This window comes from Tamandua tetradactyla, chromosome 4, assembly GCF_023851605.1.
Source record: "Tamandua tetradactyla isolate mTamTet1 chromosome 4, mTamTet1.pri, whole genome shotgun sequence".
In the NCBI taxonomy this organism is placed as follows: Eukaryota; Metazoa; Chordata; class Mammalia; order Pilosa; family Myrmecophagidae; genus Tamandua; species Tamandua tetradactyla.
This window is the reverse complement of record NC_135330.1, coordinates 65,154,571-65,226,659: the sequence shown is the minus strand read 5'-3', so window position 1 is coordinate 65,226,659 and position 72,089 is coordinate 65,154,571. Positions and strand designations below refer to the sequence as shown.

General features: G+C 38.3%; 1 non-coding gene and 1 pseudogene across 1 annotated transcript; one reads left to right on the top strand and one right to left on the bottom strand.

Annotated features, from left to right (window-relative positions):
• Positions 1–43,247: 43,247 nt before the first annotated feature.
• On the top strand, positions 43,248–62,612 carry LOC143680276 (signal recognition particle 9 kDa protein pseudogene; annotated as a pseudogene).
• Positions 54,410–54,516, bottom strand: LOC143681760 (U6 spliceosomal RNA). Its single transcript, XR_013174821.1, has one exon. It is a non-coding gene; the product is annotated as a U6 spliceosomal RNA (small nuclear RNA).
• Positions 62,613–72,089: the final 9,477 nt, after the last annotated feature.

Sequence of the window (72,089 nt, the reverse complement as noted above, 5' to 3'; positions counted from 1 at the left end):
ACCAGTCTTGGCCAAGTAACCATTATTTCTAGCTCGGTTTGCTACAGCAGCCTTCTCTCAAAGTTTCCTCATTCCTGCCCATACTTTGTAGAAGTATATTCTCTCAGAGAGTCAGTCCTTATCTTAAAACAAATCAGTGGCTTCCAGTCTCACCCAGGGTAAAAGCTAAAATGCTTACAGTAGCCAAGACCTGACATGATTCTGTACTCCCTCTCTTCTCTGACCTCATCTCCTCAGATTCTCCCTCTAGGTCTCAGGGCTTTGGCTTCACTGGGTTCTTTGAACTCACTGGGCAAAGGACCACCTTAGGGGCATTTGACTTTGCTGTTGTCTTTTAATGTGAATATTAAAAAAATTTCTGTGCACAGGGCCTTTACTCAAATGTTTCCTTCTCAGTAAGGCCTTTTTCCTATATTTCACATAGGGAATCACTCCAACATTCCCTATCTCACTTCTCTGCTTTATATTTCTTCAAAGCTCTCCTCTCCATCTAACATACCCTTTTGTTTTGCTCATTCATTTTGTTTATTGTATGTGTCCTGATGCTTTAGCACCTCACCAAGGGAAGGGACATTTTGTCTCTCTTACTCACTGCAAAATTTCCGGCTCCTACAAAAATGCCATGTACATACTCGGTGTTCAATAAATATTTGCTAAATAAATGAATTCATGAATGGGTTTTTTAATTCTGAAAAATTCTCATCAAGTACCATGTTTATAGTTCCTCTTGACATGTCAGAAGATTTGACTTTTCTGGGGCTGTGATTTCTCAGGCTAACAGTCACTTGTTGGAGAGCAGCAGATATCTCCTTTACCCGATGCCTGCTCTCTCACACTCTCTATTGTCTTTCATCCACTGATAATTGTACGTTATCTGACTCTCTACCTAGCATTCATTTCTGCTCTAATCATGTTGGTAGGTAAACAATTCTTGCTTTTCTCTTTTCCACAAAGGTAATTTTTGTAGCAGCAGGATGGAAATTAAAGGGAAAAAATAAGTTTGTTTGAGTCTGCTTCAGGGATGCTCTGAAGTCCACCTTGGGCCTCTCAGGCTCAGCACCTGTGCTCTTTGCCATCTCTTTATGAATCATCTACTTTGGTGGCCTCTGTAGACACCAGGAACTGACTTCCAGACAGTAGTTTCAGCCTGAACTGTCTCCCGAGCTCCCCACTCATATAACCAGCTACTTAGAAGAAACCATAAAAGGAAGCTTTCAGAGGCAGCTAACATTCATTCTATAAAAATAACACTTTAATCTCCTTCCCCTGGTCATCAGCTCTAACCTTTTTCTGCAAAATTCCATCTCCTCCCCAGTGTTTCTAATCATAATTAATGGTAGCACAAGTTGCCAAGTAAATTTGGACCAGTATCTTGGCATCATACTAGAATTCTTCTACTTTTCACTCATCTCCAACCTACATTTCATTCACCAATTCCTATGAATTCTACCTTCTAAACAGTTCCTATTTCTTTTTTTACCTTTTGCATAACCAGACTTTTTTTTCTCGGACTTCTGTAATAATCTGTTAAGTAGTCCTCTTGCCTTGAGTTCCCCTTACCCTCATCCCACTGCTTTCCCAGTCCATATTGCCAGTGTTACTGTTTAAAAAGATTTACTTTAAATCCTTCATAGCCTTGATTATCTTACAGATGAGAAATCCAAACCCTTTAGCATGACATCCAAGGTCCTTCAGCATCTGCTCCCTATGTACTTTTCCATTTCTATTACTTGCTTCTTCCTTACATGTTGTGCTAAAACCTTGCTGCATTAGCCTCTTTCCTATATGTGTTGTGTCCCTTTTTCATTTCAGCTGCTTTGCCCTTTACCTAAGATGCCTTTCCCATATATATCTGCCTAACTCCTCTTACTGCAGGTTGCAAGTTAGCTACTGTTTGCTGAATGAAGTCTTCCCTAACCACCCCACGTGGGGATTCTTAGTGCCTTGTACAAAATTTTAACACAGCACTAACAAAGTTCTGTAACTATTTGTTCTGCCTCTAGACATGGCCTCTCAAAGACAAAGATTAGGAATTAATCATCTTCATATCTCTAGCAACTAATGCAGTATATGACATATGAGGTGCACTTAATAAACATGTTGAATGAAGGGAAAAATGAATGATGCTGCCTAGGGCAGAGATTTGGTTCAATTGTTTCCTTTCCTTAGCACTTTCTGTTTTAAGGGTTGTACACATGACAGCCATCATCTTGCGATCTTAAAATAATAAGGTAATAAAATATCAGACCGCTGCCTATAAATGAGTGATTAAATGTCTCTCATCTTTCCTAAGAACTGTGAATCACAAGGATCTGGGTGTGGTACCTTGTATGCTCTGTCATAATATTAACTAGACTAAAGGGCTGGCAAACAAATAAGTCATTCTGCCAGCACAGAGTAGAACAATGGAGAACTCAGTTATAAAGTTCAAACAACTCAAGGGCTAGAAATACGTGTGAAGAAAGTACATCAGCAAGAGACCAAACCACATCCTCTTTTACAAGATAAATAATTTTTCTATTTAAACTTTTCTAAAAGAAAAAGTTCAAAATACCATTCTAGGCTTACCAGTTCTGTGGTTTCTATTATTGAATAAAATCTCTTTCTCTGTTGGTTCCACACTCTCAATTTCAGATCCTTTTTTCTTCTACCCTCTTGTAAAAACAAATTTCCCCCTGCTCCTATGGGGACAGTTCCATTTAGCAAAACTATTATTTGTCTTCTGCTTGTTGTCAGCAGCTGACTTCTCTTCACCACTGTCTTGATTCATTGAAGATTTTGGCCCTCTCACAGTTTCCTTTCCACCCAATATCCACCCATTTTCCAGGATGATATTACATCCTTGGTTGACACCCTGGACACTTATTTCCTGGCATATTCATTTCCCATGATCTCCTCTAGTTCAGCCACCCAGTCCCATAGACACACCCTCGAACTTGTTGTCACCTGGAACAACTCCAGCCCTGATAATATTTGTTCAGCTAGTAGGCTCCCTGAACATAGCCTCTAATGAATTACTCTCAGTCTACCAGTCTTTGTCTTCAATTGAGACTTCTAATGCATAGGTACCTCTACTTACGATCTCTGAGCTCCTGTCTTCACTTCCTTCCTCTCCTGATTGAAATTCTGTGACCCATCACTTCTCTCTGTTTCTCTCCAGTGCCCTTAACTTTATTATCTTGTTGTTCTTCCATTGTGCTTGCCTGGCAAAATACTAAAGCTGGATGAACCCCGCTGTTGCCCATTTCTAAATTTTCAGATGATCTGTGGTAGAAAATATGACAACTAAATGGACACTTAACCACCCAAACGTGACTTTAAACACCACCTATGTTTCGTAATTAGCTTTCTCTCTACTCTTCCATCCCACCTATTTGATATATGTTCCACTTTTCTCAAATCTTTCCCAATACAACTTTCCCTGATCCTTGGTAGAAGATTGACCCTCCTAGTTTGCATATGTAAAGCAAGTCAGGCTCACAAACACGTTCTTCAAGCTTCACTTAATTAGTGCTTTAGGAGAAGAAAGATTTTGTCTCTTGTACCCCTGGCAGCTGCAGCTCTGCCTTGCCTACTACTCCTCGCCTTTCCCAGCTCCACCAACTGTCCTTGCTGCTGGCCACTTCCTAGAACACCTGGACACAGCCTCCTCAAATGTCCTGCATAAGTTTCAACAGAGGGGTAAATGAGGGGAAACCATACTTGAAAAAACTGACTTTTCCATCCATTTATTCCTCACAAAAGTAAAATACAAATGCTGTTAGGACATATCAGGTTTTTCAAGTGGGTTAGAGGTAGATAAAAGAAATCTCATTGTATGAGAGGGAATTAATAAACAAAACAAAAACAACAATCACCCTAGACTCAACATTTCTGTGGCCATAATCCAAGGCAAAACAAGAGAAAGGTCCAGACATTCATAGCAGGTGCCCTCATGGACACCTTTAATAGTGTTGGACCCTATTCTGTAGGACTGCAGATCGGCCCTGCTTTCAGCGAGCTCCTGCTTTTTTGAAACTTCCTCATATGAATAGCCACCCTAATTGAGGAAACTCTGCCCCCTACCTTCAGGGTTTGGTCTGACAGGGTCTGGGGGTAGGGCGGTGGGGAGTGATCCAGTCCCCAGTCCCCAAGGCAATCCACATATGGAAATAACCGGCAGGAGCTTTGTTAGCTCCAGGAGAGATGGGGCCAGGTTGGTTTTGCTCGTTCTCCAAGGCCTAGCGCAGAGCTTGAAAGACAACAAGAATTCAACAAATATTTGTGGCAACAGAGGAGGGAAGAGAGGTGAAGATGCCAGCTGAGACCGTCTTGATGCTGGCTTTGCCCATGTTGCGTATTGGGTATGTTTTATGTTTTCTTCTGCCCTTGACTTCATTTCTTTTTCCTCGGCCTCTTATCTAGACCCTTTGGAGCTCATGTGGGCCATCTACCATGTTCATCTATTCTTGATCCTAAAGTTCTTGATCTAGCCTTGTGTGTGTATACTGTACATCTGTCATCCCCGGAGAGTGCTATTTTTCTTAACATTTGTCCATAAACCTATATTTAATGGCAAACCACTACATATTTTAACAAAAAGAAATGAATCCATGTTGACATCCTCCATAATTTATGTGGGTTATCGCCTCCCTTTTGTCATATACAAACACATCCCCATTAATGAATTTTAAAATCTGGAGATGCAGCAATTCTTATCCATATCATACCAAGAGGGAAATTGAGGCAGATAGGCTGGTAGAGAAGGAAGGGAAGGAGTCTGTAATAATATTCCAAATAACAACAGAACCCAAAGCTTTTGACTCTTTACTGCTGCTCTGACTCTTAAGACCAGAAACTCCCACTGTGATGGACTAGGACCTGTGCAAAATAAACAAAACAACTCTTTAGCACAGGGGAATGAGCTGAGCAAAGCTCTGTAAGTGATTTTAGCAGAGTCACAGAAAATTTCTGACCGTGGGCTTCTCAACATTTCTATTTTCTGATTATTTTATTCTCTCAGACCACAGTTTGAAGCTTTAGGGAACTATCAGCTGTCTTAAATACCATTTTTGGCATCAACTCCACTCGCAGCCTATTATGAAAATGTGTTATTGAATTTTTGGGAAACACACAGATTGTCATAACTGGAATCAAGAAATTTCTTAGGTCAACGAGGAAAATTTTATACTAGATTTTATAGTTCTTCAGTTGACATAAATGTGAACCAGGGTTTCTAAGTCAGTATTGCAACTCTTTTTATATGTCAGAGTATTACCTGGGTCCTGGTAGTTTTACTGTTTAGTGTCCTTTGATTAAAAATACATAAGGATAAAGTTACCATGAATTTAGAAATACTTTAAAATTCCTTATGGTTTATTAAATACAATAGCATCTATATATTTTTATAAATATCATTTTGTATGTTTTGAGAAATAATTAATTTGTTCTACAGAAAATGGTTTCACCAAGCATGAAGATACAGACACACCCTTGAAATATCTTCAGCCCCTGATCTGGGACACATTTTCCATTCCTGCCAGGCTGTCTAAGCTTGTCCTCTTCTTTTCGTCCACTATCAGGTCTCTTTTACCTCAAAGATCTTCCCAACCTCCTTCATCCTAGCTGCTTAACTGCATTCTTCCTTATTCCTTTCCACTGCCCATTCTCCAGTATGTTCTTTTAAATTCACTAGTGTTCTAGTTTGCTAGCTGCTGGAATGCAATATATCAGCAACAGAATGGCTTTTAAAAAGGGAAACTTAATAAGTTGCTAGTTTACAGTTCCAAGGATGAGAAAATGTCCCAATTAAAACAAGTTTATAAAAATGTCCAATCTAAGGCATCCAGGGAAAGATACCTTGGTTCAAAAAGGCCAGTGAAGTTCAGGGTTTCTCTCTCAAGTGAGAAGGCACATGGTGACACAGTCAGAGTTTCTCTCACATGGAAAGGCACATAGTGAACACAGTCAGGGTTCCTCTCTCATCTGGAAGGACACATGGTAAACATGGTGTCATCTGCTAGCTTCTTCTCCTGGCTTCCTGTTTCATGAAGCTCCCTGGGAGACGTTTTCCTTCTTCATCTCCAAAGGTTGCTGGCTGGTGGACTCTGCTTCTTGTGGCTATGTCATTCTGCTCTGCTTTCTCTGAATCTCTTGCTTTCTCCAAAATGTTTCCTCTTTTATAGGATTTCAGAAACTAATCAAGACCCACCCAAATGGGTGGAGACATGTCGTCACCTAATCCAGTTTAACAACCACTCTTGATTAAATCACATCTCCAGGGAGATGATCTGATTGCAGTTTCAAACATACAGTATTGAATAGGGATTATTCTGCCTTTATGAAATGGGTTTTAGACTAAAACATGGCTTTTCTAGGAGACATACATCCTTTCAAACCAGCACAAATAGGTTCAGATTTAACAAACTTTGTTGAGCACCTATTATGTGCCCAATACTGGGCTGGTCATATCTATGCATAATTGCATTTAATCTTCACAATAACACACTTTCAGGATGTTATTATTATTATTATCATTACCATTTTACATAGGAGGAAACTGATGATTTGGTCAGGTCTCAAAATTTTTCGTTGAAATACCCTAGATTCCAAATTTATCTTCAAGACATCTTTCCATAGTATCATATTTGTTAAAATATGTCTTATTGCTCTCAATACATGTTGAGAGCATTACACATGATATAGCATCACTTCTGTACCAACTGCTCTTTTAGGTGCTGGATGGGGGCAAAAGGAACAAGTTCCATACATCAGGGTGCTTATAATCTAACACATATATTAAAGCAGTGGATATTTTAAATGATGACTTAACACATTCAAAAGTAATTTCCATATATTTTTAACATTTAATACAAATGTAATTCATATGACATTTTAAAAAGTACATCAAGTATATTTCCCCCTTACCAAAATAATAAATATTTATTGCATGCATTCTTGCTCATAAATTCATCTAATAGAGCACCCAGAATCAAATGTAGAGAAGCTACAGTTCTTTCAAATTTAGTGCCTGCTCAAACCTTGCCAGGAATGTGTTGGCCTCTGTGGAGGTCCTTGTAACCAGGCGAACATGACATTGCTATGGCATTGTCTCTCGGAACAGAATAAGTCTCTGAGGTCTTCAGGGAGCTGAGGCCACTTTGGACTTCAGGTTATATAGGAGTCTAAAGAAGTCAACCATAAAGTATGCCAGAGGCGTAGCAAAACATCATGTTTTCACAGATGAACCCACAAATATAAATAAGTAATTTCCACCGTTAGTGTCGTAGATGTATAATCTGTTTAGTCTTTTGACAGAAGGGTGGAAATCTAAGTTTAAATATTTATTTTGGAAAGCAGATTTGACTTATTTGAATAGAATAAACAACGCAAAGAAATGAAGGAAGACCAAAAGAGCTGTGTTTCTTCTGACCAGCCAAAAAAGCATGAGTGCAGAGAAGCCTGAAAGAGAATTAAATAAACACCAGAAAGCACATAGGAATTGGGTGCAATTACAACTTGATGAAAGAGCTTTGATGTCTGAAGATGGAAATTGATTTTTAGGCATGAGCACACTTATTACACATTGCCAAGTCATTGTATTGAGATTTTAAGCCTAAATGGATATGATGCCAGTAGAAAAGGAAGACGGACGTTTCTGCACAGCTGGAATTTTCATTTTCCTTTAAAGTAAGATTCTTCCCAAAGCACTTCTGGCCTGGGCTGAGAATCAAGAAATGTGAGTTCTAGTATCAAATCTCACATTAACTAGATTTACTTTAAGAAATTCAAAGAATAATAGAATTGCAGACTTGAAAGAAACTTCAGAATTGATTTCATGCCATCAGTTCATTGTACAATAGCTGAAATGAATCTGGGTTCTCTTGTGTGTCCCAGTCCATGAAAAGCATTGATTATTTCCTCTGCCTTCATCACAGAATTGGAGTGAGGGTCAAATTAAGTGGGTCTGAGAGTGTTGTCCCCTATGGCTGCTTTCTTCCCTGGATTGTCATTTCACCTTTTTTCTTTTTATTCTCTAGACTTGTTTGTAACCCTCCATTGGTTACACATTTTGATCTCACCTTGATTTTGAAGCAAGGGCCTATGCTAGGTAGCAAATTAAAAGCCTGAAGCATATTATTTGTTGAACATACACTAACAACTGAAATCCACTAAGTGGTTACTATGTACCAGCCGCTGGGCTACTATGTACAATAATCCTTGGAAGTGGGTAGAATGGAGCCTCTATGTAAGGAGCCTCTGTTTCTATGTAAGGAACCTTTGGCTAAGTGGCTGCCAGAGGTTACAAAATTAAGTGGAGTGGAGTGGAGACCAGACTCAGTTTCTTTGACTCTGACGCTCTGATTTTTTCCACTCAACCATATTTTGATTAAGTTAAAGGTGACTTTGAAATGTTGCACATAATTATGACAACCATTGCATTTTCCCCAGGGACATAGAGAGGAGTACAGGAGAAATCAGGAGGAGCAAAGAAAAATATCTTTTGATATTATTGCAACTAACTGTGAGAGCACTAGGCAATTCTCATACCTTCCATGCCTCTGAGGACAACACATAAGAAATCCCATCCAAGGCAGTCTGCTACCCCTTTCCTCAGCATGGTTGCAGGCCTCCCATACATTCTCTAGCTACTCTCTTCATATTCAAATGTGCCATGAATTTTCAAAATGTTAGAGCCCTTAAATTTGATCACTGTCCTGATGCCTTCCATTTTATACTCTTTAGATCCTCTAATATCTTCTTTCTCTTTCTCTCTGTTGGGGCAGCGCAATGGACTCAGGCGACTGGCTCTCATGGCTTGATTCCATAATGAATGGAAAGCTACAAGTCATGCCCTCAGGGAACATTTGAACCCTGCTCTCTGCAGCTTCTATGCTTGCAGGAGGCACTGGCCACCAAGGATACCTGGCATTAAAACAGTTGCAGTTTTAAATGGCAAATCCTCCAGGAAAAGACTGTGTTTATACCTTTCTCAGGTTTTTTTCTGCCATCTTTAACTCCTTTTTAGCTTCTTCTCTTTAAATAACCCCTTGTTATAAAAAGCAAGTTCCTCTTGAAGAAAACCTCCAAAGAATAAGTTTTTCTAGTAGGTAAAATATGAGCCCCTTACACATTTAATATGTTAAATACTTAGTGATTGTCTACTGTGTGCAAAGCTTTGTGCAGTGAGCCTTGCGCTGATTGGAATTCAGTCACCTGTGCAGCTACTTCTGAACTTCCCCAAACTTCCCTTTCTACCATTTGCTTTTTTTCTTTTTCTTCTTCCCTGTGGCCTACACAAATGCTGACCACTTTTTAAATCTGTTGGGCAGAAAGCAATCAAAGTTCTGTATGAAGATGCAAGACTTATGCTAGAGCATACAGGGTTTCACATGATGGTGTAGATATGCACCTGTCCTAATCCCACTCTTTATATTGATTATAGTTTTCTTAAAGAGGCGAATATTTATTCTTCCACAAAATCCTTTTAAAAAAAAAATCAGTACATACAAAAATTGAGATACATTTTTGTGTTAACATGTTTGGAAATTGTCAGTTTGGCACTCAATATTGATCAGTTCTCACTTATCCAGCCACACACACAAAAAAATCTTTGGTATTTGAGGCTGCTGATTAAAATCAAGATGCTTGATTGGATGCCTGGTAAGACTCTTTCCCCTGCCTACTCTCTGCCAAAAAGGAAAACAGAAAACGAAAGACGTGGAATGTTTGGCTTCCTGGAAGTTTAACTATTATCCTGTGTTTTTGTTAGTCAGAACTAGCTCTAAAAAAGAAGCAATTAGTGTCAAAATCACATATAACATATTAATGTGGATTTCTTATTATTTGCACTAAGTAGATTTGAAAAATAAAAAGGATAAAAGAGAGGGAAAAGCACTTCTAATTTCACCATCAAAAGTGATAACTCGGTGTATTCCCTCCCAACTTCTTTCCTCTCCTGTAGTTTTTCCCAAATATTATATAGTGAACATTCTCACATGAATAAAAACTCTTCTATAATAGTTATAAAATAGTTTGTTTCTACCTGGCCAAAAATTTATTAATGATTCTCCTATTGCTGGAGTCATAGGTTTTTCCTTTTTTTTTCACTACTGTAAGGGAGAAATGAACATCTTGTATATATATTTTTCTAGAATTTAAATTATTTCTCTGGGCTGGAATCTCAGATATGAGACTAATAATTTAACTACTTTTGATCAAATGTCATATTGCTTTCTAAAAAAATTGTACCAGCCTGCGGTCCTAAGAGAAAAATCTGTTTTACCCACAAATCTATATTCCTTTATGATATTTACATTACTGGTCTATGAGTAATTATGCTGGGTGGCACCTCTGAGTTTCAATGACTCTGAAAGGCCCTTGTCAAGGCTGAGAATTTACCTTTATCCCATCATGTTTCTGAAACTTAATTTTTACAGAATATGAATTATCTGCATAAAACATTTTCAAATGAGCTAGCAAACATTTCCTGAGTAACCATTATGTGCGAGAAACTGTGCCAAATGCTTTGGAAGATACACTTGCCCTCAATTAATTTACTTCTGTTAGTTTTTGCTTGGGCCCTTGTCCTTTTTGCATTAGGAGGAATAAAATCTTAGACATAAGGCTTTAGGGTCTTAAGATCCCTTTACCGAAGGCTATATCCAGTGAAAATAAGGCTTTATTGAGAAATTCTGAATTTCTCTTAGAGCATTGTAAATGATAGGAAGAGGACATCCTGTGAATTTATGTTCATTGTCATTTCCGATAATCTCAATGCCTTCCATAGTGTTGCAAGCAGAATGGATAAATAAATCAAGGCTCTGTTTTGCAAATATTATTGATGCATATATATTTTAAGATCCACCCTTTTTAAAATAGAGATGAAATGGATTCTTTAGATGGACTCAAATGAAAGGAAAGGCTGAGACCTTTACCTCCCGGGACCCAAGCTGTATGTGTGTGCAGTGGTCAAAAAAAAAAAAAAAGTTCTGGTTTTATCTTGGTGCCATTCACTTGTCACCCTTTTTCCTCCTAGTGATATAGAGCTACATTACCCAATATGATAGCTGCTAGCTATATGTTGCTGTTTAAATTTAAATCAATTAAAATTAAATAAAATTTAAATGTTAGTTCCCCAGTTGCACTCACCATATTTCAACTGCTTAATAGTCCACATGGCTGAGGTGCTACCATACTAGATAGCACAGCTATGCGGTAGAATATCCCTTCATCACAGGAAGGCCCATTGGATGGTACTGCTCTAGAGCCTTAGATAGTTCCATAGGTTCAAGTAAATTGGTTATATAGTTGGCCAGGACTTAAAGATTTTGTAATTAGAGATATAAGACCCAATTTGCTAGGGATTGAGGGATGAGAACAGGTTCTCCTGTTTTTTTAGGGTGAAGTTAGCAACCTTTTTCGAACATTATCTACATGCAGATAATCTTCTCTAAATTGTGACCTAGAACATAGGTAAAGAAAGGCAAAAACCTGAACATTAAGATGCCTAAATTTGTGAAGACTTTTGTGTGTCATTAGAATGACTAAATGCCCCAGTTCACCTGGGAAGTCCCAGTTTGCACCTGTTTTCCTGGCAAAATTATTACGCAGTCTCCCTTTTACGCTCAAGTATCCCAGTTTGGAATTTAAATTATATGGCCACCCTTCTTATAGACCTATTTCTTCCATTTGGATGGAAATTTTTAAAAGCTTTCTAAATGCCATTTTCTTGAAAGCAGCTCTGCCCACGTCAGACGAGGGTGTGATTGAGAGGTCCTTATTTGTGGCAGGTTCCATGCATCGTTGTTGGGGTTCTGTTTCTCCTGAAAAGATAATCAACCACAGAAAGTACCACTTAACTAAAGCATAGACATATATGAATAACTAAAGGAAAAGTAAACTACATTAAATACTGGTATGTATTTATTTTCTGCATCAACAGATTTCCCTGAGTGACATAAGGAGAAAAAGGTTTGACATTTGAAAGAAATGCAGAAATAGAAGAAAAAATTTAGTAGAATGAGAAATGATCTGGGAGACAGAATATATGACTTCCTTGCTATTTTAGCCATATATATGAGCTTGGATTTCCCCTTTCTATGGCTTGTCCCTAGAGATTTGGGTTTTCTGGAAGATAAAATATGTTATTAATTTAAAGCATCTATCACTTTGAGCCAGTTTGAATATCTGAACTTTCAGGTCCTTATACCTGTCAGGCACTCTCTGGCCTTTAAATGTGCAGTTTCTCCATTCTTTAGGCCTCAGTGTAAGTAGGTCTCCTGAAAGTTCTCCCTGATCCCTCAAACCAGGTCTGGAGATCTCACAATAATCTGTACCTACACATCAAAGCATGAGCTTTAATTTCATATTTACTTGTTCAAATTTACCTCAAGAATTTAAGCTCTATGAGAGTAAAAGTCACGTCTATTTTATCCACTTTATATCCCATCCCTAAAACAGAATTCACACTTGGTACTCAATTATATTTGCCGAATGAATAAATGAATGAGCAAATGTATATACGTGCTTTGGGATCTAAAGATGCAAAGCCTGGTAAGGTTTGATTCCTATCCCAAAAGAGCACATAGTTAATGCCAAACTAGAAATTACAAAGCAAAATACATTTCATGAAAAAGACACAATCTGTAGGCATTAATAGGGAAATGGCAGCACATCCAAGATGAAGAAAAACTTCTTGAAAGAAAAAGGGCTTGAGATAGGCCTTAAAGGATGACTAGAACTTCAGCAGGCAGAGATGATACGCAGTTCAAATTCAAATTATTATAAATCTGTTATGTATGGAAAGACGATGTTTTAGTCACTAGGCTGTTAAGAAGAAAAATAAGACATGGTTCTTGCCTTAAGAAGGGGTAGAAATCTAATTGGGAAATATATAACCATTTCAAAAGCTATGGAACAAGGCAAAATATATTCCATGTTAAAATTAGTGGTGTAAACAGAGTGCTTTGGGAGCTCAGAGGAGGGAGGAGCAGGGAGGGCAGAGAGAGATCCGAATCTGCTGGAGAAGTCTTTTCCACTTGGGTGGAGAACAGTAAAGAAAAGCCCTGCAGCTGTGGATTTTAATGAACTTCTTGGAACTTGCCTTTGTTTCTCTTGTTGCTTGGCAACGCTCATCCTGGCTCAGGAGATGGTCACCACTGGGAACAATTTTTTCAAAGGCTAATCTTTAAATCCCCCATTTACATAGACCATTCTTGTAAAACTTTTCTCTAGGTGATTCCCTGTTTGGGCAGTGACCTTGGCCACGTTAACAGCATTTCCCCCAAATCTTATCTTCATGTTTGCTGTGCACTCAGGGGGAAATGGGTACTTTTTAAACTTGAGTTAACTCCCAGGGACATTTTGAACTGGTTTCTTCCAAAGGGAGCTGTGCTATATAAACGAGATATATCTATTTCCCCTTTCCCTCTTGGACTCGCACTCTGGGAATTACATGCTGCCGTGCTCGGCAGCGTCCCTGGTGTGTGTGCCAAATGGCGGAGTCTAACCCAGCTGGCCGTCTCAGCCCTCGGGACCCTCCAAGGTTGCTCAGCAGCAGCCTGAGTGGAAGATTTAAGGGGAAGAGAAGCAATTTTTTGTTTCCAATGCACTTGAAGCTGATACACGGATTCAAGCTCCTATTGTGCTCTCAAGTGCACCGTGTGTGTGTGTGTGTGTGTGTGTGTGTGTGTGTGTGTGTGTATTTAGGGCGATTGGATCATCCCTTTCCAATGCAACTAATGGCACCACAAATTTGAGAATCCCCTAAACTATAAGCACCACTGCATTTAATTCATGACCGCCAATGCAGACCAAAAGATATAAGGCCAATATTATCAACAGCAGCTTCTAAAAAATCCTTGCATACTTCCAGGTCTCTCCATAATGGTTCTGTGATTTATAGAATTTTCTTCCCAAATATTCTTGGAAAGATGGGAAAGGTCTTGGCAGTGAACCTGTTTTGGAGGGGTAGGGTAGGGATGCTTCTAGAGAGATTGTTAAATTACCTGTTGATCTTCAACTACAGAATGGAATAACATGATGATGAGACAATCTCTTAATCCATCTAAACTTTAATCAAGGGGAGTAATGCAATTTACACAAAAGCCAGGTGAGGACCATTTTGTCGCTGCTATCAGCACTAAATGACCTTACAAATCTCCCCCTATCCTGCCACAAAGTGTCTGCTTACCAGATTAATTTTGTGGCAAAATCCAGAAGCATCATTGGTTTTGAGCAGATCAAAAACCATAGAGGAAAATGTTATTTTACTAGTTATTTTAAGTAAAGCTGAAGCAAAGTGAAAGTACTTCAGGTTGCTATAAGTATTTCAGAGCAGAGAGAGCAGTGTCCTTCTCTGGTCTCACTGAATGTGCTCAGCCCACCTAAACACAATTATGCTGAGCAAGTCTTTCTAATCTGCAAACCAGATGAAAATATGAGGGGCAAAAGTTCTTTCTCAATTTTAAAAAAATCTGTAAGCTTCATAGCTAATGTAGGAAGTGTGTTTTATTTATAGAAGTTTTCTTTAAAACAGACACACCTAAATCCCAAAAAGGATGAGTAAGGAGAAACAAGAACTATGTAGGAGGGAATTGAAAGCTAAAGACACATATATCATAATATACGTGTCTGCGTAAATACTTTATGAAGCTGTATTTCAGAATGGGCTGTCTCACTTCCCAAAAAAAAAAAAAAGAAGCTGAGAATTTGGTTACTATTGACCCTAAGCCACATGGAAATTGCTGCCACATCCTTTCATTTCACTGACTCAGTTAACATTTTCTCACGACTGTAATTTTCTTTTTGTCTGCCTGAGAAATCCCTTACCACAAATATTTAAAATGGGAAGCCACCAGTCGGGAAGGGTAGATTCTGGGCATAAATAGCCCCACCCATTTAAACCAGGCATCTCACAGTGGTTCAGTCAACACTAAACCTACTGATTTCCTGATGAGTTCCTGGCATGCCCACATGCCTCTGGGATCTGCCAACAGGAAAGACGAATTAGTTGCTGGGGAAGGTGGTAGGGATTCACAAAAGCCACCTGTTGCTTAAAGAAATATGAATATATAGTGTGCTAAGATGAATTCATATTATACCCATCTGAATAATGTAAATCTGTAATTGGTTTCTTTATTAGACCTATAAAGAAAGCCACGTGGGAAAATAAAAGACACACGCATAGCAAAGAACTAAGATACCACTGAGACCATTACTTGCCCTGCAGCAATAATTGTTCTAGGGTTAAGGACATAACTCACAGGCATTGCCTATGTCAGAAAAGTCACTGTTCTGCCTTTTCACATTTCTTGCATTCTATACGACCTTTAGAATCCCCATTCCCTGTGCCCACCACATTTTGGAATCTTACATGGTTGAAATGTTCCTTTTCTGGATAATTGTTTCCAATTTCTGGAGAGCATGCCTTTTTGGCAGGCTCATTCCTGCCCACAGTTTCTCATGGAAACAAGTTCCTGTAAAGAATAGAGAGAAATGACTGATCTCAATTCCCAACTATGGACAGAGATATTGTTAAGTGTCTTAAAACACCCTTGGCATAGCTGGGTGAAGCTGAGATGGGAGAGCTCCAGTTCTGTATAATTCCATTCCCGGGGCTACAAAGATAGGTGTTTTGCTTTGTTCTGAATCTTCCTCAGAAGGAAAAAAACAATCACCTATTCTTTTTCCTGAGCTTTGAGTACCAACAGAGCTCAGTAGAAAGTGAAATAATCATGTCAGTTACTGATAATCTTCTTCCACCAATCCCGTTTCCCTGCAAGAGTGTCCCGTCTTCGTTAGGGTTAAGGGCTTGTAGAAAAATTACAGTCTACAGAATTCTGAAACATGCTGAAGAGAAGGAGCTAACCATTGCACATAAAGTTCAAGTCTCAGATCCCACCTCCTCCACAAAGCTCCGAATGATATCTCTTGACTCTAAATTCCTACATGTGGCACCGGCATTTAATTAAAACATCTCAGAACTTCCACTTAATTACTTCTATCATTGATTTCTTGTCTCCTCAAATAAATTGTGGGTTCCTGGACAGTAGAGGCCCCGTTTGATTTTTCCCTTTTAGTTCTAGTAACACCTGTTTTAAAAAGTCCAGAGTAAGTGCTCATTTAATACTTGTTATTTAATGAAACATTTTCCTCACCTTCTCCTTTTCCATCATCCCATCAGACTAGATTGATTCCCTCAACATTTTACACTCTAGACCCCCACTGACAAACTGTTTCCATCGTTCTGGCTATTAATCTTCGCAAGACTACAGTAAAATCAAATGGGCATTGTCTGGAAGGAGCAAACCGGTAACATTCTTAACACGAGATACCAAAGCTACACGTTGCCAATCTCATTTCTTAACTTGGAAATAGCCTTCATAGGAAGGAAGAGGACAGAACTAAATTTCCAACTATGGTGACATTGAAAACAAAGTAAAGATAAACTAGATATGATGAAGTTATATAAATTGTGATTAAAGTTGGGATTAAAAGCATGCTAAATGAAAATCTTCTAATTTCATTTAATTTACAATCCCAAAGGTCAAAACCACTTAAAAAACTGAAAAGAAATCTGGTAAAAAACCAACTGTGGCCCATTTTAAGTAGATTGGAAGTAAGCAACATTTTCCCTAAAGTGTGCCTCACATCTTCATTCTTCCATATCCTGCCATCAATTTCATTACCTTCACCAACATAAATGGGCCAGTCCTCTAATATTATTTCTGACTTAGAAAAACATCTGTTAAAAACAAACAGGGCTAATCATTGCCCTCCCCGCTATGTGGAACATGACATCCAGGGGTGAAAGTCTCCCTGGTGGCATGGGAATTGACTCTGGCCCTGGCAACATGGAATCAGCAATTCCATCCTGACCAAAAGGGGGAAAAGAAGTGTAATTAATAAAGTATCAGTGGCACAGAAAGTTCAAATAGAATCGAGAGGCTACTTTGGAGGTTTCTCTTACACAAGCTTCAGTTGGACATTGCTACCTATCATAACCTGCCAGCCCCCAACCAGGACCCTTCCAGCCAATCCTAAAGAACACCTAGGGCAATATATAAGATTCCACAAGCGTTCCAGGCACTGGTGTAACTGTCCAGAAATCTAGAATCTCCAGATGGGTCCCTGGTCCAGATAAGTCCCGAAACCTAGAGGACAAGCGTCTCCAGAACATCAGAGAGTTCCACTCCCTACCCCAAATTACTGACAACCCCTTCCAACATGAAAAAGTCAGAATGGCCATAACCCAAATACTCCTAAAGAGAAGGATAGGAAGATCAAAGGGATGGTGGAGTTATGCAGCGAAGGTAGGGTTTAACAAATGAATGTGATTGCTGAATCATTTAATTGATATCTCTTTTAATCTCCAGTATCTTAGAGCAGCTAGAAGTAAAAACCTAAAATTGTGGAATTGTAACCCATGTCAAACTCTGAAATCTGTTCTATAACTATTTGTTGTACAGTCCTTTGAAATTTATTGCTTTTTTGTATATATGCTATTTTTCACACCAAAAGAAGTCGATTGTGATGATAAAAAAATATTTATGCCTTTTAGCCGCCTATATTCTGGAGCAGCTAGAAGTAAAAATCAGAAGGAATTGTATGGTAGTTCCTGACAAACTCTGGGATCTGTCCTGTAACTACTTGTTGAGGGGTCCTTTGGGATCTATGGCTTTTTTATTTCTTTGCTTTGTATATATGATATATTATACAATAAAAAAGTTATATAAAAATGGGACTTGATAATTTTTCTGCTGTGAGGATAAATTCTTTTAAGAAAATATGGGAAAAGAGTGATAAGTAACACAAAAATGTTGTTAATAACAGAAATTCAAGCATTAGCCCAGTCCAGATGAAAATAAATCTGTTTTTTTTAGGTGAGGCTATACTGGTAATAAATGATTTATATACAAAAATAAAAGGTCAAATATGAGCTCACAAATCACTAGGGTTATTTTATTTTAAAAGGAAAAGGCGGCCACACCCAGCGGTGGTTGCACTAGTGTATCCTGGAATGAAAACAGCTAAAGGTTAGCAATGAATCTTTCCTGAGACTCTGACAATACTTTCACTTTAGAGATCTGGGTTTGTCCAGAAAGAGAAAGCCTGTTGTGAAAGAAATCCAGCATTTTTAAGGCTTGACTTTATAAGAGAATCTTAAATGGGGACCTAAGCTGGCCAAGCGGCTCTGCCCTTCGGAACCCACCTTCTGCTACAGGCTCTCACATTTTGGTTATTTCTGTCACCTCATACTGGCCTCTAGTTGGACTCTATGCCCTGTCATTTTGGACATAGTGTAGACCCAAACACATTTCTTGGTTTCCCCTAAGACAAATGGGAACTTTCACAAAATCTTTTCTGAAAAAAAGAAAACAAGAAAGGGGTGGGGGAGGACCATGAAATATACAAGTATCTAGACTCTCCGGCATATAAACTCAATTTCCTGACTATGTGCTCAAGTGCACTCAGGGTTTGTTGACGTTTTTCTGTTGTATACCATCTCAGAGACGGTTTTACTTAACCCTAAATGGCTGACACAAATTTACAGACTTCTCCTGTGTTCTTACTTCCTAAGTTCTGGCTCAGCTTTCTGTAGAGAGAGGCGTCTGAACATCCTGGCACTTCTAGACATCTGGCTATCTCGCAGTAGAGATGGAGAGAGGCAGATTTCCACCCAGCCACTAGGGGCCTCCCCTGCCCCTTCCTCCACCAGCATCAGCAGGGCCTCCTTCCATGTCTGACCTGAGAAACACATATTTTAGGCAAGCCACATTCTAAGGCCTTGAATCACCTCACTCTTTGAGTGAAACTCTCCCACGTCCACAGAGCAGAAGGCCATCGGTGCCTTCGTTCTGTAGATGTTCCGTCCCATAAAAACACCATAAATGATTAATTGACATAACATCCTCATGTCCACACCATGAGAGTAAGTGAGGAGATGGGGGCAGCTCAAGAGATGTAACTCCCTGACCTAACAGGATAAACTACATCCCCTACCACCAGCCCCAACTGAACTTTGGAAATGATCTCATTTCTCCTTTCCTAGCAGCTCATCACAGGCTATGTCATAGGAGCACTTAATGAAGCAAAAGAGTTTGATGATTTTTCCACTCATTCTTTTGATATAAAATGACTACTACTGATTTAGTCTTTCCCTTTCCTTTGCTCCATGAGGTAAGTTTGCCCAGACCTACACAGTACCCTGAATTTATGTGATAAGGCTTGAGGAACCTTTGCCAGAATGAAACAAGAAAACTGGGCTTGAAATGGAGATGCTCAAGTTATCAAAATAGAGAATTTGCTATTTGGGTCATTATTAAGGGCATTATACGTTTGATATTCTAAGTTCAATCGTCCTAACCGCGTGGTAAATGTTAGGAAACTAATGTGGAGGAAGAGGAACCTGTTTAATTATGGCAAGTGCTTCCTCCTCTCTAAAAACATGGTGATGAGCATGAAAAAAAAGTTTTCACTTCTCATGTTTCATTTCTGAGTCCTGAGAAAAGCAGGATATGGTTTTCTGACCTATTGACCCCAACGAATTCATAAGCAAGAATTCAGAAAAAACCAGCATGTTTTCTATTCATCAGGAAGGACAACAGCTCTAGAAAACATTTATCACTTAGCTGTTGAATAACTCATCAATTTCAGGAGCATTTAACCGGAATGAACTTTCTCTACATGAATAAAACTGTCAACTTGGAACCTCCTTACCACATGCCTCAGACTCCCTCAACCAAAAGGAACTGGTTGAGCTTGCTCTTCCCTGCCTCCACTGAGGAGTTTTGTTCCCAACGTGCGACATAAACTCAGTTTCCTTCATCTGTGTCATCTACCTGAAAAACAAAACAAAAATAAAATGAAACAAGCCCAAGGCATCACCTCTACTTCCCTTTCAAAATAATCCAAGTGGCCCCACCCCAGCTCTCCACCATGAGACTTTAGTAAGCCCATGCCCATGCCTGGCCTTGCATGACAGGCCCTCTTTTATTCTCTGTTATCTCTTTACACTTATAAGCCTTAACAGAAACTCAGCTATTGTTCTGGTTTGCTAACTGCCAGAATGCAATATACCAGAAATGGAATGGCTTTTAAAAGGGGGAATTTAATGAGTTGCTAGTTTACAGTTCTAAGGCCAAGAAGATGTCCCAGTTAAAACAAGTCTATAGAAATGTCCAACCAAAGGCATCCAGGGAAAGATACCTTGGTTCAAGAAGGCCGATGAAGTTCAGTGTTTCTCTCTCAAATGAGAAGGCACATGGTGAACACAGTCAGAGTTCCTCTCCCATCTGGAAGGGCACATGGCATACACAAAATCATCTGCTAGCTTCATCTCCTGGCTTCCTGTTTCATGAAGCTCCCCGGGAAGTGTTTTCCTTCTTCATCTCCAAAGGTTACTGGCTCGTGGACTCTTTGCATCTCATGGCTACATGGTTCTGCTCTCTCTGAATCTCTTTCTCCAAAATGTTTCCTCTTTTATAGGACTCCGGTAAACCAATCAAGACCCACCCAAACGGGTGGAGACATGTCATCACCTAATCCAATTTAACAACCACTCTTGACTAAATCACATCATCCAGGGAGATGATCTCATTACAGTTTCAAACACACAGTATTGAATAGAGATTATTCTACCTTTATGAAATGGGATTTATATTAAAACATGGCTTTTCTTAGGGGGCACATATCCTTTCAAACCAGCACAGCTATCTTGACAATACTTAATGTCAGGCTGCCTTTTCATGTGATATCCCCCCACCTTCCACTCCTGCTTACTTTAGGATGGAAAAGAAATGTCCTTTCTGTCGTGCCTTTTCAGCCCATCAGCTGTGAGTCAGCCCTGTGGTCTGTGCAGCCTGCACTTGGGCAGACGCTACACTGCTTCTGAAGAGAATCGAGAAACTTGAAAATCTGATTCAATTTATGTATGGCAGAGGTGGCTAACTGTCCAAAAAATCTGCAATCCTTTTCCATAGAATACAATTTCAGCTGCACAGACAGGAAATATATTTTCCTACTCCCTGTACATCTAACAGGAGCCTTAGGACTAGTTCTTAGAAGGAAACGTGAGACAGGTGAGGTGTGCCACTTCCAGGATGAGATGATTAAGAAATGGGTCTAGCACCTTATCCTCTCTCTCTCTTTCCCCCTGGACAGCTTGATACAGTTAAGTATGGTAGCTTTGGAAGCCACATGTTGAAAATGATGGAGCCACAAAAGCAGGAGCCTGAGTCCCTGAATCACTTCCTGTAGGAGAGATGATTGGGTGCAACCCTTTGGACTTTATACCAAAAGCAAGAAATAAACTCCTGTTGTGTTAAACAACTGAAATGTAAGGGTTCATTTGTTACAGCAGCTAACAGGCCTCAACTTGTATGTCATTAACATCCATTTTCCTTTGGAGTTTGGTTTTTGTTTAAAAATTATTTTGTATCAGGAGTTGTGGTGGCTTCTAATTTGTGTATTTGGGGAGAACTCAGACATCAAGACAGACTATTTTTTTTTTTTTTTTTAACATGGGCAGGCACCGGGAATCGAACCCGGGTCCTCGGGCATAGCAGGCAAGCACTCTTACCTGCTGAGCCACCATGGCCTGCCCTCAAGACAGACTACTTAGTCCTCTGGAGTAAATGTCAAAGTGCCAAAAGGGACTGATGGGAACTGGGAGGAAAGCCCTTGGATGCCTGGAATCAAAACCTACACAAAGAAGATGAAGTCTGCGTTAGACATCGCTTGTAGTTAATGAGGAAAACTCCAGTTGTATTGTAGGGTGGGATATCATGAATTTCCCTCTGATCTATCCTCTAGGAGAGTTTGGTTGTAGACAGAAAGGGGATAAATGTGTCCCTTCAGGGGCAATGTCTATCCACTTGGAGTGGAGAGAGTGCAGGTCTCAGTGGAGGGGTTACTGATCACGTATAGCACAGAAGCCTCTAGCAGGAGGAGAACTCTGGAGCTGTGGTCATAGCAGCATTGTAGCAGAATCAACAAAGTTGGCAGTGGCCACTCAGAAGGGAAATCAGAGCCAGTACCGGTAGGCAGTGATCAGTGTGTAGGAGGGGGACAGTGGGGCCAAGGAAAACAGCAACAGTAGGGAAAGTCAGCCAGACTTATCTATCCCTGGATATATCGTCTTCTCCCATCTGACTGTAATCATACAGTCCCTTATAAAAGAGAGTTGGAACCAATGGATAGGGAAGGATGAAGGAGCAGAAGGAAAATAACTTTTATGGGAGGAAGGGTCCAGATAACAAAAATAAAAATATTGATCAAATTTTTATTTTAAATTGTAATACAAGCCCTTTTTTTCCTTTATCTTTTTCCCCTCATATTTCACATCTATTTTTTAAAGGCAAAGGTTATGCATTTTTCTTAAATCATCTGTTTATTCCCTAAGGTACTTTCTATAGCAACTGTTTCATTATATCTAGCTATACTTAAGCCATAGCATGCCCCTCTCACCTCACCCACTCTTGGATAATCTCACCTTGCACTTGATGGAGGTAGAATGCATTCAGTGTAACCCCACCCATATTTTTTCCTCAGGTTGTTTCTGTCTTTAACCACAATCAAGAATGTCACTCCTAGTTCATAGAAGATATCTCTCTCACTTCCTTTCTCTCATGCTTCCTCTTGGATCTTGTCCCTGCATAATCACCTGTCATTAACCACTGCTTCTTGACTTCAAAACATTTTGTAACCTGAAATCAATTTTGCTTGACTCTGGTGCCCACTCATCTATCATCATGTTTTTCTTTTTCCTTTAAATATAAAAGTCTTTATATATTGCTTTGATTTTCTTTTATAGGCCTAGAATTGCATTGTTAATTTCTTCCCAGATTGGGTGTCCATTCTCCTGATAATGATGCCATTTTAAGGCAGTCTTAAAATCACAGTTCTTTTTACTATTTTCGATCTCCCTTTCCCATCCCCTTCCTTATAACTCACAAAACAGAGTTGTTAACCCCATAAGTTGGTTACTAATTCCTGTTTATATATAATTCTACTTATTAGTCTTATCGTTTCTCTCATGAACTATTCGAATAGCTTTTAAGTCGTTTTCTTGCTTCCTGTATCATTTCAAGGAATCCATCCTCTAAACAGAAGCTCGAATAATCTTTCTAAACTGCATTATGATCATATTATTTCCCCATTTAAATTGCTCAATGATTCTCTATAATCAATAGGGTAAATTCCAAAATTAAAAGTTCTCAGTCTCATGGTTTAAAAGTCCTTTGTCTTCTGACATGACCTCTCGATCCAAATTCCACATATTTATTTCCAGCCATGACAAACTCCTTTTAGATTATAAACTTGCCACATATCTTTTCTTGCTTTTATCCCTTTGTGCTGGTTGTTCTCTCTATGTGAAATGTTTGCCTCTTCCCATCACCTTCTGAGCACTGAGACATCTGTGTATTCATGGACACATCTGGGAAGTCCTTATTAGCTTTGTAGATGGATCAGTGTTTCCTACTCTGTGCGCTACCATGATAGTACCTGTGGCAAAACCAGAGCACATTCTGGGGTGGATGAGAGTTCACCACTCGCATATTTCCACTGCACTGGACATTAAATATAACCAAGTTGTTGCCTGGGCCCTTCCTAGAGCCATGAGATCTCTGAGCATCCTGAGCCAGTATGATGCATGTGTGTTTTCATAATATGTCACTGCTTGAAGTTATTTTTTAAATTGTGGTCCAACACTTATTTAGTAAAATGGGGAGAAAATGACTCATAATAATAAAAATGCATGCCAAAATTATGTTAAAATTTATAATACAGATTCATGATATCATCACCGGCATTCTCATCATCATCATAGCTAACACTGGTAGTTTATAGTGTATCACACACTACGATAAGTATGGTTAAATAAAATAGAATGGCTTCCTACTTAAAATTAATCCTAAGAGTCACCCCCAAGAGAACCTCTTTTGTTGCTCAGATGTGGCCTCTCTCCAGCCAACACAACAAGCAAACTCACCACCCTCTCTGTGTCTACGTGGGACATGACTCCCAGGGGTGTGGACCTTCCTGGCAACATAGGACAGAAATCCTAGAATGAGCTGAGACTCAGCATCAAGAGATTGAGAAAACCTTCTCAGCCAAAAGGGGGAAGAGTGAAATGAGACAAAATAAAGTGTCAATGGCTGAGAATTCCAAACAGAGTCAAGAGGTTATCCTGGAGGTTACTCTTATGCATTAAATAGATATCACCTTGTTAGTCAAGATGTAATGGAGAGGCTGGAGGGAACTGCCTGAAAATGTAGAGCTGTGTTTCTCTAGCCATGTTTCTTAAAGATGATTGTATAATGATACAGCATTCACAACGTGACTGTGTGATTGTGAAAACCTTATGTCTGATCCTCCTTTTATCTACCTTATCAACAGATGAGTAAAACATATGGAATACAAATACGTAATAGGGGGAACAAATGTTAAAATAAATTTAGATTGAAAAGCTAGTGATCAATGAAAGGGAGGGGTAAGGGGTATGGTATGCATGAATTTTTTTTCTGTTTTCTTTTTGCTTCTTTTTCTGAATAGACGCAAATGTTCCAAGAAATGATCATGATGATGAATATGCAACTATGTGATGATATTGTGAATTACTAATTATATATGTAGAATGGAATGATCAAAAGCTACGAATGTTTGCATTTGTTTGGTATTTTTTTAAAAATTTAAAAATTGATAAAAAATAAAAAGGTTTCCTGCCCTGGGCATTGCTGGGAGGGACTCCTTTCTGAGAAGGGATTTTCCAGAAGACAGAAACAGTTGACCTTCAGGGGCTTTCTCAGAAAATGGGATGCACTCTATGGGGTCACAGATAAGCAATGCCTAGTGAGGTATCTGTTTACTTTCCACAACTGTTTCAGCGATAAACCCGTTTCAGTCTAGTTGTCAGAATGGACAAGCTTTTCACACCAATCAATATATATCTGGTCCCCACTTTGTAAGACCCTCATATGTCAAATGGAAACATAACATCAACCAACCAGAACATTTCCTCACTTGCTTCTGTACTTGTCCTATATAAAGCAGCTCCTCCCCTCCACCTCCTTGGCAGAGTTCCCTTCTACTTTCTGAAAGGGACGCTGCCCAATTCATGAATCACTCAATAAAGCTGTGAGATCCTAAATTTAGCATTGTTGCAAAGTTTTTCCTTTAACAGTATGTTTTATCTACTATCTCATTTAATACTCACAGCATTTAATTCTACCTTCATCATCTCATTGAAAGTTATACTCTTACCTACTCCAGCCATCCCCAATCACCCTTAGCCCACCATATTTACTCTTCTTTTCCTTAGCAACTTTCACTTTCTCATGTACTATGCTATGTACTGATTTATTATGTTTACTCTTCATTCCCTCTCTTTTCCCACCAGAATATAAGTTTTACAGGGCAGCAAGTTTGTCCAGGTTTCTTTTCTTCTTCACTCCATTATAAAAACACATCGTAGGTGATCAATAAATATTTGTTTCTTGAATAGACACTCTATGGGTTAGATCATATTTTTTTAAATCCTCATTTTATGAATAAGAAAGATGCAAAGGGTTAAGCACGTAGGTGGAAAATCCAGGACTTGAAGTGACAATCGATTCCAGAGTCTGCATCCTTAATTGAATATAACATAATTTATGTAGAATTGTCTTTCATTTAAAAATAATCACCAGTCATGCTCACAAAGGATCGTGATCACTTTTATGGATTAAGCATCAAATACTGTTTGAAAATACTTAGGAGATATTTTATTTCTGGCTTTCATGTTTCGAGATGTTTTTCTTCCATAGCTCCGTAATTTATGTTCTCTCTTGAGGGTTTATTTCTTTATTGTTGTTGTTTGTTTCCAAACTGGGAAGCTTCTTTGGAAAAATATTCAGGGTGTTTAAACTTAGATGATAAATCAACTCACTTCTACTAACAGTGTCCATATGGTTTCAGAATTCTAACTGCCAGTTAAAGGGATTTTCAGTATTCTAGTTTCCAGCTGCTGGAATGCAATATACCAGAAATGGAATGGCTTTTAAAAAGGGGAATTTATTAAGTTGCTACTTTACAGTTCTAAGCCTGTGAAAATGTCCAAATTAAAGCAAGGCTATAAAAATGTCCAATCTAAGGCATCAGGAAAAGATACCTTGGTTCAAGAAGGCCGATGACATTCAGGGTTTCTCTCTCAACTGGACAGGTACATGGCGGGCATCTGCTAGCTTTCTCTCCAGGCTTCTTGTTTCATGAAGCTCCCCCAGGGGTGTTTTCCTTCTTCATCTCCAAAGGTCTCTGGCTGCGTGGGTTTTCATGGTTCTCGTGGCTCTCTCCAAAATGTTTCCTCTTTTAAAGGATTCTGATGTACAAATCAAGACCCACCTGGAATGGGTGGAGTCATATTTCCCACTAATGAAAACTTAATACTGTGCAGGCCATGGTGGCTCAGTGGCAGAGTTCTCGCCTGTCACGCTGGAGACCCTGGTTCGATTCCTGGTGCTTGTCCATGCAAAAAAACAAACAAACAAACGAACAAAAAGGTTAATACCCACAGGTGGACAAGTCAAATCTCCATGGAGATAATTTAATCAAGATTCCAACCTACAGTACTGAATAGGGATTAAAAGAAATGGTTGTCTCCACAAGATTAGATAAGGATTAAAACACAGCTTTTCTAGGGTATATAATCCTTTCAAACCAACACAGTCAGACAGTTGGCCCTTTCTGATGGTCCATGTCACTTCCTATAATAGTGCACATTCATATCTCAACAAATAAAACTCAACAGAGACCTTATACACCATCAAGGGACAGTAAATTCATTTCTTCTAGATGATGCCATCAATTTGAGTAGGGTTGAGACTAATTTGCATTTTTTCTTCACAGCTGGCACCATATTACCAATTTATTCCAATGACATCTTAGTGTTTCTTTTGAATTTGTGCTTAAGACAGCTTCCCATCTAGCTCACCTCTTAGTCTAGACCAGCAATACCAGGGCTAGGGTAAAGCAAGTGAGGCAATCACCTTGGGTACAATATTTAAGGGAATTCAAGACACAAAAATCAAGATAAACAATATTTTAATGCAATATTTTAATATCAAAATTAATGTGAAAAATCCACGATGAACAAAATATCAACATTTTAAGTAAAGGCTGGATCTGACCTTACAGTTGCACAGCTCACCTCCCTTACATCATCCTAATCATATTAGATCCTGTCTTTATTCAAAATTTTGATATTTTGCTCATTGTAAAGTTTGAATTAATTTTTATATCTAAAATCATTGCATTAAAGTAATATTTATCTTCATCACTGAGTGCTTGGTGCCTCAGGGAGCTGCAAGGACAGAAATAGTCAAATCCGTTATTTTGGACTTTGAGGAATGTGTTTTGCATACGTGCAAAGAGGAGCGTTAAATGAATTTTCTTACTTGGTTTTTTCCTTTCAAGTTCTCAGTGACTAAATGAATATGCCTTGTATTATTCTTCGGCCTTTTGGAGAATGCCCTAAAGATCTTCCAGAAAGATATATCAGATATTTACAAGAAGCTGAGTTTTTGGTGATATTCATTGGTGTGGTGAAGTGTGAAAGATGAAAATGTTACTTTATATAAGATGGGTGTGCTCTGGTTGAGAGGATGAAGATGATAATTATTAAAGATATATTATGAATGTTTAATGGCTAAATTTTAAAAGCTTGATTTTCCCACAGTAAAGCAAGAATTTATCAGTATTGTCTGCTGCTTGATTATTCTGTGTTTGCTATGCTGCTTACTTGTGACACTGTGGACACCATTTTTAAATATCAGAAAAACAGAAATTTGGTTCCACCTTTAGGTTGTAATTACTGTGATGTGATAAGACCTTCAGCTTTGAGTCAATCTTCATTTGTCATAAGAGAAAACATACTAGAGAAAAACCCTATCAATGTAAAGTATATAAGAAAACCTTCTCCCATTAGGTAAACCTCACTAAACATAAGAGATTTCATACTGGGAAGAAATGTTTTGAATTTCCTGAATGTGGAAAACCTTTCACCTATCAACCAAACCTCATAGTCCACCAGAGAGCACATATGGAGCGAAAGCTCTGGGAAAGCAGTGAATGTGGCAAGGCATTTGCCTAGAAGTTTGAACTCACTACATGTCAGAGAATTCATTCACAAGAGTGGCCCTATGAGTGTAATGAATTTGCAAAAACCTTCTTTAAGAAATGTACACCAGAAAATTCACACACAGGGAAGAAACGCTACAAGTTCAGTGATTGTGGAAAAATCCTTTCTCCAGAACTCACAACTCATTATAACTATGTGAACTCACAAAGGAAAGAAACCCTGTAAATATACTGAATGTGGCAGAACTTTCAGCCAGAGTTCAACACTGAGGTTATACTTGTGAATTCAAACAGGAGTGAAACCCTGTGAGTGTTCTGAATGTGGGAAAGCCTTCAGCAGGAGTGCCACCTCAGTGTCCATCAGAGAGCTCATTTAGGGGATAAACCCTGAGACTGCATCAAGGTGGCACTGCAGAAAACTTTTCCACAAGAACTCTTCCCGTGGAGAATAAATCTCCTGAATCAGGAACTCTAAGAATCCAAAGATTCATACTGAGATATAATCTATCAACTCAAAAATGTGTTAAAAATAGGATCCTGTAAGAATAATATTATACTGGAAGTTAGATATAATTCCCAATGAATAAATACATATCAGAGTATACTCAATTGTATATAGATATACTCAGCTAGCTATATTACTGTGATCTTTTTAAAAAGTTTGAATGAGTTAACTATTACAGGTAGCAGTATAAAGGATATATAAGCAATACCAGAAGTATGTAGTGGTTATATCTGAGATTATGTCACAAGAAATCAATTGTATGTTTTAGATCTGCACATATGAATTTAGCACAATCACAGGGAGTTTGAAATTCTCGTGGTAATTAGGATACATCAAAGAAAATTTTCTATACTGAGCATCACGTGTTTTTCAGTACCTTTACAACAACAATATGCATTCCAAATGAATTCTATTAACAATATTAAAGTAGCACATATATCTTTTCTCCTACTGCTTGCCAGCGTATATAAATTGGCATGGCCATGTTTGTTGAGCCTGTTTTTCAATAAACAGAAGAAAATGCTGTTGAGATTTTAACCAGCTTCTGAGTTTGCTGAAGATTTCAGAGAGGCATTATTTACAAAAATATATAAGACAAGTAAGAGGAGAGGAGAGAATGGAGGCAAATGTGGGTTGTTACGCACTGTGCATCAGAGAATAAGAAAGTACTGTGCAAAGGGAATAGCCCTGTTCTAGTTAGCTGCCAGAATGCAACACACCAGAGATGGATTGGCTTTTAATAAAAGGGGATTTATTTCATTAGTTCTTCAGAGGAAAGGCAGCTAACTTTCCACTGAGGTTCTTTCTTAAGTGGAAAGGCACAGGGTGATCTCTGCCGGCTTTCTCTCTAGGCCTCTGACTTCCAACAACTTTCTCCCAGGTGACTTCTTTCTGCATCTCCAAAGGCCTGGGCTGAGCTGTGAGTGCTGAGATGAGATATGCTGAGCTGTTTGGGCTGTGCTACGTTGTGCCCTCCCACCTAAGCACCAGCCAATTAAATCAAACACCATTCATTGCAGCAGGCATGCCTCCCAGCCGACTGCAGATGTAATCAGCAACAGATGAGGTTCACATGCCATTGGCTCATGTCCACAGCAACAGAACTAGGTATCTTCACCTGGCCAAGTTGACAATTGAATCTAACTACCACAAGCCCCATCTATCATGCGCTTGTTAATTTTCAGAGGGATGTTTATATATTATTGCATATGTATTGCCAAAATATTGTATAACCATCTGTATTTTTATTTGTTGCCCTGTTTCTTTTACTATTTTAGGTATCGTCTTGCAAAAAAATGTAAGAATGATTATGTAGTCACAACTGTTAGTTACATTTTAAAGACTTTAGAAGAAAATTAATTTATTTTATTTTGAGAAGCCGTCAAGAGAGAACTGTCTTCCTCAAAATAGCATTTTTAAAAATTTCCATGTGCACAGTCCACTTTAGAAATGAGGTTGTTTAAGCAAGTATTTCCACTTACTTGGATTTCACTATCATCAACCAAAAGTATTTCCTTTGGAACCTCGTTTACTATGAGTTATATCTTTCCTTTAAAAGTTCACAAAGCAAATACTTCCTAGGTTAGCTTTTTAGTGGTCTTTCCATTTATTGTTTGATGATGAGCGTAAAAACATTTATCTTTCTTTGCATACACAGATAAACCATTTTAGGCTTTATACCAACTTCCTAAGTTCAGCCTTTCCCTATCATTCATACATCAGCCATTAGAATTGTAAATGGAAGCCTCAGCTGTCCTTTTTTCTTTTGTTAGTTCTTTTAAAAGATCACTGATGTGCAGTGACTACATATAAATGTGAACGGCTTTCTGAACAAATTTATCAGAACATCCATAGTCCAATAAGTATTTGTCTTTCTAAGTTATCTTACCTACTGATGGCAAGGAAACAGGGTTAAAACTTAATTTCATACACGGCTCTTGGAAAATGCAAATTGTGACAGCCTTCTTGGAAAACATTTTGACTCTGTCTTTTAACATTAAGAATATACACACTCCTTGCCTGCCCATGTGGAAAATAAATAAATAAATAAATAAACAAATAATAAAAAGAATATACACACTCTTCAACCCAGGATCTCACTCATGGGAATCTAATTTTTCCCTAAGAAAAAAATAAAGTATCAGGATCTATGATTTAAAAAAATCCATATAGTGTTCTCCTTAAAGTTATACATAATATACTCTCTGTTAATTGCCCTGTTAATAGTTTTTTTGTACATGCAATCAATATATTTGGTAATCATCATTAATCATAGTTATACACACAGAGCATATTTGTAATAGTGCATAGATAATATATTTATCCTCCAACTGATAAAATAATAATATAAAGCACACAAGGAGACTTTTCACCCTGAATCATGTCTAGAATATATATATACCTAAATTTAAAAAAGAATATTCAGAAGTGACTGACTGATGTTCATTTCTATGCTCCTTTGTACCGCCACTAGATGTTATTAGATGTCACATTGAGGGATGTTGGAAAATGCATTGCGGTACCGTGTGGCCCAGCAATCCCACTAGCAGGCTGCGACTCAAACAGATTTTCACACCAATGTTTGTACCAACATTTTTTTTTTATTAATTAAAAAAATTAACTAACACAACATTAGAAATCAATCCATTCTACATATGCAATCAGTAATTCTTAATATCATCACATAGGTGTATGGTCATCATTTCTCAGTACATATGCATCGATTTAGAGAAAGAAATAGCACGACAACAGAAAAAGAAATAAAGTGATAACACAGAGAAAACACAAATAAAAATAAAAAGTACAAAAATATATAAGAGAAAGAAAAAAAAACAAAAAAAACTATAGATCAGATGCAGCTTCATTCAGCGTTCCAACATAATTACATTACAATTAGGCAGTATTGTGCTGACCATTTTTTTTTAGACATCATACCATTCTACATATGCAATCAGTAATTCTTAACATCATCACATAGATGCATGATCATCGTTTCTTAGTACATTTGCATCGGTTTAGAAGAACTAGCAGTATAACAGAAAAAAATATAGAATGTTAATATAGAGAAAAAAAATAAAAGTAATAATAATAAGAACAAAACAAACAAAACAAAACAAAACAAGAACCTATAGCTCGGATGCAGCTTTGTTCAGTATTTTAACATGATTACTTTACAATTAGGTATTATTGTGCTGTCCATTTTTGAGTTTTTGTATCTAGTCCTATTGCACAGTCTGTATTCCATCAGCTCCAATTACCCATTATCTTACCCTGTTTCTAACTCCTGCTGAACTCTGTTACCAATGACATATTCCAAGTTTATTCTCAAGTGTCGATTCACATCATTGGGACCATACAGTATTTGTCTTTTAGTTTTTGGCTAGACTCACTCAGCATAATGTTCTCTAGGTCCATCCATGTTATTACATGCTTCATAAGTTTATCCTGTCTTAAAGCTGCATAATATTCCATCGTATGTATATACCACAGTTTGTTTAGCCACTCGTCTGTTGATGGACATTTTGGCTGTTTCCATCTCTTTGCAATTGTAAATAACGCTGCTATAAACATTGGTGTGCAAATGTCTGTTTGAGTTTTTGCCTTTAATTCCTTTGAGTAGATTCCCAGCAATGGTATTGCTGGGTCGTATGGCAATTCTATATTCAGCTTTTTGAGGAAACGCCAAACTGCTTTCCACAGTGGTTGCACCATTTGACATTCCCACCAACAGTGGATAAGTGTGCCTCTTTCACCGCATCCTCTCCAGCACTTGTCATTTTCTGTTTTGTTGATAATGGCCATTCCGGTGGGTGTGAGATGATATCTCATTGTGGTTTTGATTTGCATTTCTCTAATGGCCAGGGACATTGAGCATCTCTTCATGTGTCTTTTGGCCATTTGTATTTCCTCCTCTGAGAGGTGTCTATTCAAGTCTTTTTCCCATTTTGTAATTGGGTTGGCTGTCTTTTTGTTGTTGAGTTGAACAATCTCATTATAAATTCTGGATACTAGACCTTTATCTGATATGTCGTTTCCAAATATTGATTCCCATTGTGTAGGCTGTCTTTCTACTTTCTTGATGAAGTTCTTTGATGCACAAAAGTGTTTAATTTTGAGGAGTTCCCATTTATTTATTTCCTTCTTCAGTGCTCTTGCTTTAGGTGTAAGGTCCATAAAACCGCCTCCAATTGTAAGATTCATAAGATATCTCCCTACATTTTCCTCTAACTGTTCTATGGTCTTAGACCTAATGTTTAGATCTTTGATCCATTTTGAGTTAACTTTTGTGTAGGGTGTGAGATATGGGTCTTCTTTCATTCTTTTGCATATGGATATCCAGTTCTCTAGGCACCATTTATTGAAGAGACTGTTCTGTCCCAGGTGAGTTGGCTTGACTGCCTTATCAAAGATCAAATGTCCATAGATGAGAGGGTCTATATCTGAGCACTCTATTTGATTCCATTGGTCGATATATCTATCTTTATGCCAATACCATGCTGTTTTGACCACTGTGGCTTCATAATATGCCTTAAAGTCAGGCAGTGCAAGACCTCCAGCTTCGTTTTTTTTCCTCAAGATGTTTTTAGCACTTCGGGGTGTACCAACATTTTTTGATTGCCAAAGATGAAAGCAACCCAAGTGTCCATGAACCAGTGAAGGGATAAATAAACTGTGGTGTATACATACGTCGGAATATTCTTCAGCCATAAACAGAAACAAAGTCCTGATTTATGTGACAATATACTTGAACCTGGAGGACATGATGTTGAGAGAAATAAGCCAGATACAAAAGGACAAATATTATATGATATCATTGATTTGAAACAATTAGAATAAGCAAACCTATGGAATCAGAATCTAGGATATAGGTTAGCAAGGGATAGGGTGGGCATAGGGAATGGTAAGTTAAGGTTAAAAATGTACGGGGATCCTATTTGAAATAATGGAAATGTTTTGGTAATGGATGATGGTAATGATAGCGCGAAATTGTGAATGCAATTAATAGTACTGAAATTAAATCTGAGTGTGATTAAAGGGGGAAATATTAGATTGTATATATGGTAACAGAAAGATTTTTTAAAAATCCATGGGACTACACTATACAAACAGTGAACCCTAAGTTAAACCACCGACTTAAAGTAAATAAATAAATAGATAAATTGTGAGATGCATTCAGCTATTTCTCCTTCTGCATGACAAAGACAAAGGTGAATGACAAATTGTGGTCAAATACGGAGGCCGCTGTATGTGCCTCTGGTATCTGTATCACCAAATGGTGTGTAAGGGGAGTATCTCCGTCATGAAATAGAGCACAATGCATTTCCTAGGATACACGGGCAGGGTAGGTGCATGCATTCCTGGCCTGGATGCATCTGTCATTGGTGGTGGTGACCTGGAGGATGTCAGTTGAAGGCGCAGCGACAGAGGCCCATTGGACCATGCTCAAGATCTTGGAAGTGCATCCTAATGGCTTGGATTATTCCTAGACAAATTCTGGGTAGCAGTCAGATCCTGAAGATTACCAAGTTTCTCTTAACTTTGATAGAAATAAAAAATAATTGTGTTACCCAAGACCCCCAGGTTAGATATGATTCCAAATAGTGCTCAGAGCTATTATGTAATCTTTGGGAACAGAATGTTAGGTAGCATGTGGAAGACCATTCATTTCTTCCAGCTTCCATGTTTCAGGAAAGACACTAGGAATACCGGTCTCCCAATAGTCCCAAGAATTCATAAGATTCATAAAATATAGAAATTGTATAATGAAGCCTTACAATTATTGTTAGTACTCTCTCACAAAAACTTTGCAGTTTGGAAGAAGGGCAGCTCTGGTGAGTAGACAGAAAAAAAGGAGAGTTGAGAGGGCTATGAAAAGTAGGACGTGTGAAAGAGAGAAAACATCTCCAGTAGAACCTGTGCTAATGAACCCTCAAGGGCTGCTAATGCCATCTCCTGGAGAAGCTAGGCTTGATCCTCTCGTGGTACCATATTTTCCAGGGGCCGTGAATAGAGTGTAGCCGTAAATTATGGTATGACAAGAGAAATGAATTTATTGGGGAACTTATGAACCCTCCTCTTTGGGGGACCAGGAACACTGAACAGTCAGGACAGTGATGGAATTTCAGGTCCCAGTAGGTGGGAACTAAGTCTGGGAGTCGTGATCTCCAGAGGGCCAGGGATCTCATCATTAGCCACTACACAGGGATGTGGATAGCAATAGATAGCATTATGGCCAGGGGACTCAAGAATACCTGAAATCAGTCCTGCCAAATATACCTCATCTTCCCTGTCGTCACTCTATCCCCACTTCTGTTCCCTCGTTCTGGATTCCTAACTGAGAGCCATAAGGTCAAGAAATGACTCAGGTAACAGCTGGCCTCTCAGTTCCTTGAGCTCCACATCTGCAACGACATTCTCTTCTTCCCTTGGTACTTACTTCTAAGACCATCCTAGATTTTGTCATTAACCAGAACTGTTCTACCTGAAGAAGAAAAAATTCAGAAACACCACTCTCTGACTATGGTATGTTGAATTATATACTCCAGTAAAAAGAATGTTCTTAATCCATTCCTATAGTTATGAACCCATTGTAAATAAAAATGTATAAAGATGTTATTTTTTATTAAGATGTGGCCAACTGAATCAGGTTGGGCTTTAATTCAGATTAGTGGAAGTCTTTTTAAGTTGAATGAAATTTAGACATACAAAGAGAAAAGCCAGTGGAGGAGATGGATATCAATGCAACCTGGAGGAGAAAGGAGGAAACATTACCATGTGACAAAAAAGCCAAGGAACCCCAAGGATTGCCAGAAGTCAGCTCAGAACACCTCAGTCTTTGGGGAGAAAGCATTGCCCTACTGATGCCTCAGTGTTGGACTTCTCCTAGCCTCAAAACTAAAAATCCCTATTAATCCCCATTGTTTAAGCCAACCCATTTTATGGTATTTGTTTTTAGTTTCTTAGGAAACTAAGACACCAAACAACCCTCGGTCTTTCCAGTTTGCTCATTCATAATGGCCCCTTGCCCCTGCATGCTTTTTTTTTTCAACATCATCATCCATGAACCCCACTTCTTTTCACCTCCTTACTTCTTGCTACAACTGATAATCATGGTCATCATTTTGGCCACTTTATCAAGATCCTAAGCAACCTTGCTCCTTTATCCTTTTGTTACGTCCATCTAACTGGATCACAGCCTATCTCAGGGATGACAGCATAAGAAGCTCTGTGGACCCACTCTCCAGCAAAAGTGGTGAAAATTGTAAAAGGACAACCATTTAAGGTCTTAGGAAAATAGTGCTGGGGCGTAAAGAACATAAACATTTATTCAAGAAAATCTACTACAGCATAGTGAGGACTATGAAAATCTATGGTGTTTGGAAAGGACCTTCTTCCTCTTTACCCCATCCCAGATCAGTGTGTGATGAAAACTCCAGACAGGTGTTGTTTCAGATTGCTAATGTGGCTGGAATGCAATATACCAGAAATGGGTTGGCTTTCAAAAAGAGGAATTTTTAAGTTATAAGTTTACAGTTCTGAGGCCACCAATATGTCCAAATGAAGTAATCAATAAGAGTAATCAGGAAAGGCCAATTGTATCTGGAGTTTCTCTGTCATATGGAAAGGCACATGGTGATGTCTGCTGTCCTTTTCTCCCACCTTTTGGTTTCGAATGGCTCTCTCAGGTCTTGTGCATCCTTTCTGGAGTCTTCAAGGGGTGTTTTCTGTCAGCATCTCCAGTATCTGCCTTATCTCTATGTTGGCTCTTTTAAGGACTCCAGTAAACTAATTAAGACCCACCTTGAATGGGTGGAGTCACATTTTCATGGAAACAATCTAATCAAAAGGTCCCACCCAACAAAGGGTCTGCCCCCACAAGATTGGATTAAAGAACATGACTTTTCTGGGGTACATAACAGTATGAAACCAGCACAGATGCCAAGAGCACAGGGCTCCCTCTTTCCCCAGCTCCTAATCAGAGTGCAGTGATATATTTCCACAAAAGGTAGGACATCAGCATTTTGCCTCCTGCCCCAGCTAACCATTTATAAATGTGTTAAAAAAAATAAGGAAGTTATGATTATAGAGGTGAAGGAAAGTACCTGTACCAAAGTGAAAATACCAGTGAAAAGATAGCAATAATTTAAAAGACCAAATGGAAATTCTGTTTCAATAATTTAAATGTGTCATTCCACTGCCTTCTTGCCTGCCTGATTTCTAATGAGAAATCACCATTTAATCTTGTTAAGGATAGTTTGTATATACACATTCCTTCTCTCTTGCTGCTTTCAGAAATCTCTTTATATTTGGCATCCAACATGTTGATCATATTATGTCTCAGACTAAGTCTATTTGGATTTATTCTCTTTGGAGTTCCTTGGACTTCTTGGATGTGCATATTCATGTCTTTCATCAATTTGGTAAGTTTTCAGTCATTATTTCTTCAAATTTTCTTTCTGTCCCTTTGTCTTTGTTTTCCTTCTTCTAAGACTTCCATAATGTGTATGTTGGTACACTTGTATTCTCCTGCAGGTCCCTTAGGCCCTTGCTCATTTCTTTCTTTTCTTTTTCTTTCTGCTCTCCAGCCTGACTCATTTCAATTATCTTGTCTTCCAGTTCTTTCTTCTGCCTGCTTAAAACTACTATTGAACTCCTCTGGTGTATTTTTAGTCTCTGTTATTGTGTTTTCATCCCCAAAGTTCTGTTGGTTCCGTTTTAAATTTTTAAATTTCTCCTTTTGCTCATGCATAATCTTCTTGATTTCCTTTGGTATTATGTCCATGTTTTCCTTTAGGTAATTGAACTCATTTAGAATAATTGACAACATCTTTGATTAGTTTTTCTAATGTCTGTGCTTCCTCTGTTTTGTTCTTTTTTTTTTTCCTATTCTGTTTATGTCTTGTGACCTTTTTTTCAAAGGTCACAAGTCTGGGCATTTGATTCTTTTAATGTGCTAACTCTTGAAGTCATATATTCCCTCTTACTTAGTACTTTAGCATAGTTTGGCTTTATGGAACCTATAGAACACCCTGTTGTTAGAAGTCAGATTTTTCTCAGTTCTCTCTGAGCCTGTGTCTTACCTTTGGCATGTATGGTAGCTTTCAAGAATTCCCCAGTATGTTTGACTCTTTAACCTCTGAGAAAGGTGTTTCTCTCCCCAACTTCTCCTCCAAGTGCCCTTGATCTTAATTATAGTTTTTCCTCCCTGGTAGCTGTTTACTATACTCTGATATACTCCAGTTTTCGGTATTCCATCTACTCCATGGTTCCATGACTTAGCTTCCCCTTTCCATGGTTCTTTTCTGGGTTAGGGGGCCAGACCCAGGCCCTGAGTCAGTCTTCCAAAGAATCAATTGAGAAGAAATACAAAGACACCCAGTATTTTCATTTAGGTACACCAGTAATCAAATTCATAAGTTTTCCAAAGAAAAGCCCAGGCCCAAATGGCTTGATCACTGAATTCTACCAAACATTTAAAGAATTAGTAGCAATTTTTCACAAACTGTTCCAAAAATAGAAGATAGGTGAACACTTTTGTGCTGGTTTGAAACTATTATGTATTCCCACAAAAGCCGTGTTTAAATCCTGATCCAATCTTGTGGGCCCAGACCTAGTATTCAGGGCGGAAACCTTTGATTGTATTGTTTCCATAGAAACTGGCCCACCCAGTTGTGGGTGTGACCTTTTGATTAGATGGAAATTTTAACACTGCCCATTCAAGGTGGGTCTTGTTCAGTTTACTGGAGTCCTATAAAAGAGGAAAAATTTTGGAGGAAGCTCAGATGCTTGGAGAACAGAAGTGACAGAACCAATATGAGACCCAGACATTTGGATATGCGGAAAGAAAATGCCCCTAGGGAAGCTGTTTGAATCGGAAGCCCAAAGACCAACAGACACCAGCCATGTCCCTTCCCAGCTGACAGAGGTGTTCTAAACCCATAGGCCTTTCTTGAGTCAGGGTATCTTTCTCTAGATGTCTTGGTTTGGACATTTTTATGGCGTTAGAACTGTAAACTCAAAACTTAAATTTCCTTTATAAAAGCCAACCTATTTCTGATAAATTGCATTCTGGCAGCATTAACAAACCGATACAATCTTTTAAAACTTTTTAGTTGTACAGTGTAACATACATACAAAGAAAAGAAATAAAAAAGCAATAGTTTTCAAAGCGCTCTTCAACAAGTAATCACAGGACAGATCCCAGAGTTTGTCATGGGCTGTGATACGATCTGCTCAGATTTTTCCTTCTAGCTGCTCCAGAATATAGGAGGCTAGAAGGCTTAAATATTTTTTTATCAACCTTTTTTTCCTTCTTTTTTATGAAAAATAACGTATATACAAAAAAACAATAAATTTCAAAGCACAGCACCACGATTAGTTGTAAAACATGCTTCAGAGTTGAGTTTGACATGGATTACAATTTCACAATTTTAGGTTTTGACTTCTAGCTGCTCTAAGATACTGGAGACTAAAAGAGATATCAATTTAATGATTCAGCATTCATATTCATTTGTTAAATCCTATCTTCTCTATAACCCCCCCACACACACACATCACCACTGATCTTTCCATCCCTCTCTTTAGGGGTATTTGGGCTATGGCCATTCTGACTTTTTCATGTTTTTGCCTGAGGTAGGGAGATGGAACTAGCTGATGTTCTGGAGAGGCTGGGCTACGTTTCAGCACTTATCTGGACCAGAGCCCATCTGGAGGTTGTAGGTTTCTGGGAAGTTACTCTAGTGCCTGGAACCCTTGTGGAATCTTATATATTGCCCTAGGTGTTCTTTAGGATTGGCTGGAATGGTCCTGATTGGCGTTTGGCCGGTTATGATAGGTAGAAAGGTCTAACTGAAGCTTGCATAAGAGCAACCTCCAGAGTAGCCTCTTGACTCCATTTGAATGCTCTCTGCCACTGATATTCTAATAGTTATACTTCTTTTCCCCCTTTTGGTCAGGATGGAATTGCTGATCCCACAGTGCCAGGGCTGGATTCATCCCTGGGAGTCATTACCCACGTTTTCAGGGACACTTTTACCCCTGGATGTCATGTCCCAGGCAATGATTTCAATTGCAGAGTTGGGCTTAGAGAGAGGAAGGCCACATCTGAGCAACAAGAGAGGTCCTCCAGAAGTAACTCTTAGGCATACCTAAGATTCCCCGCTACCTACATAAGCTTCACAAATGTAAGCCTCAGGATTGAGTGCATGGCCTATTGATTTGTGTCTCCCTAAAGTTTGACACAGTATCAGGGGATTCCCTGATGGTAAGCTTGAATAATTCCATATTCTTTCTCCCATCCCTCAAGGACTTTGCCAATACTTTTTTTTTTAATGTTTTTTTATTGTATAGTATAACATATATACAAATCAAAGAAATAAAAAAACAATAGTTTCCAAAATACTCTTCAAAAAGTGGTAACAGGATAGATCCCGGAGTTTGTAATAGGCTACCATATGATCCTTTCTTATTTTTCCTCCTAGCTGCTCCAGAATATAGGAGGCTAGAGGGCTTAAATACTTTTTTATCATCACGATTGACTTTTTTACTTCTTTTTTTGTGAACAATAATATATATACAAAAAAAGCTATAAATTTCCAAGCACAATATCACAGTTATTTGCAGAACATATTTCAGACTTCGACATGGGTTATAAATTTCACAATTTCAGGTTTTTACTTCTAGCTGCTCTAAAATACTGGAGACTAAAAGAAATATCAATTTAAGGATTCAGCATTCATATTCACTTGTTATCTTCTATGTATAATTCCACCATCACCTTTGATCTTTCCATATATCTCATTGGGTTTGTTTGGGCTATGGCAATTCTGAATTTTTGATATTAGAAGGGTCTGTCATTAATATGCGGTAGGAAGATGGGACTATCTCATGTTTTAGAGAGGCTGGGCTAGGTGTCAGAACTTACCTGGTCCCGGGACCCATCTGAATGTTGTAGGTTTCTGGAAAGTTACTCTAGTGCCTGGAACCCTTGTGGAATCTTACAAATTGCCCTAGGTGTTCTTTAGGATTGGCTGGAATTGTCCTGGTTTGGGGTTGGCAGGTTATGATATGTAGCAAGGTCTACCTGAAGCTTGCATAACAGCAACCTCCAGAGTAGCCTCTTGACTCTATTTGAACTCTCTCTGTCCCTGATACTTTATTAATTACACTTCTTTTCCCCCTTTTGGTCAGGATGTAATTGTTGATCCCATGGTGCTAGGTCTGGATTCATCCCTGGGAGTCCTCCCAGGGGGGCTTTCACCCCTGGATGTCATGTCCCATGTGGTGATGGTGGTGGGGCAATGATTTCACTTGCATAGCTGGGCTTAGAGAGACTGAGGCCACATCTGAGCAACAACAAAGGTCCTCCAGAAGTAACTTCTAGGCATGCCTGTAGGAAGTCTAAGCTTCTGTGCTACCTACATAAGCTTCACAAGAGTAAGCCTCATTATAGAGGGCATGGCCTATATGGCCTATTGCTTTGGGTATCCCTAAAGTTTGACACCATGTCAGGGTGGTAAGGTTTAATAGTCCCATAATCTTTCTCCCCTCCCTCAGGGAACTTTGCCAATACTTTTTGATTATCCGTTTAATATACTCTAGGATGTTTCCAGGCATTACAATAATCTATACAGTCTTAAAGGACCTCTTTCTCATTCTGTGCTCTCTGTGTTTCAGTTGTTCTAATAAGCTATATAGATAGGTTGAATCAAATTATGCACTACAGAAAATTTCAGTTCCAGATCAAATAAACTTTTCTTCCATTGATCTTAAAGAGTATGTGTGTTTCTAAAATATAGACACTGCCTTACTTACCCCTATGTTCTGAATTACTTTCACCCCAACCTGCTTGGCTTCATTCTTATCTCTAAATATCAGGTTATATATATAAAACAGCCTCACAAAATCCAGAAATGATAATCACACTCTGGATTTAATGTGTCTGCTCTAAAAGCTTACAATCTAGGCACCTGTTTTGTTGTAAGTTTTTTCTAAATGTGACCATACCATTGTTGTTTGTCTCACCAAATGTCCCACATGTTCATTCACATCATTGCATGCCTCATGACATTATTCCTTTTTGTAGCTGCACAACCTTTGTTCATAAGTATACACTATCATTTCCAATCTATTTATCCATCAGCATGTCCTTCAGCCACCTGCATTCATCGGACATTATGCAGAGGGCCCAAAGTACACAGTCCATCAACATTCTCAATTTTAGATAATTTCATTGTTCCAAAAAGACAGAAAACCAATAAACACACCCTCACCAAATAGGAGATCTAAACCTCCTCTTAACTCTTGCCCCTCACTTCATTATTTACCTCTGCTGTTGCTGTGGTAGTGCTGATGGTTTCCTTTTGAACATAGCTCATAACATGCAATAGTGGTTTTCCCCCTGTACCCTGGACTTAAACACTCTTTATACAAGAATCTTATCTTTGAAGTAATTCTTATGAGAACTCATTTGTATTTCTAGTGTGAGCCAGTGGGACACGTAGGTCTGTACAACCCCTTTCAATCTTGTTCATCTTCAATAAGGTAATATTATTTACAGACTCACTAGAGAATCTCCTTCACTTCTATCTATTCCCTTACATTGGAGTTCAACCTCATCAGCTAACAGTTCACCCATCTCTAGCTTCTATGTATCTCTAAGTCCCCTGAATTCTGTATTATAAGTCTCTGATTATACCTTTATGCTGGTCATAAAAGTGGAATCATACAGTATCTGTCTTTTTGTGTTGGGCTTATTTCACTCAGCATTATGTCTTCAAGGATCATCCATCTTGTCATGTACTTCAGGACGTGATTTTGTCTTACTGCTGCGTAATACTCCATCGTATGTATATACCACATTTTGTTGATCCACTCACCTGTTGATGGGCAAATTTGGTTTGTTTCCATCTTCTGGCGATTGTGAACAATGCTGCTATGAACATCAGTGTGCAAATGGCTGTTTGTGTCATTACTTTCAGCTCTTCTGAGTATATACCAAGTAGTGTTATTGCTGGGTCATAGGGCAGCTTGATATTTAGTTTCCTAAGGAACCGCCAAACAGTCTTCCATAGCGGCAGCACTATTGTACATTCCCACCAGCAGTGCATAAATGTTTCAGTTTCTCCGCATCCTCTCCAACATTTATAATTTCCTTATTGTTTAATAGCAGTCATTCTTATAGGTGTGAGGCGGTATCTCATTGTAGTCTTGATCCGTACTTCCCTTATAGCCAGTGAAAATGAGGATCTCTTCATGTGCTTTTGAGCCATCTGTATTTGTTCTTCAGAAAAATGCCTATTCATATCTTTAGCCCATTTTATAGTTGGATTCTTTGTTCTTTTGTTGTTGAGTTGTATGATTTCTTTGTACATTCAGGAAATCAAACCTTTGTCTGATATGTGATTTCAAATATTTTCTCCCATTGAGTTGGCTGCCTCTTTACCTTTTTGAATAAGTCTTTTGAGGTGCAGAAGCATTTGATTTTGAGGAGTTCCCATTTATCTATTTTTCCTATTGTTGCTTGTGCTTTGGGTGTAAATTTTAGGAAGCTACCTCCTATTACTAGATCTTGAAAATATTTCCCTACATTTTCTTCTAGAGCTTGATGGTGCTAGTTTGATCCACTTTGAGTTAATTTTTGTGTAGCATGTCAGGTAAGGGGTCTCTTTCATTCTCTTGGCTATTGATATCTAGTTCTTCCATGCCCAATTATTGAACTATTTTGTCCCAGTTCAGAGCATTTGGGGTCTTGTCAAAAATCAGTTGAGCATAGATTTGGTGGTCTATTTCTGCACTCTCAATTCAACTCCACTGGTCAATGCTTCTGTCTTTGTGCCAGTACCATGCTGTTTTGACCACTGTGGCTTTATAACAGGTTTTAAAGTCAGGGAGTGCTAATCTTCCCACTTCGTTGTTCTTTTTAGGATGCTTTTAGCTATTCGGGGTCTCTTTTCCTTACAGATGAACTTGGTAGTTAACTTTTCCAAATCTTCAAAGTAGGTTGTTGGAATTTTGACTGGTACTGTGTTGGATCTGTAGATCAATTTGGGGAGAATTGACACCTTAACTATATTTAGCCTTCCTATCCATGAGCAGGGAATATCTTTCCACCTATTTATATCTCCTTTGATTTCTCTTAGCAATGTTATGTAATTTTCCATGTATAAGTCCTTTATGTCCCTAGTTAAGTTCATTCCTAAGTATTTGATTCTTTTAGTGTCTATTTTGAATGGAATTTTTTCCTTAACTGACTCCTCAGTTAGGTCATTGCTTGTGTTCAGAAATGTTACTGATTTTTGAACATTAATTTTATATCCCACCACCTTGCTGAATTTGTTATTAGCTCAAGTAACTTTGCTTTAGATTTCTCAGGATCTTCCAAGTATAGTATCATATCATCTGCAAATAATGAGGGTTTACTTCTTTCTTTTCAATTTGGATGCCTTTTATTTCTTTCTCTTGCCTGATTGCTCTAGCTAGAACTTCTAGTACAATGTTGAATAATAGTGGTGACAGTGGGCATCCTCATTTTGTACCTGATCCAGGGGGAAGGCTTTTAGTCTCTCTCCATTGGGTACAATACTGGCTTTCATATATTCCCTTTATCATATTGAGTTAGTTAATTTTGATTTCTATTTTTTGGAGTGTTTTTATCAGAAAAGGATGCTGAATTTTGTCAAGTGCTTTTTCAGCATCAATCAAGATGATCATGTGATTTTTTTTCCTTTTGATTTGTTAATGCGCTGTATTACATTAATTGATTTTCTTGTGTTGAACCATCCTTGCATTCCTGGTATAAACCCCACTTGGTCATGGTGTATAATTCTTTTAATGTGTTGTTGGATTGATTTGCTCATATTTTGCTGAAAATTTTTTGCATCAATGTTCACTAGAGAGATTGGCCTGTAGTTTTCCTTCTTATAGCATCTTTACCTGGTATTGGTATTAAAATGATATTTGCTTCATAAAATGAGTTAGGTAGAGTTCATTTTTTCCTCAATTTTTTGGGAAAAGTTTCAGCAGGATTGGTGTTAGTTCTTTCTGGGATGTTTGATAAAACTCCCCCGTGAAGCCATCTGGCCCTGGGCTTTTCTTTGTAGGAAGATTTTTGAAGACTGATTGAATCTCTTTATTGTGATTGGCTTGTTGAGATCTTCCATTTCTTCCTGAGTCAGTGTAGCTTGTTGTGTGTCTCCAGGAATTTGTCCATTTCATCTAAGTTGTCTAGTTTGTTGTCATATAGTTGTTCATAGTATCCTCTTATGATTTCTTTTATTTCTTCAGGGTGGTAACCCACCTCTTATCACTTCTGATTTTGTTTATTTGCATCCTCTCTCTTTTTTTTCTTTGTCAGCCTTGCTAGTGGCCCATCATTTTTACTGATTTTCTCAAAGAACCAACTTTTGGTTTTATCGATTCTTTCTGTGGTTCTTTTGTTCTCCCATTCACTTATCTCTGCTTTAATCTTTGCTTTGGGGTTAGTTTGCTGTTCTTTCTCAATTTCCTCCAGGTTTTTTGTTAAGTCCTTAAGTTTTGCTCTTTCTTGTTTTTTAATACAGACATTTAAGGCAATATATTCCTTTCTCAGAACAGTCTTTGCCACATCCATAAGTTCTGATAAGTTATATTCTCATTTTCATTCATCCCCAGATGGCTGCTGATTTCTCTAGCAATTTCTTCTTTGACCCACTGGTTGTTTAAGAGTGTGTTATTTAATCTCCATATATTTGTGAGTGTTCTCATTCTTTTGTGGTTATTGAGTTCCAGATTCATCCCATTGTGATCAGACGAAGTGCTTTGAATAATTTCAATATTTTTAAATTTATAAAGACCTGTTTTGTGACCCAGCACATGCTCTATCCTGGAGAATGTTCCCTGTGCACTAGAGAAGAATGTATAACCTTGTGCTTTGTGGTGCAATGACCTATATATGTCTGTTAGGTCTAATTCAGTTATCAAGTTATTTAACTTCTCTATTTCCTTGTTGATCTTCTGTCTGGTTGAGCTATCTATAGAAGAGAGTGGTGTATTGAAGTCTCCTACTATTATTGTTGAAATATCTATCCCTCCCTTCAGTTTTGCCAATGTCTGTCTCATGTACTTTGGAGTTCCTTGATTGGGAGCATAAACATTTATGATTGTTATGTCTTCTTGGTGAGTTGAACCTTTAATTAGTCTATAGTGTCTGTTCTGGTTTGCTAGCTGCCAGAATGCAACACACCAGAGATGGATTGGCATTTAATAAAAGAGGATTTATTTAGTTAAAAATGTATAGTTCTTCAAGGGAAAGGCAGCTAACTTCTAACTGAGGTTCTTTCTTACATGGGAAGGTATAGGATGATTTCTGCTGGCCTTCTCTCTAGGCCTCTGGGTTCCAACAGCTTTCCCCAGGGTGAATCCTTTCTGCATCTCCAAAGGCCTGGGCTGAGCTGCAAGTGCTGAGATAAAGTGTGCTGAGCTGCTTGGACTGTGCTACTTTGAGCTCTCTCATTTAAGCGTTGAGCCAATGAAATCGAACATCATTCATGGCAGTAGACACGCCTTTTAGCCAACTGCAGATGTAATCAGCAACAGGTGAGGTTCACATACCATTGGCTTCTGTCCACAGCAATAGAATTAGGCAGCTTCGCCTGGCCAAGTTGACACCTGAACCTAACTACCACATGTCCACCCATTGTCGACTTGGCAGCTATACACATCACCTTAAATGATATTAAATTGGCAAAAATTCTCTTCTGGCTGTGGACCTATGAATCTCAAAACAAGTTATCTTGTGACAATGTGCAAAGGAGGACAGTGACAGGATATAGGTTTTCATTTCCATAGGGAGAAATTGGAAGGAACACAGGAGTCACAAGGCCCAAACAGTTCTGAAAACCTCCAGGGCAAACTCCATTGGATTTCAAAGTCTGAAAGTCATTTATCCTTCAGCTTTAGAAAGTGTCAGTCCCACTCTTTCCAAGGGCCTACACAGTGGCCCACCTCTTTCCAAATCAACCTTGGATGACACTGAGGAGACCACCTTTTTCTCAGCTCTACCCTCTCCAGGCATCAGGGCCACACCTGGGCTCTCTGCCATTTCTGGGGCACATGCCCTCCCCCTCCATGTGGTGGCAGCCAGACTCTCCCCAGTACTCAAAGAGTGTGCTATACCTTTTCCAAGGCCTGAGGCAACACAACTCTTCCACTGCAAGGAGGTGGGAGACTCCTCTTCTGCCTTCAGGGCAAACTCACCCTCCCCATGTAGATGGGTAGTTCCACTCTCCTGGCCAAGGTTTCCTGGCTTCAGACCTGAGCTTTCATGTTTCTCACTCTGCAAACTCCGATTTGTCCCTTTTGTGTCCCCCTTTGTCCAGATTGGCAGTGATTCCATTTACACCAGAAGTCTCTTCAAGGGCTCCTGGACTTCTCCATCATTCTCTTCACAGTTCCTCCAAAATTTTCCCCTTATCAATCCAAAAAACTGTTCCTACATGTCCAGTATTTGCAAACTGCAGCAGCACCCCACTTCTGGTACCAAATCTGTTCTAGTTTGCTAGCTGCCAGATGCAACACACCAGAGATGGATTGGCATTTAATAAAAGGGGATTTGTTTAGTTAAAAATGTATAGTTCTTCAGAGGAAAGGCAACTAACTTTCAACTGAGGTTCTTTCTTACATGGGAAGGCACAGGTTGATCTCTGCTGGCCTTCTCTCCAGGTATGGGTTCCAACAAATTTCCCTGGGGCGATTCCTTTCTGCACTCCAAAGGCCTGGCTGAGCTTCAAGTGCTGAAATTATGTGCTGGGCTGCTTGGGCTGTACCACATTTAGCTCTCTCAATTAAGCATCCAGCCAATTAAATCAAACATCATTCATTGCAGCAGGTATGCCTTTTAGCCAACTGCAGATGTAATCAGCAACAGATGAGGTTTACATGCCATTGGCTCATGTCCACAGCAATAGAATTAGGCACCTTCACCTGGCCAAGTTGATGCCTGAACCTAACTACCACAGTGTCCTTCTTTGTTCTTATGATGTCTTTACATTTAAAATCTCTTTTGTCTGATATTAGTATAGCTACTCCTGCTTTCTTTTGGTTGCAACTTGCATGAAATATTTCAATCTATTTGTATCCTTATCTAAAATGAGTCTCTTGTAAGCAGCATATATCTGGATTATGCTTCTTAATCCATTCTGTCAATCTGTATCTTTTAATTGGTAAATTTAGTCCATTAACTTTCAAAGTTGTTACTGAAAAGGCATTTCTTGATTCCACCATCCTATTTTTAAATTTTATTTGTCAGATCTATATATTCTTTACTCTCTTTCTCTTTGCATTCTTTAAATTCCCCTTAGTGGTACTTTTCAATTCTGTGCCCTCTTCCAGACCTTCCTCTCCTGCCTTTTTTTTTTTCAGCTGGTAGAACTCCTTTTAGTATTTCATATAGGGCCAATCTCTTGTTGACAAGTTATTTCAAGATTTATTTGTCTGTGAACGCTTTAATCTCATCCTCAATTTTAAAGGACAATTTATCTTGGTACAGAATTCTTGGCTGGAAGTCTTTCTCTTTCAGGATCTTGAATATATTATACTACTACCTTCTCACCTCCAGGGTGCTAGTTAACTAGTATGAACTCAGTCTTATTTGATTTCCCTTATATGCAGTAGATTGTTTTTCTCTTGCCACTTTCCAGATTTTTTGCTTCTCTTCAACATTTGACAGACTGATTAGAATGTGCCTTGGGGAAGGCCTACTTGGATTTATTCTGTTTGGAGTTCTTTGGGTTTCTTTGACTTGTATATTTATGTAATTTATGAGGGTTGGGAAGTTTTCCCCCATTATATCCTCAACTACTCTTCCTAGCCCTTTATTCCTCTCTTCTCCTTCTGGGACACCAATGATTCTCATATTTGTGTGTTTTGTTTTATCTATCATTTCCCTGAGTTCCCATTCAAATGTTTTCCATCTTTTTTGCCATTTGCTGTTTTGAGTCTTTAAAGTCAATTATCCTGCCCTCTGTATCACTTATTCTTTCTTCTGTCTTTTCAAATTTGGTGTTGTGTGCCTCTAGTATGTTTTTTTATTTGGTCAACAGAGTCTTTAGTCTCTGTGATTTCTGCTATTTTTCTATTTATTCTTTCAAATTCCTCTTTGTACTCTTCCACTGTCTTCTTGATCTCCTTTATGTCATTTGCTGTCCTGCTTATTTTATTAAGTAGAGTTATTATGAACATCTTTGATTAGTTGTTCCAACATCTGTGTCTCCTTTGGTGTTTTAATTTGGTCATTAGGCAGGAGTATACCTGTCTGCATTGTGAAATGCTTAGCGATCTTCTGCTGTCTTCGTTGCATGTAGATATCTTGATTGATTTACTTTGGGAGTTGATTTCTCTCAGTCATCGAGGGCCTTGTGTTTGCAGAATGGTTGTACAGCAAGGAACAGGGCACGGGGTGGAGCACTCAGTATGGTGATTTGTTTCAGGGCATGTATGGACACAGGTTGGGGATGTTATGCTAGTGCTTGTTGCCCAGTGGCCAGGGAGGATGTAGCTGTGTGGGTGCACCTGTCAAAAGGGATGTAAACCTGGTGTGCACTGGTCTAAGGCATGGGGCCCTTTGTGCACATGTGCAGAGCTGTGACAGCATGTTGGCACTATGCCTTTATGGACTGGTGGAAGATGCGACCAGGATGTGCAGGTTGGCACTTTCTCAGAGCTGGGAAGTGAGGCTGAGGAGTATGTGCATGCATGGTTCTAAGACTGCTGTAACATGCAGTTCCCAGAGCTAAATGATGTGATTGGGGCCCATGCACATATGTGGGCCTGGGAATGCCATAAATGGATGTGCTGAGCTCAGAGAGGGTGGGGTGAGGCTGTGTGACACTACGGGTAGGGGGACGGGGGTAGGCTAGGTATGGAGGTGAGTGCCCACAACTTTTATGCACTGGTAACAGCCTGCAGGAAACACGGAGGGGGACTTAGTGCTTGGGAGGTGTGCAGGGGGTATGGGTTGGGCTGCACTTGGGGTGGGGGTGTGGGGAAGGTACATGCACTGGGGGCGGGTGGGGTGGGGGTGCCTGGAGCATGGGGATTGGGAGCGGGTGAGGGGGTTCAGGTGCCTGGGCTGTGGGATGAGTTGCTGGTCATGGGGCTGCACTGGTGAGGTTAGCGCACCCAAGGAACATGATCTGGCTTATTTCTTAGTCCTGTGTACCCGTCTGTGCCCTCCTGTGGGCTCCGGTACTCTGCACCTCCATGCCTCCATGCCAGGCTCCAGCTTTCTGCCTCTCAGTTCCTCGGTCTCTGCAACCAGGGCTGCTGCATGTGGTGCAGAAGGCTCTCCCAGATCAGCGGCACTCCCGAATTGCTGCCTCAGTCTCCCTCCTTTCCCTTCTCTAACTTTTCCATGGAGCAGGGCTGATCTCCAGCTACTTTAGTTGACCATCTTACCAGAAGTCCTCCCCAATACAATTTTAAAAACTCATTCTATGAAGCCAGTATGACTCTGATAGCAAAATCAGGAAAAGACAATCCAAGAAAAGGTTACAGATTAATATCACTTATAAATGTGAATGTAAAAATTCTTAAAATACTAGCAAACTAAATCCAGCTACAGACAAAAAGAATTATACCCATGATGAAGAGAGGTTTATCCCAGGAATGTGAGGTCTAACATCTGAAAATCATCCATATTCATATCAATAGAATAAAATCATAAACCATACTATCATCTCAATAGATATAAAAAAGTATTCAACAACATCCAACACCCTGTCATGATAAAAAAAAAAATGCTCAACACACTAGGAACAGACGGGAGCTCCAAACATGATAAAGGTATTTATGTAAGACCTGTTCTAGTTTACAAGTTGCTGGAATGTGATATACCAGAAACAGGGGGGAATTTATTAAGTTGCAAGTTTATAGTTCTAAGGCCATGAGAATGCCCAAATTAAGGAACCAATAAGAGGTTATCTTCACTCAAAAATGGCCAATGAAGTTTGGGGTTTCTCTCTCAGCTGGAAGGGCACATGGGGAAGTCTGCTAGCTTTCTCTCCTGGCTTCTTATTTCATGAAGCTACCTCAGGGGTGTTTTCCTTCTTCATCTCCAGAGGTCTCTGACTGCCTGGGGTCTCTTGGCTCCTCAGCTTTTTTCAAAATGGTTCCCTCTTAAAGGGCTCCAGTAAGCAACCCACCTTGAACGGGTGGAGGCACACCTCCATGGAAACCACCTAATCAAAAGTTAACACCCACAATTGGGTGGGTCACATCTCCATGGATAATTGAAAAGCTCCCATCCAGCAATATTGAATGAGATTTAAAGGATATGGCTTTTCTGGGGTACACAGCTGATTCAAACTGTCACAAGACCCACAGCCAAAATGATACTTAATGGTAAAAGTCTGGATCATTTCTGCCTGACATCAGGAACGAGATCTGATGTCCACTCTTATCACTTCTATTTAATATTGTACCAGACATTCTAACCACTGAAGCTGAGCATGAAAAAGAAATAAAAAGCATCCAGATTGGAAAGGAAGAAGCAAAACTATCTCTATTCTTGGATGACATGATCGTACACATAGAAAATCCTATATATAAGAATAAATTCATTAAAACTGATAAAACTGATAAATGAACTCAGAAAAATTTCAGGATTCAAGATCAATATAGGAAATCAATTATATTTCTGGATATTTTCAATGAAGAATCCAAAGATAAAATAAACAATTCCATTTACAATAGCATAAAAATAATAAAATACTTAGGAATAAATTTAACAAAAAAAGTGCAAACAATCTGAAAACTACAAAACTTGTGCTCTGAAAAAAATTAAAGATTTAAATAAATTTAAAAAATCCCTTATTCATGAATTAGAAGACTTAACATTATAAAAATGGCAATTCCCTTCAAACTGATCTACAGATTCAACCTAATCCCTATCGAATCCCAGGTGATGCCTTTCTAGAAATTAATAAGCTGATTCTAAAATTCATATGAAATTGCAAGGCATACATTATACAAATGATCTGAAAAAGAAGAACAAATTTGGAAGACATACGTACTGCCTTGAAAACTTATTACAAAGCAGCAGTAACTAAGACAGTGTGTATTGGCATAAGGAGAGACATATTAAATAGTGGAATAGAATTGAAAGTTTAGAAATAAAACCACGTATCTATGTTCAACTGATTCTTTCCCATTTAAAAATAGTTTTTAACTATACAGAAGTTGTAGGTTTACAAAAAAATTATGTAAAAGATGCAGCGCTCCCATATTCCAACCCATTACTCTTTTTAGTATTTTTATTGAGTAATATCTACACACATACAGTTCAAACATATTATACAATCAATAACCCACAATATCTTCACATAGTTGTATATTCATCACCATGACCAATTTGCATCACTCCAGAAAAAGAAATAAAAAGAAGAAAAAAGAATTCAATACCCCTTATCACTCCCGCTCATTGATCCACAGTATTTCAATATCCCTGATTTTACCCTTTATCTCTCCTTATTATTTAATTATTTTTATTCTTTTTTTTTTTTCACTCATCAGTCCATACTCTGGATAAAAGGAGCAGCAGACACAAGGTTTTCACAATCACACAGCACATTGCAAAAACTATATAGGTATACAGTCTTCTTCAAGAATCAAGGCTATTGGAACACAGTTCAACAATTTCAGATACTTCACTCTAGCCACTTCAATATACCATAAACTAAACAGGGATATCTAAATAATGTGTAAGAATAACCTCCAGGATAACCTCTCGACTCTGAAATCTCAGTCACTAAGACTTTGGCCAATTCTTCTTCCAAGCAAAATGAACAACCAGGTGCACTGAAGAAATCCACTGGGAGGACTTCCCCTCACCACTGTCCTTTACAGTCATCTCAGAATGGGGTTGTAGTGCTGCAGCTGTCCACTTCTGGGTGGTCCTTGCATATGGTGCAGACCATCTGTAAACCAGGCCCATGTTTTCTCTTCCTCAGTCAACTGACTGTAAGGAACTCCTCCAGAGGCATAGCTCTGGTCTGGGAAAGAGCGGCAATGTGGCAGAAGTAGAGGCCATGGGCATTTGGGCCACTCATGTAACTTACATGTGCCTTCAGGGACTGCTCGAGCCCTATCTCTAACATACCATTTCGATTTTATGACAGAGTGTTGCTGTACATACCCAACTTCATGGCTTGGTGGGTCAGACAACACCCAGCTCATAATAGGCAACTCAGGTCTCATGGTAGCTTGGGGGCCCGTGGTTATGCATTCAGTCTCTATTAAGGCCCAGGAGCAGGTTAAAAGCTGTTTCTCAAAATGAGTAGTTATCTGCAGCAGATGATAAGGCTTTGCTCCAAAATCCTAAGTATCTGCATTGTAGTTTTCCTAGAGAGGCCCACCAAAGCTTCCAGACAGCATCTGTATTTGCCACTGACACTTCCAGCACCATTGGATCTGCTGGATCATATGGCCCAAGTGGCAGAGTAGCTTCCACAGTAGCCTGAAACTGTCACAGAGCCTTCTCATATTCTTGTTCCCACTCAAAACTATCAGCTTTTCTGGTCATTTGGTAAATAGGTCAGAGCAGCAAACTCAAATGAGGGATATGTTGTCTCCATATTTCAAAGAGGCTGACTAGGCATTGTGCCTCTTTTTGGCCATAGGAGGGACCAAAAATCAATTTCCAGACTTATCCTTCCCTTTAGAAGGGATATCTCAACAAGCCCCACATCATTGAATACCTAGAAATTTCACTGAGGTGGAAGGCCCTGTATTTTTGTTGGATTTATCTCCCATCCTCTGACCTGCAAATGACTTACCAATAAGTCTAGAGTAGTTGCTATTTCTTGTTACAAGGTCCAATCAGCGTGATATCATCAATATAATGGACCAATGTGATATCTTGTGGGAGAGAGAAATGATCAAGGTAACTGTGGACAAGATTGTGACATAGGGCTGGAGAGCTGATATACCCATGAGGTAGGACGGTGAATGTATACTGCTGGCCTTGCCAACTGAATGCAAACTGTTTCTGGTGGTCCTTCCTGACAGTTATTGAGAAAAAAAAGCATTTTCCAGGTCAATAGCTACATATCAGTCACCAGGGGATGTATTGATTTGCTCAAGCAATGATATCACATCTGGAACAGCAGCTGCAATTAGATATCACATCTGGGACAGTAGCCCCTCACCATTTGTTCGAGGGGCACTGGGTGTGTAAACTGTCTCAAGTCTGGAAATTGATTAAGGATTATGACTCACTGTTTTTGTAATTCAAGTTAGACTTCTATTCACTTGATCAAAAATTCTTCTTATAGAGCACAAACAAAAATTTAGCAGGATACCCAAGTATTTTATTTCTAGATACTCCATGATCTATTAGCCAATGTCACAAGTCTCTACAAGTCAAATTATTTTGACTGCTACTTTGAGTCTGCTGTACATTATGGTGGCCACACCTATTTTGTCTATGGTGATTAACTGTAGCCACATGGCTTCTGCCAACTTGGGATCTGATCATCCCCATTCTGTTGAGGATTCCAGCTCAATGACAGCAGTTCCCATAGTAATATCTGACCTTCAGAGAAGAGTGATTACAGAGCTCTTCAGGAATGATGGTGCTAGTCTCACAAATTTATTTCTTATGGTTCTGGTGAAAAATGTGTCCTCTGGACATTCCTGGGGTGTAAGAGCAGGTCTTCCATGATAAATCCTGACATTTCAGTCTCTCTAAGCCTTTAGATCCCTTCATCTATATTACACCAGGAAATTTCTGGCATTTTGACCTCAGGTAATATAGGCCACCTTTTTTTTTTAAAAAAAAAAATGGAACACTTCATGAATTTGTGTGTCATCCTTGTGCAGGGGCCATGCTAATCTTCTCTGTATTGTTCCAATTTTAGTATATGTGCTGCCGAAGCGAGCACTGCAGGCCACCTTTTGATTCATGTTTCAGCCAACCATCCAAACAAACTATTACTGCCCTTTCTAACTCCTTGAGCTATGACCTTGAATGCAGAATCTCTGCTTAGAGGGCCCATATCAATAAATTCAACTCGATCCACTTTTATATTCTTTCCACCATTATCTCACACCCTTAATATCCATTCTCACACATATTTCCCTGATTTCTGTCTATATAGATCGGAAAACTCATGCTGTTCTTTTGGAGTATAGCAAACCTCCTCATGAGTCATATTTTGTACCTTTCAGGGACTGTTGGGACTTTAGTCTAGTTATAGGTCTTAAGGAAAAGAGAGGTAGTGGGGGTGGGTCATGAAAAGAAATAAAAGTGTCTTTCAAGCCAATTACTTTGGGGCAATCCATGGCCATTGAATCTGTTGAACAGGACTAGTCGCTCCAGATAGAGGAATGATGGCTCTTTTCCTAGGGGAGGTGGTTACAGGGTTAGCAGGCAATGAAGGGTTAATCATGTTAGGTGGAGTTGGATGGCAAGACTCCTCTGAGGAGACTGTAGGCTGGGAAGCTATTTCCTCAAGGGAGGCAGGAGGTCAGGACGCTCTTTCCGAGGGGCAGTTCATTACAGATCTATCTAGCAAAGGGTCAGCTGATTCCAGGGATCCCATCTCCCCATCACCATCATCAAGCCATGTATCACCATCCCGTGCTTCAGGATCACATTTTTTTTTTCCAGTCAAAGCCCTTACTTTAACAGCAGACACCCTGCAAGGTTGAGATTTTAGTTTACACCATACATCTGCTACTTGCACAATGAGAATTTGCATCTGGTTTCAGAGATCTCAAGTCTTTAACCCACAGGAAATAAGATTTTCTTTCAGGGAACACATGGAAACTTTTACATCATCCGTATGGTGCTGAAGTTTCAAATCTGAAGCCTTTGCTCATCCCTTTCCCTCATCACTGTAGCCAGGATATCTAACAACAACCAGCCAACATCATTATACCTCTTAATTCCACAAAACTTTGTTAAGGTGTCAGAAACATTATCACCCAGAGTTTTGCCTCATATAAGCAAACACTTAGCAGAATTTAATGGTGATATTTTGAGTATTCCTTTTGTTAACTCACCTCATGGACTGTCAGTACCATCTTGATTATTGGAAACAGTGCCATTAGTGCCCCTAAGTCTAGTCAGATAGTCAATAGTAAAAATAGTAAAAAGTCCAGTCAATAGTAAAAATCCATTTTTAAGATTCTGTTTCTCAAGAAACCGGAGTGGTTGTCATTTCAACAATGATCACAGCATTTTTATCAGGACTAGATTTCATCTCAAGCCGCTAGCACAAGCTGTGCTAGTTAGGGTTCTCTAGATATCTAGAGAAATATGTAAATATGAGATTTATAAAGGTGTCTCATGCAACCATGGGAATCTAAGAGTCCAAAATCCGTAGGGCAGGCTGTGAAGCTGGTGGTTCCAATGAAGGGTTGGGATGAACTCCACAGGAGAGGCTCACTGACTGAAGAAGCAACAAAAGAGTCTCTCTTTTTCCTCAAAAGTCTTCTACTAATTGGATAATGCTATTGTGGGAGACATACCTTAGTTGATTGCAGATGTAATCAGCCACAGATGTAACAAACTGACTGATGACTTATTACACCAGCCTTCTGGTTTACCAACCAGCTATGAAATATCCTTGCAGCAATGGTCAGGCCAGCACTTGCCTGACCAGACAAATGGGCATCATCATGTGGCCAAATTGACACCAGAACCTAATCATTATGACAGGCAAAAGGGAAGAGGGAAGAATTAGGGTTCCCTAAATAAATGGGGTCAAAGAGCACTAGAAAACTCAGTCTTGTCTCAAGTTCCCAGGGCTAGGAGGAAGAAGGTGTGCGGGACTCTGAGGATATCTAGTAATGTAACACTCGTCTCTTCTTGTCACTATAGGAGTGGAACTTAAAAGATATTGCTATCTAGAAGTGTAAGTAATTCATTTCTGAATAACAAGACAAAGAAATGGAAAAAAAGGGATCTTGGGGTAAAGGGCACAGGTGACTTAGCAACATTTAAAGCACAACTTGAGTACTTTCGAGCTGAGTATTAGGTCCAGCAGAGTTTGGAAAGTAGAGCCTGAGAGTAAGCCCTTGCTGAGGAGCACTATCGGCTGAAGAAAATTTGGATTTCAGCCTTGAGTTTGGACTGCCAACAGGAGAATGGATTTAAAACAAACCAAAACAAATGGTTGGGGAAGTTAAATTTCCTTCTAGAAGTTCTAAAGCTTATTAGAGGGAAGTCTGAAAAGACTCAAGAATATAGTTCTGACTAAAATTACTCACAGAATATTTGAATGGAACATTCCTTTTTGTTATTTCTGAATTACCTAAAGAAACCTAGTGAATCACACTTTAGTGCCATTCGAGTTGGTTAAAAGAGGAAGCAGTGACACCTGAAGCACTTCAAAGCACACACCCAAGTAGATTGGCGAGCGACGGTGCGTACATATGACTGCATGTTATTCTGCTACAAAAAAAGGAACGAAGTCATGAGACATGCAATGATGTGAATGAACCTGTGGGATATTTGGTGAGGCAAAATAAGCAGAAATGAAAGAACAATTATTGTACGGTTTCCTTTTGAAAATGCTTATAAGAAAACAGGGTCCTAGATTGTAAGCTTTTATAGCAGACACATTTATTTCTGGATTTTGAAAGGCTGTTTTATATGTATGAATATATAACCTGGTACTTGGAGATAAGAATAAAGCCTGTCAAGAAGGGATTAAGGTAATTCAGAACAGGTGCAAAGAAGACATTGTCTATATGTTAGAACTGCACATTGTCTATATTTTGGCACTGTCCAGAACCTAAATTTTTTGTAGCACATAATCTTACTCAATCTGTCTGCACAGCTCAGAGGAACACTTGAAACACAAGGAGCCCAGAAAAGAATGAGGGCCATTAATCCTGGATAACTGAATGTAAAGCCTGGATACATCCTAGAACATATTAAGCAAATAATTAAAAATAGTGGCAAAGTCCCTTGAGGTTAGGAGAAAAAATATGGAACTATTAAACTTTACTATTGGGAATCTCTGATACTATGTCAAACATTAGGGACACCCAAATCAATAGGACAAGACCTTGATCTTGAGGTTTACTCTTGTGAAGCTTATGTAGGTAGTGGAGAAGCTTAGCTTACCTATAGATATGCCTACGAGTTACTTTTGGAGGACCTCTTTTGTTGCTCAGATGTGGCCTCACTCTCTCTAAGTCCAACCCTGTAAGTGAAATCATTACCCTCTCCCCTACATGAGACATGACATCCAGGGGTGAAAGTCTCCCTGGCAGTGTGGGAGATGACTCCCAGGGATGAGTCCAGCCTTGGCACAATGGGATCAACAACTCCATCCTGACCAAAAGGGGGAAAAGAAGTATAACTAATGAAATATTAGTGGCAGAGAGTTCAATTAGAGTCGAGAGAATACTCTGGAGGTCATTCTTACACAAGCTTCAGTTAGACATTGCTACCTATCATGACTTGCCAAACTCCAAACAAAACCATCTCAGCCAGTCCTAAAGAGCACCTAGGGTGATATATAAGATTCTGCAAAGGTTCCATGTGCTAGAGTAACTTTCCAGAAACCTGCAACCTCCAGATGGGTTCCTGGAGCAGATAAGCCTTGAAACCTAGAGGGCCCAGCCTCTCCAGAACATCGGCTAGTTCCATCTCCCTACCTCATATTATTGACAACCCCTTCCAACATGAAAAAGTTGGAATGGCCATAGCCCAAATACTCCTAAAGAGTGGGAAAGAAAGATCAAAGATGATGGTGGATTTATGCAGCGAATGTAGGGTTTAACAAATGAATGTGATTGCTAAATCACTAAATTGATATTTCTTTTAGTCTCTAGTATCTTAGAGCAGCTAGAAGTAAAAACCTAAAATTGTGGAATTGTAACCCATACCAAACTCTGAAATCTGTTGTGCAACTAATTGTTGTGCTGTGGTTTGAAATTTATTGCTTTTTTGTATATATATATGTTGTTTTTCACAAAAAAGAAAAGAAAAGTTGATTGTGATAATAAAAAAATATTTATTCCTTCTAGCTTCCTATATTCTGGAACAACTAGAAGAAAAAATCTGAGATGATGGTATGGTAGCCCACGACAAACTCTGGGATCTGTCCTGTAACTACTTGTTGAAGAGTACTTTGAAAACTATTGCTTTTTTCTATCTTTGCTTTGTATATATGTTATACTATACAGTAAAAATGTTTTTTAAAAAGGCATGCACCAGACACTTAAATGGTTGGGAAAGGTGAGCTATGAAAAGAGAGGAAGTCCCATAGACTTTAAAATTTGAATGGTGCTTTGTCAACCAAAAGGTACATCCAGCCCAGATTTATGTCTCTGAAAAAGACAGAAAAAGATCAATTGTTGACATGCATGATTATCTTTCATGGGAAGTAATACTTGAAGATATGCTGATGTTTCCTAAAAGAAGACAGTGAGTTTGGGGAAATGCCTGAAAAATGACCTTTCAACCCAGTTCAATTGCAAAGGCGTTTAAGAGTTCAAAAACCTGAGTCCTTAGCTCTCACTTACCAGAAATTCCTGGGTAGATTATGAGGCAATATAGTTTACTGTTCTGTTAAATTTCAACCATTTTGGAGAGAAAGGAAAGCAAATAAATTCACCATGCAGTTGTTTAACTTTGGAAAGAGAATCTCAGACAATGACTGAAGTTAGCTAGAAAAATACAAGCAGTTTAAGCTTTTGTCAGAACAATATTTTGAAAACAAGCATACCTTGGATATATTGTGCATTCAGTTCCACTCCACTGAAATAAAGTGAGTCACACAATTTTTTTGGTTTCTCAGTGAATAGGAAAGTTATGTTTACACAATGCCATAGTCTATTAAGTGTACAATAACATTATGTCTGAAAAAACCAGTGTACATAATTTTAAAATACTTCGTTGTAGGTGATTGTGACTCAGTGGTAGAGTTCTCGCCTGCTATACCGGAGACCCTGTTTGATTCCCGGTGCATGACAATGCAAAAAAAAAAAAAAAAGCTTCATTGTTACAAAATACTGGCCATCATCTGTGCTTTCAGTGAGTTGTAACCTTTTGCTGGTAGAGGGTCTTGCCTCAATGTTGATGGCTGCCTCGATGTCAGTCAGGGTAGAGGTTGCTGAATATGGGGTAACTATTACAATTTCTTAAAATAGGACAATCATGATGTTTGCTGTGATTACTTCTACCTTTCAAGAAACATTTCTGTGTAACATGAGATGCTGTTTGATATCATTTTATTGACAGTAGAGCTTCTTCCAAACTTGGACTTAATCCTCTCAAACCTTGCCACTGCTTCGTTGACTAAATTTATGTAATATTCTGAATCCTTTGTTGTCATTTTTCAACAATGTGCACAGCATTTTTATTATGAGTAGATTTCATCTCAAGAAAACACTTTCTCTGCTCATCCATAAGGAGCAACTCCTCATCCATTAAAAAGTTTCATTATGAGATTGCAGAAATTCAGTCACATCTTCAGACTACGTATTTAACTCTAGTTCCCTTGCTATTTCCAACACATATGCCGTTATTTCCTCCACCGAAGTTTTGAATTCCTCAAAATAATCCATGAAGGTTGGAATCAACATCTTCCAAACTCCTGTAAGCAATGATAGTTTGACCTTCTCCCATGACTCACCAATGTTTTTAAAAGCACCAACAATGGTGAATACTTTCTAGAAAGTTTCCAATGTACTGTGTCCAGATCCATCAAAGGAATCACTACCCATGGCAGTTATAACCTTATGAAATATATTTCTTAAATAATAAGACTTGAAAGTTAAAATGATTCCTTTATCCATGAGCTGCAGAATGGCTGTTGTGCTAGCAGGCATGAAAACAGCCTTCATTTAGTTGTACATCTCCATCAGAGCTCTTGGGTGATCAGGCACAATGTCAGTGAGCAGTAATATTTTGAAAGTCATCTTTTTTTCTGAGCAGTGTTTCTCAATGATGGCTTTAAAATATTCATTAAACCATGTTATAAACAGATGCTTTATCATCCAGACTTTGTTGTTCCATTTATAGACAACAGGCAGAGTAGATTTAGCCTAATTTTTAAATGCCCTAGTATTTATCATTTTAGAATGGTAAATGAGCATTGGCTTTAACTTAAAGTCACCAGCTGCATTATCACCTAACAAGAAAAAAAATCGGCCTCTCCTTTGAGGCTTTCAAGTCAAGCATTAACTTTTCTCTAGCTATAAAGTCCCAGATGACATCTTCTTCCAGTGTAAGGTTGGTCTACATTGAAAATCCATTGTTTAGTGTAGCCACCTTCATCTATGATCTTAGCTAGATCTTCTGGGTAACTTGCTGCAGCTTCCATACCAGCACCTGCCGCTTCACCTTGCACTTTTATGTTTGGAGATCATTTCTTTCCGGAAACTTCATGAACCATCCTCTGTAGCTTTTGCAGCTTCCTCCCCTCTCTCAGCTTTTCTTGATTTAAAGAGAGTTAGGGCCTTACTGTGGATTAGGCTTTGGCTTAAGAGAATGTTGTAGCTGGTTTGGTCTTCTATTCAGACCACTAAAACTTTCTCCGTGACAACAATAAGGCCGGTTTGCTTTCTTATCATTCATGTGTTCATTAGAATAGCATTTTAAATTTCTTTTAAGAACTTTTCCTTTGCATTCACAACTTGGCTAAGTGTTTGGTGCCAGAGGCCTAGCTTTCAGCTTATCTCAGTTTTCCACATGCCTTCCTCACTAAGCTTAATAATTTCTAGCTTTTGAATTGAAGTGAGAGGTGGGACTCTTCCTTTCATTTAAACACTTAGAGACTATATTTCGAAATCTCAATATTGTTGTGTTTCAGACAATAGGGAGACCCATGGACAGAGAGAGATGAGGGAATGGCCAGTTGGTAGAATAGTCAGAACACATACATTTATTGATTAAGTTTGCCATCATATATGGGCACAGTTTGTGGTGCCCCCCCAAATTACTCTAGTAACATCAAAAATCACTGATCACAGATCACCAAAACAGATATAATAATAATGAAAAAGTTTGACATAATGTGAAAATTACCAAAATGTGACACAGAGACACGAAGTGAGCATTTGATATTGGAAAACTGTTGCTGATAAACTTGTTTGATGCAGAGTTGCCACAAACCTTCCATTTGTTAGAAGCACAGTATTTGCAAAGTACAATAAAGCACAGTGCAGTAAAAAGAGGTATGCCTGGTATTGTTTTTACTTACTATGTATATGCTATGTTCTAAGCACTTTATTTAACAAGCTCATTTATTCTCACAACAGCCTTAGCTGCCTTCTTTTGCTAGTCTGCTATGGCAAACATCACACCGTGGATTGGATCAAATGCCAAGATTTTCTGGTTCCTAGTTTCAGAAGCTAGAAAAGTTGCTTCTTTCTGGTGTGGGTAACATTTTGGTTGGTCAGCAATTCTTGAGTCCCTGGGCTTTCTCATCATGTGGTGATGTCCTCACCTTTCTTTCTCTTCTGGGTTCCTATCACTTCTAACTTCTAGCTCTTCCTCGTGGCTCTCTCTTAATATGTCTGAATTGCTTCTGTTTGTAAGGGACTCCAGTAATCTGGATTAAGATGCTTCCTCATTCATTTGGGCCACACCTTAACTAAAAATACCACCTTCAACCATCTTGGGTAACTGAGATTCCTGAGTCTGGTGGCACTGGAGATAGGTAGGTAGGTAAGGGGCCAAGTAGCGTCATCTCCAGTCCTGAGAGGTGAAGAATTGCCTCTCACCCCCACCCTCCCTCTCCACTCTGATCCCACAGCACCACAGAACCAAAGCTGGGAGGAGTTCAGCCACTCAGCCGAGAAGATCTACCTCACGGACCTGGTGAAGGCACATGTGGTTCTCAAATGCAGGCCTTCTGACGGGGTTCTGTGCATTAAAGTAAGAGATGATTTAGCTTGTTTGCTGTATAGAACAGATTACGCTCAAGATGGAAAGAAGACTGAGAAATTCCACAGTCAACAAACGCAACTTATGGTGGCCAAGGAATCCCACAGCTTTGCCATGGAAACTGAATGAATGGTTTGAAATGAAGACTGTTTGTCATGTTCTTAGGAAATAAATAAATGTCTTTTGAATTCGAGGAAGTGTTGGGACGGAAAATGCTTTATGTAACTAAGTGGGCTATTCAAAAGCTGAGAGATCATTTTTTGTTCTTTTCTTTTTGATGTTTACTTTAGAAAGCTAGGAATATAAATGCTTCCAGTTAGAAAACCTCTATTTATTTTTAGAAATTGAATAAGAAATACATCTATCTTGGAAACTTTTTGCAGATTATTTGATGTTAGGCAAAAGATATCATTATTCCTTTGGTAAATTTGTATCAGTAATTTGAAGAAGGAATCAAGAAAAGCCAATCTTCTATCAATTCAGTTCATCTGTCTTTAAAAGAAAATTAAATATAGTCATTTTGCTGAATCAATAATTCTTTGGGTGCATAAAAATTTGTGCTGTTGGATGACCAGTAAATATATAAAATGGAAACTGGAAGTAACTATGTATGTACACCTAATTAAGTATAGTGGTGTAGTCTCAATTATATCTAAAGGTAATTATAAATAATAAGTATTTCTTCACCTTAAGTTTTCCAGATTTAAACTACACTATTGAATGTAAGGGATGTGTGGTATCCTTAGCTCACTGAGCTATAACCTATTTGAATCCAGTTTTTGGTGATCAGAGATAACTGCACTTACTTTGAACACATGAATGTTGGTCACAAATGACAGAAATCACCATATTACAGGATATTTACTATATATATCCTATCAATAATTTATTAGAGGGTTAAGTATAGTTTGAACTGCTTAATTACACCTCTGTTATACCCCTGCCCATTTTCTCTTTACTTAACCAAGGTGTTAAGCATGTCTGTCACAATTGATACGTTTTCCAATAAACCAAAAATATGATATTAATTGATATTTACTTGTGTTTGTAACCTGAGTTTTAACACCTAAATATCATTTTCACATATTGATTCTTCCAGAGTAAAATGAAGGTGCTAGACATGAACATATTTTTTGTTAGAAATTTGTCATTTTCAGAAACATTTCCACATGGGAAATTCCATTGGCCATTATTAACTTTGAGATGTTTCAAACAGGTCAGCAAATAAAATCTTACATGGATAAAAACAAAATAACACCTTCAAGAGATCCTAGTTATCCTGGGTTCACATCACAGAAATGCAGATTAAGATTTAGAACATGTCTAAATTGGGTTATATAATTCAATCTACCACATTGTGATTTTTTTATACCCTTCTCAACAATGATTAAGGAATACCTGCTCAAAATTTTACAAATAAATGGCTGAGCCAGAAGCTGGACTATATTTCTCTGTCACACAAAATATACACTTTTCACTACAACCTACACCTTTTTAAGGAATGTAAATAACTGTCACAGAAAAATAAGCAATGAATAGAGAGGTAAGGAAATGTGATTAAGATTCAGAAAGCAGAAACACTTCTGGCCTTCTCTAAGTCACAGTGAAAGGATAAAATCAAGAGCTAGTGGATAAACGAATAAATGAATAATGAAAGGTCATTATGTTAGGTACTTAGGAAGAGTTAGGGTTCAGAAAACTTAGCATTGCCCTTAAGACACCCACAAAGAAGAGGGATGTGGAATTTGGCAACTGCTATAATTATGCCACAAAGTGGTACTGGAGCATAAAAAAGAGAAAAGAATGATGTAGCATCTTGAAGAAGAAGGAGAATAGGGCATCATGAAGTCAGTAGAATTTAAGTAGAGCTGAAGAACTTTATTTTAAGGAAAGAGTTGTAAAGTTAGATATTCCAGGTAAGCATGATATGATCAAGAACTTAGAGGTAGAAGAGAATAAGGTTAATTCAGGAAACAGTGGATAGTTCATTTAGCTGGAGTTTAGAATACCTGTATTGAAGCAGTGAGAGAAAATCCTGGAGAATTCTCTCAGGAACAAATTTAAAGAGTGCTTTGTATACTGGGTGTGTTGGTTCTACTTCATTGTAGAACCGTTGGTAAAAGGTTGGAGAACTTTAAGCATCATATGTGTAGAATGTCTGGCATCCAGTGTCCATGGAAGCCAGGAGCCTGATTACCAGGTTGCATGTAATTTTTAATTGGAATTTTTATTGAGATAATTATAGATTCACATACAATTATATGAAGTAAGACAGAAGAATTCCCTGAACATTTTACCTACTTTTCAAGTAACATCTTGCCAAACTCTAATATAATATCCCAACCAGGACATTTACATTAGTACAATTTACTGATTTTAGTCAAATTTTCTCAATTTTACTTGTACTCATCTGTGTTTTTTTGTAAATTCTATAAAATGTTATCTCATATGTAGACTTGTGTATTCAACATGATGGTCATGGTACAGAACAGTTCCTCAGCCCAAGTACCCCTCATGCTGGTCTTTTATAATCACACCAACCTCCCTCCTGCATCCTCCCATCCTATCCCTGGCAACTAGTAATCTTTCTCCATTTCTATAATTTTGTCATTTCAAAAATGATATATAATTGGAATGCCACAGTATGTGAGCTATTAGGGTTGGATTTTTCCACTTGGCTTAATTCTCTAGAGATCCATCCAAGTTGTTACTGGTATCAGTAGTTCATTCCTTTTCATTGCTGAGTAGTATTCCATGGTATGGCTATATCACAGTTTGTTTAACCATTCACCCATCGAAGGACAATTGAGTTGTTTCATTTTATTAAAAATAAAGTTGATGTAAACATTTTTGTACAGGTTTTTGTGTGAACATAAGTTTTTGTTTCTCTGGAATAACTGCTTAGGATTATTTCACTAGAATAAAAGCCAGTTGCTGAGTCATATGGTAGTTGCATGTTTAGATTTTTAAGAAAGTACCAAAAACTATTTTCCATAGGGGCTGTAGCATTTTACATCCTATCAGCAATATATGAGTGAGCCGGTTTATCTGCACCTCCACCAGAATTTGTTATTGGCATTATTATTTTTTATTTTAGCCATTGTATTGGCGGTGTATGACATCTCCTTGTAGTTTTAATTTGTATTTCCCTAATGGATAATAATGTTAAACATCTTTTCATGTGATTATTTTCCATTTGTATACACTCTTCAGTGAACTGTCCATGATTTTTTCTTATTTTCTAATTGGATTGTTGTGCTCCTCTTTACAGTTTTGTTTGGCGAGTTCTTTAAATATTCTAGACCTTAGTCCTTTTTTTTTTTTTAAATTTGTGGTTTGCAAATATTTTCACCCAGTCTGTAGCTTGTCTTTCCATCCTCTTCACATGATATATATATATATATATATTTTTTTTTTGCATGGGCAGGTGTTGGGAATCAAAACTGGGTCCCTGTCCATGATGGGCAAGAACTCTACCTGCTGAGCCACCGTGGCCCACCCTTCACATGATATTTTATAGAGTAAAAGTTTATAATTTTTATGAGTTCCGTTTTTCATTTTATGTGTCAAGTTTAAGAATTTTTTGCCTAGTCCTGGATCTTGAAGATGTTTGCCTGTGCTTTTTTCCAAAAAGTTTTGTGTTTTACATTAACGTTCAGGGTTTATTTTAAGTTAAATTGTGTATATAGTGTGAGGTTTAGTTCAAGGTTCTTTTATTTATTTTTTTGCCTACAGATGTCTGATTGCTCCAACACTTTGTCAAAAAGATTATCCTTATTCAGTGATTCTTGTTACTTCATCAAAAATCAGTTGATTATATTTGTGTATAGATGTATTTTAAGTGTCTAGCATGAGCATCATCTTGTCACAGCTTCAAAACTGTAAGCTTGTAAGCGAATACATTCTCATAATTAAAGTCAATGCATTGCATGGTACCTGCTTTGAGCAGCTTATCAAAGTAAAACACTGGACATTTCTCAAGTTTGGGGAAAGAGATGCATTTACAGATTAAAGATGTTCAATGAAATGCGAACAGGATAAATTTACAAAAAACTAAAAACAAACAAACAAACAAAAAACCCCACCACACTGAGGACTATCATAGTCCATCTGCTGAAAACCAAAGATAAAGAGAAAATTTTGAAAGCATCCAGAGAAAAGTAGCATTTTACATACAAGAGGACAACACTTTGAATGACTGATGACTTATCTTCAGGAATAAAAACAGAAATCAAATGCGGAAAGAGAACGAACATAGAAGAGCCACAACAAGGCCAGAACGGCTAGAACCATCTGAGTAGGGCAGGGGGTGGCAGGTGAAGTTAGAATGAAAATCAGAGATCTGATCAGATAGGGCCTTGTAAGCCCTGATAAGGGCTATAGAGTCTCGTCAAACTGTGAGGGAAGCTTTTCGAGAATTTTGAGCAGAGGATTGACCACATCAGCTTGCCACAGCTGCTATGTGGAGAACTGCCTGGGGTTGGAGACGAAAGCAGAGTCTAAAGATAGATGCTTGGTAATCTAGTTTAGAAATAATTATGTCTTAGACCAGGATGACAGTAGTGGATATGATTAGAAATGACAGAATTTGGGCTATATTTTGAAATTTAGTTGATAAATCAACTTATGGATTTAGAATGGAATGTGAAGAAAAGAAGATTCCTTTGTTATTAGCGTGAACAGCTAAATAAATAGCAATTAAGTTCAGTTGAGTTCAATTTCTTAACTGAATTGAAAGACGGTAAACAAGGAGCAAATATGGGAAATGTAGATTTAGAGTTTGCTTTTTATACAGATTAGAATTGCAGTACATAGTAAATATGAAATGGAGCCATTGCTTAGATATTTATATGTACCCAGGGATGTGTTGGTAAATGTTTAATAATCAGGAACTTGAGAAAATAGAAAATTCCTGATTTGCAGCATTTGCCAATTTCTGTGGTGTAAATACTCCTGTCATGGCCAATTTCAAGGTACCAAAGATTTGACAAGCAGATCACAAAATTGTAAGCATAAAATCCTTGAGTAAGAAAGGGGTTGAGATCCATGCATAAATATGAGAAAAACTTATATAGAAACAGTGATGCTGTATCTAAAGTAGCAGAAGAAAGTGATTCTATGAAGTACAAATGAAATAAGAGAAGAGTTCATCAGCTAAGAGTGAACTGAAAGGAAAGGAACTAAAAGTTTGAGGAGAATTAATCTAGTAGGATAATTGTGGAATTACAGGACAGGGTTGCTTGACAATCATGGTTAAAAAGAAAACTAATCAACACCGTGTTCCTCTCCAAGCACTCTATTGAGCAAATATGTTCAAGAAAGATTAAAGATATGAGATGAACTACAGAGATCATTAATGGAATCTAAGTTGCATAAGAAGGGAGGTGGAGATATTGGAATTTAAAATAGTAAAAAGACTGGAGTTCTGTTTGGGTCAAAGTATTGTTGGAATTGGGATACCTTAAATTTAAAAATGGACCCATTTTATAGAAAAAAAAACATATTTCTAAAGAATGAACACTTTTTTTTCATTCTTTCAACAATATTTCAAAGGGAGAAGCAATTGAATTACATGACAGATTAGACATAGAATTCAAATAAAGGGGAAGAATTGGCTAAAAGTGTGGATGGCAGGTATGGAGAGAATGGTACTTCTTAAGAAAAATATGACTCAAGTGCAAAGAGTAGGCATCGCAAAGACCCTAATGGCCTATTTGCCTAACCCAAACATGACTGAGTAATTAACCCTTGTTCCAGATCAGTAATGTATTTGGGATGGGTTATGTTAGCAGGAGGAAGCTGAGTCATTATACCTGCAGTCATTTTTTTGTATATTGATGAGGTACACCTGGCCTGGATAAATGGGCTCAGCATATATCAAAAGCTTGTCAATATGTAAAGCTGCTCCAAACTTACAAGGCAAAGCTTAGAAAAGAACACTTGAATTCCTAGAAGTTCCAGGGAGCTCTTATTCAGATGAAATCATATCAACCATGCATCTTCTGTGAAGATTTTGAAATCTGGAACTCTGACCTCTATGTAATTGGAAAATGTAACTATTTGCCCTATATCTGGACCTCTTTATGATTTCCTTCAATATCTTTTAGATAGGCAAATGATTTTATTTACTCAAGCATCTGAGTAAATCTGAACATTAGTCTAAGTCTCCTCTTCACAATTGTCAATACTGTCAATAATATAGTTGGGTAGATTAGTGAAAACAGTGAAATGGATGCAAAGACCCCACACCCATTATATCTAAGTGTCTGTGAGGAAAAATTGGGGGCAATGAAAGGGAAAGGTATGATACTGTGAAGCCCAGATGTTCTTTCCACCCATAGTTTAAGATAGCTGAACATGGAGATGTATAATAAAAGGTAGAACTTACCAGTGGGACGTAAAAACTATACTCTAAACTCCATGAATCTGTTCCAGTGAAATAATATAAAGAACAACAAAACAGCAAATTCTACTACCCTGGCCATTGTTTATTGCACTGGTGAAAAACAGTGAGCCAACAGAGGGAGCCAAAACAGCACAGATGAAAACTTCTAGGTATTGGGCCATACTGCAGTGTCTTACTGGTGGCATGGTAACATTGGAAACTATCAGGTATACTTGTAAACGGGTAAAAACGGACAGCCAATATCAACATCGAAAAGATGAATTCTGCTCTGAGTAAAATGAAAGTTTCTCCTGTATCTGAACATCTTACTGATAAGTGAATGGGAAAATCTGCCATTAACTCAGATCACGAGGATATTTAAAATTCACCTTATCTCCAATTTTTATGTAGTTTTTTATTGAAGTATGATACACCTGCAAAAAAAAAAAAAAAAAAAAAAAAGGGCAGTATCCAAAGCGTAGAGCTAGTTGAGTTTTCACAAATTGGGCACAACCATGTGGCACCCAGCCAGATAAAGAAAAAGAACTTTACCACACTTCCAAAGCTCTCCTTATGTCCCCTTTCCTATGGGGAATTGCTATTCTAAACCCTAATACTATTGTCTGTTATCATACTTCACTATAAATGAAACAAACCAATGTGTTCAACTTTGTGTCTATCATCTTTCCCTAACTTTGTGCATTGAAATCCATTCACCACAATTAATTGATTTGTTCTACAGTACATGAGCATTTTGGTAGGTTCCAGTTTAGGACTAATGCAGTCATGGTCGATATAAACATACTAATACATATCCATTGTTGAACAGACGTTTGCATTTCTGAGGAGTTTAACAGCTATGAGTGGAATAGCGGATTCATAGGGTAAGCATGCTCATCTTTAGTGGTTAATGTTGAAGAATTTTCCAAGACAATTGGACAAATTTATAGTTCTACCAGCAATTTGGGGGGGTCATGACTGCAGTGCATGCTTGCTGATACTTAGTGTTTTATCATTTTAACCATTCTTCTGGGCAGATGGTAGAATTGTATTGTAATTTTCATTTCCTTGATGACTGATGAAGTTGATCATCTTTTCATATGTTTAAGGCCAGTTAGATATCTTTTTTTTGTAGGAGCCTTTTCAAGCATTTTGTCCATTCTTTTGGTGGGCTTATTATCTTTTTCTTATTTATTTGCAAGAATTCTTTATATATTCTATATATGAGTCCTTAGTTGGAACTATGTATCAAAAATATCATTTCCAAGTCTGTGGCTTGCGTTTTCACTCCTTTAATGATGTCTCTTTTTTAAAAATATTATTTGCATACTGTATCATAAAATTCACCCTTTTAAAGTGCATAATTCAGTGGTTTTTAGTATATTCACAGATGTGCAATCATTACCACTATTTAATTCCAGAAAAATTTTAACCCTCCAAAAGGAAACCCTGACTCCATTAGCCATTATTCTGCATTTTCTTCTCCACTCATGGCAACTAACTACTAGTCTATTTTCTGTCCCTAAGAACTTGGACATTTCACTTAAATGAAATCATAATATTCAACCTTCTGTATCTGGTTTCTTTCATTTAGCATAATGTTTTCAAAGTTCATGTATTTTGAAGCATGTTTCAGAATTTTACTGCTTTCAATGGTCAAATAATATTCCATGGTATGTATGTATGTATCACATTTTGTTTATCCATTAATGAGTTGATGGACATTTGAGTTGTGTCCCCTGTGGGACTGTTATGAAAAATGGCACTATGAACATTCATTGCAAAGTTTTATAAGAACATATACTTTCAATTCTCTTTGCTATATACCTAGGAGTAGAATTTGCAGATCATATGGTAACTCTATGTTTAATTTTTGGGCAGCTGCCAAACTGTTCCACAGTGGCTGCAGCATTTCACATTCCTTTTAGCAGTGTACGAGGGTTCCAGTTTCTCTACATCTTCACCAACACTTGTTATTTTCTGTATTTTTTTATAAAAACTATCCTAGTGAGTATGAAGTACTATCTTGTGATTTTAATTTGTGTTTTGCTAATGCTCAATGAAGTAGAGCATCTTTTCATATGCTTTTTGTCCATTTGCATATCTTCTTTGAAGAACCTTAATGGTATCTTTAGATAAACAGAAATTCTTATTTTAATATAAAAAATGTATACTTTTTTCCTTAATGAGAATGCTCTTTTGTTGTTTATATAAGAAATACTTGCCTATATGAAGGTGATAAGATATTCTCCTGTGGGTTATCCTAGAAGCTAGAAGCTTTTCTTGATTTACCTTTCACATGTACTGTCTTGTATTTTGGAGGGGGTAGGTGCAAAGTCAAGGAACCTTTTTTTCCACGTAGCAGCTCTTCAGTTTACCCTGGAAGCATGTGTATTTAAAAAAAAAAAATTCTTCCCCACAATCCTGAAGTATCAAATTTATCTCAGTGAATGTACAGGTATTTATTTCTCTACTTTTCATTCAGCTGCATAGTGAGTTTTCTTCTACTTCTAACAATGCCACACTGTCTTAATTAATATTGCTTTATAGTCTGTCTTGAAATCTGGTAGTATTAGTCCTCCAGCTTTGTTCTGTCTCAAGATTGCCTTGGGTAGTTGTTTTTGTGTCCTGGGATGCTTAAGCAAATACCAGGAAATGGGTTAGCTGAAACAATGGAATTTTATTCACTCATGGTTTAAGGCAGGGAAAAAGTCCAGATAGAGGCATCATCAAGGTGGTGTTTTCTTCCTGAAGACTGTGACACTCTAGGGCTGGCTGCTGGTGATCCTTGGTCCTTAGTTTATCACATAGTAAGGCACATGGCAACATCTCCTGATCTCTCCCTTCTCTTCTGGGTTCCATTGATTTTGACCTCTGGCTGCGTCCCCTGTGGCTTTTTGTCCCTTTTTTAAATTTCATTCTCTTAAAAGGGACTCTAATAATAAGATTAAGACCATTACTGATTGAAGTGGAACATACCTTGACTGAAGTAACCTCATCAAAAGGTCCTACTTACAATGGGTTATCCATAGGGATGGATTAAATTCAAGAACATATTTTTTTCTGGGGTACATATAGATTTAAACAACCACAGCATTCTTGGCTCTTTTCATGGTCCTAGATTCTCCTGTTAAACCCAGAAAAGGAACAGATTGCTCATTTTCAGCTTAAAAATGAGCGATCTGTTCTGAAGCAATTAAATGCTTCAGAATGCTTTAGAA